The sequence below is a fragment of the Ranitomeya imitator genome, chromosome 1 (genome assembly GCF_032444005.1).
Source record: "Ranitomeya imitator isolate aRanImi1 chromosome 1, aRanImi1.pri, whole genome shotgun sequence".
In the NCBI taxonomy this organism is placed as follows: domain Eukaryota; kingdom Metazoa; phylum Chordata; class Amphibia; order Anura; family Dendrobatidae; genus Ranitomeya; species Ranitomeya imitator.
The window spans coordinates 1,064,733,936-1,064,806,024 of NC_091282.1; positions in this window are offsets into that span (position 1 = coordinate 1,064,733,936).

Consider the following 72,089-nt stretch of genomic DNA (forward strand, 5'->3'; position numbering starts at 1 on the left):
AAATGCAATGTGACGCCCGCAGACCATTCCATCAAAGTCTGCATTTCATAAGTCACTACTTCCCTTCCGAGCCCCGACGTGTGCCCAAACAGTGGTTTACCCCCACATATGGGGTATCAGCATACTCAGGACAAACTGGCCAACAACTTTTGGGGTCCAATTTCTCCTGTTACTCTTGTGAAAATAAAAAATTGCAGGCTAAATATTATTTTTGAGGAAAGAAAAATTATTTTTTATTTTCACGGCTCTGCATTATAAACTTCTGTGAAGCACTTGAGGGTTTGAAGTGGTCACCGCACATCTAGATTAGTTCCATGGGAGCTCTAGATTCCAAAATGGGGTCATATGTGGGGGAGCTCCAATGTTTAGGCACACAGGGGCTCTCCAAACGCGACATGGTGTCCGCTAACGATTGGAGCTAATTTTTCATTCAAAAAGTCAAATGGCGCTCCTCCCCTTCCGAGCCCTGCCATGTGCCCAAACAATGGTTGTAGATGACGAGGAAAAAGCTAACATATTAAACACCTTCTTCTCCACGGTATTCACGGTGGAAAATGAAATGCTAGGTGAAATCCCAAGAAACAATGAAAACCCTATATTAAGGGTCACCAATCTAACCCAAGAAGAGGTGCGAAACCGGCTAAATAAGATTAAAATAGATAAATCTCCGGGTCCGGATGGCATACACCCACGAGTACTAAGAGAACTAAGTAATGTAATAGATAAACCATTATTTCTTATTTTTAGGGACTCTATAGCGACAGGGTCTGTTCCGCAGGATTGGCGCATAGCAAATGTGGTGCCAATATTCAAAAAGGGCTCTAAAAGTGAACCTGGAAATTATAGGCCAGTAAGTCTAACCTCTATTGTTGGTAAAATATTTGAAGGGTTTCTGAGGGATGTTATTCTGGATTATCTCAATGAGAATAACTGTTTAACTCCATATCAGCATGGGTTTATGAGAAATCGCTCCTGTCAAACCAATCTAATCAGTTTTTATGAAGAGGTAAGTTATAGGCTGGACCACGGTGAGTCATTGGACGTGGTATATCTCGATTTTTCCAAAGCGTTTGATACCGTGCCGCACAAGAGGTTGGTACACAAAATGAGAATGCTTGGTCTGGGGGAAATTGTGTGTAAATGGGTTAGTAACTGGCTTAGTGATAGAAAGCAGAGGGTGGTTATAAATGGTATAGTCTCTAACTGGGTCGCTGTGTCCAGTGGGGTACCGCAGGGGTCAGTATTGGGACCTGTTCTCTTCAACATATTCATTAATGATCTGGTAGAAGGTTTACACAGTAAAATATCGATATTTGCAGATGATACAAAACTATGTAAAGCAGTTAATACAAGAGAAGATAGTATTCTGCTACAGATGGATCTGGATAAGTTGGAAACTTGGGCTGAAAGGTGGCAGATGAGGTTTAACAATGATAAATGTAAGGTTATACACATGGGAAGAAGGAATCAATGTCACCATTACACACTGAACGGGAAACCACTGGGTAAATCTGACAGGGAGAAGGACTTGGGGATCCTAGTTAATGATAAACTTACCTGGAGCAGCCAGTGCCAGGCAGCAGCTGCCAAGGCAAACAGGATCATGGGGTACATTAAAAGAGGTCTGGATACACATGATAAGAGCATTATTCTGCCTCTGTACAAATCCCTAGTTAGACATGGAGTACTGTGTCCAGTTTTGGGCACCGGTGCTCAGGAAGGATATAATGGAACTAGAGAGAGTACAAAGGAGGGCAACAAAATTAATAAAGGGGATGGGAGAACTACAATACCCAGATAGATTAGCGAAATTAGGATTATTTAGTCTAGAAAAAAGAAGACTGGGGGGCGATCTAATAACCATGTATAAGTATATAAGGGGACAATACAAATATCTCGCTGAGGATCTGTTTATACCAAGGAAGGTGACGGGCACAAGGGGGCATTCTTTGCGTCTGGAGGAGAGAAGGTTTTTCCACCAACATAGAAGAGGATTCTTTACTGTTAGGGCAGTGAGAATCTGGAATTGCTTGCCTGAGGAGGTGGTGATGGCGAACTCAGTCGAGGGGTTCAAGAGAGGCCTGGATGTCTTCCTGGAGCAGAACAATATTGTATCATACAATTAGGTTCTGTAGAAGGACGTAGATCTGGGGATTTATTATGATGGAATATAGGCTGAACTGGATGGACAAATGTCTTTTTTCGGCCTTACTAACTATGTTACTATGTTACTATGGTTTACCCCCACATGTGAGGTATTAGTGTACTCAGGAGAAATTGCCCAATAAATTTTAGGATCCATTTTATCATGTTGCCCATGTGGAAATGAACAAATTGAGGCTAAAATACATTTTTTGTGAAAAAAAAAAGTACTTTTTCATTTTTACGGATCAATTTGTGAAGCACCTAGGGGTTCAAAGTGCTCGCTATGCATTTAGATAAGCTCCGTGGGGGTTCTAGTTTCCAATATGGGGTCATTTGTGGGGGAGCTCTAATATTTAGGCACACAGGGGCTCTCCAAACGCAACATGGTGTCCGTTAAAGATGGAGCCAATTTTTCATTGAAAAAGTCAAATGGCGCTCCTTCCCTTCCGAGCCCTGTCGTGCACCCAAACAGTGGTTTCCCCCCACATATTGGGTATCGGCATACTCAGAACAAATAGTACAATAACTTTTGAGGTCCAGTTTCCATTTCTACCTTTGGGAAAATAAAAAAATGTTGCTAAAATATCATTTTTGTGACTAAAAAGTTAAATGTTCATTTTTTCCTTCCATGTTGCTTCTGCTGCTGTGAAGCACCTGAAGGGTTAATAAACTTCTTGAATGTGGTTTTGAGTACCTTGAGGGGTGCAGTTTTTAGAATCGTGTCATTTTGGGGTATTTTCAGCCATATAGACCCCTCAAACTGACTTCAAATGTGAGGTGGTCCTTAAAAAAAATGGTTTTGTAAATTTCGTTGTAAAAATGAGAAATCGCTGGTCAAATTTTAACCCTTATAACTTCCTAGCAAAAAAAAAAATTGTTTCCAAAATTGTGCTGATATAAAGTAGATATGTGGGTAATGTTATTTGTTAACTATTTTGTGTCACATAACTCTCTCGTTTAACAGAATAAAAATTCAAAATTTGAAAATTGCAAAATTTTCAACATTTTAGCCAAATTTCCATTTTTTTCACAAATAAACGCAAAAATTATCGACCTAAATTTACCACTAACATGAAGCCCAATATGTCACGAAAAAACAGTATCAGAACCGCTAGGATTCGTTGAAGCGTTCCTGAGTTATTACCTCATAAAGGGACACTGGTCCGAATTGCAAAAAACGGTCAGGCCATTAAGGTCAAAATAAGCTGGATCATGAAGGGGTTAATCAATCTTAATGGTTTTTCTTGTTGTATTGACTTTTGTTTACGTTCTTTAATTATACTTTTGCTAATGTACTAAAAGGTAAATATCCAGATCAGAATAAAAATATTACACAAACTCAATCCTTGTTTGCAGTGAGAAATTATTCAACGAAAAATATGAACTTTCAAATTCCTGTGATAACTTCTGCCAAGTAATTACTGTGAAGCTGAACAGCTGTATTACTCATGTCAACACTTTCCTAATAATTATGTTATGCTGATGTGCTTAGAGAACAAGATAGGGAAGGAAGGGGAAATCAGACACTACTCATTTGGAATGCTGTACATGAGTCTGTCCAATTCCAAGCCTCAAGGGTATGCAACTGACTAAAGTTTCAGAACAAAACTAAATTATAGGAATTATAAGGATTGTTGTTATCTCACAAACATTTTACTTTATTTCATTTTATACTTATAGCGCTAAGCTTTCTCCTGTACCCTGGCAGAACCATGGGCATCCTGGTGTTGCAACTGTCTTAAAGTGTTATTAATTTAATAAAAACTTAATAAAATAAATTGTATCATAAGACAATACTTGTAAAACTTTTAAATCAAAATTGAAACTTCACAATACGTGTGATTTGTCATTTATCCATGCCCTCTTTATCACTAACAAACTATCCTTCCTTGGCATCACTGAAACCTGGCTCACCCCCTATGACTCGCCTCTCCAGCTGCACTTTCTTAAGGCGGACTCAATCTCTCTCACACGCCTCACCCCACCAGCAAATGTGGTGTAGGAGTTGGCTTGCTCCTGTCCGATACCTGCTCCTTTACCCCAAATCCACTACCACCCTCCGCTACTCTTCCCTCATTTGAGGTGCACTCTGTCTGCATCAACTTCCCCTCCAACCTCCTGCTGGCTGTCATCTACCGCCCCCCAGAACTGGCCATCTCCACCTTTTTTGACCACTTCACCACCTGGCTACTTCATTTCCTCTCAGCCGACAATCCCCACTATCATGACGGGTGACTTCAATATCCCCATTGACACTTCCACCCCAGCTGCTTCTAAATATTTATCGCTCACTGCCTCCTTTGGTCTCACTCAATGGTACTTCGCAGCCACCCACAAATATGGCCACACACTGGACCTCATCTTCACCCGCCTCTGTTCCCTTACTAATCTCACTAAGTCCCCCCTCCCCCTGTCTGACCACAACCTACTGACATTCTCTTCCCTCTCCTCTCTTAGTGTGCTACCCCCACTCCACAAGTTCACTCACCCTCACAGAGATCTCAAACACTTAAATTTATATTCACTCTGAGTCCCTTCTCCCTATTACAGACATAGCTTCCTTCCATGACACAGATGCTGCTGCTATTTTCTATAACACCACAATAACAGCTACATTGGATTCAGCCACCCTCCCTCACGCATAGTAAGACTCGTACAATCAACAGACAGCCCTGGCTGACTAGCCTGACCAAAGAACTCATCGGGTTTCCAGGGTCACTGAGCGGAGATGGAAGAGATCTCGTTCTGCTGAGCACTTTATCGCATACAAGCAGTCCTTCACCAACTTCAAGTCTATTCTCACTTCTACAAAACAAACCTACTTCTTATCTCTCATATCCTCCCTGACTCACAACCCTAAACAGCTCTTCAACACTTTCAATTTTCTACTCTGACCCCCAGCACCTCCTCCCTCTCCTCTCATTTCTGATGAAGACTTTGCCTTTTTCTTTAAGCAGAAGATCGATAACATCAGAGAAAGCTTTGTCCAGCAGCCCCCAATGCCCCACCTCTTGACTGCTCAGCCCTGTTGTTCCAAAACCAGCTCCACCATGACAGACGATCAGCTCTCCACCCTTCTGTCAAGATCACATCTCACCACTTGCATGCTTCACCCACTCCCACCCCACTTCATCCGTAACCTCGCCAAAGTCTTCATCCCAACCCTAACATAACTCTTCAACCTCTCATTTACAAATGGTGTCTTCCCTTTATCCTTCAAACATGTATCAATGACGCCTATCCTCAAAAAACCCTCCCTCGACCCATCCTCTGTGTCCAGCTATCGCCCGATATACTTTCTCCCTTATGCCTCAAAACTACTGTAAGAGCATGCCCATCTTGAACTGTCCTTCTACCTCTCCTCCTGCTCCCTCTTTGATCGGTTACAATCTGGCTTCCGAGCACATCACTCAACTGAAACTGCCCTAACTAAAGTCACCAACAATGCTTACCAATAAATAAGTGGGGGCGAGAGGGGTCAGATCTATATCTGACCCCTCTCGCCCCCACTTATTTATTGGTAAGCATGGTACACTTTTACTGTTCACTGCTGCACTTTAAAGATGGATAAGTTTAGAGCATATATCTACCTCTATTTGTTTGCTTAGCCTACCTAGCTTCTGGCCTTATTTTTCTTGTTCTATGGTCACAGGACCTTTATGCTCTTGACAGGCCAGTATATACTATGTCTGTGTGGGATTTGTGAGGGTAGGGTCTTAGCTATCTACATTATATTGGTGTGTTATGTACTGTTGTGATATTTATATGTACATTTTTTTACCTAAAGAATTAATAAAACTGACGTATTGATTTTTATCAGATGTAATCGTTTTGCTCCTTTTTCTCCTATTGTATCTTGACCCAGTTGAAATGTGTGCAGGTGGGGGCGTGGACAAATGGGACTGGGGGCATGGCCAAACGGGAGCATGCTCGGCGGGATTTTATTTATCAAGAGGCATCTCTTGCTCCCTCTCTGCTGCTCCCCTCCTATAAAGTCCCTCTTCCTCTCACCAGCTCTGTCCCCACCTGTCCCTGCCTGCTCCCTCTTTCTCCTCATGAGCCCTGCTTCAGTGTTTTCCAGCCCTGCTCCTCTGTCTTAGTAACCTCTCTCTCTCTCTGCCCACAGCCCCTGCAGTACTGCTCCCCATGCCCTCCCTCCATAGCCCCTCTGTGTTAGACTGTTGCTTCATACAGCAGTTCCTGTACTGACTGCTGCTCCTGCAGCCATCCTCATCTACACAGCCCCCTCCTGCTCCTGACCTCCTACTCCAGCCAGAACTCTGCTCCCCTCCTGCACCATCTCCCTCAAGCAGGATCTTAAACCAAAGCAAGTCCCAGGAAGTGCTAAGTATTATTATTATTATTTATTGTTATAGTGCCATTTATTCCATGGCGCTTTACATGTGAGGAGGGGTATACATAATAAAAACAAGTATTATTATTATTTATTGTTATAGCGCCATTTATTCCATGGCGCTTTACATGTGAGGAGGGGTATACATAATAAAAGACTGGTAGATTATTTTATCAAATTGAAACCAAAAATGGCTACATTCTATCTCTTGCCAAAATTGCATAAAGAGCCGAATGATCCACCTGGAAGACCAATAGTCTCGGGAAAAGAGAGCTTGTGTGAGACAATATGCAATATTATTGATTTTTACCTGCAGCCCTTAGTTGTTACGCTTCCGTCATATTTAAAGGATACAACAGCTGCATTACGTATGTTGGACGCTGTGCATTTGGATGAAAACTCAATTTTGGTTACAGCTGATGTGGAATCTTTATATTCCTCAATTAAACATGCCGATGGATTACATGCAACTGCCCATTATTTACATGAGAGTAATTTGGAGAAACCATTGATAGATTTGATCTTGATTCTGTTGAAATTTGTCCTTGAGCATAATTTTTTTATTTTTAATAAAAATATTTTTCTTCAAAAACAAGGTACTGCCATGGGCGCAACTTGCGCCCCTGCATACGCCAATCTATTCATGGGATATTGGGAAAGAGAGATTTTCCAGAATGACCAGATGGAGGAAATCAACTTGGTACATGGATGGAGTCGTTATATCGACGACATCCTTTTCATCTGGGAAGGTAGTAATGACCAACTTGTGACATTGATGAAAAAATTTAATTCTAACAACTACAACATTAATCTCACATATAAAAGTGGCAGATCCCTGGAATTCCTGGACCTTAAAATCTTGGTGTCCCCAAGTGGTAAAATCATCACTGATGTACACAGAAAACCTACTGCAACGAATACCCTTCTACATGCCTCATCATCGCATTTTAAGCCAACAATAAATGGTATTCCGATAGGACAATTTTTGAGGGTTAAAAAGATCTGCTCTAATGAAGAGGATTATCAAATGCAATCACAAGAATTGGCCTGTCGTTTTCAAGATCGAGGATATAGTAATAGGCAGATAAAAAGAGGCTGTAGTAGGGCATCCAAAATGTCAAGGGAAGAACTACTCTATGGAAGACGTGATCTTCCGGGTAGTCGACGAAAGAATGACCAAGTGAGGTTCATCACTAATTACAACAAACAGTGGTCGGAGCTTACGTCTATTTTGCACAAACATTGGAATGTGTTGTTTTGTGATCCAGTTTTGAAAAATATCTTACCAAAACATCCATCTTTAGTGCCAAAACGTTGCAAAAATCTGAAAGATATGTTGGTACACAGCCACTATTCAAACAAAGATAATACATCTGAAACATCTACATCTACTAGAAAAGGTTTTTTCCCATGTAATAGGTGTAAGGCGTGCAGTAACCACAGTAAAAGCCAATCTTTTTGCAACCATGATGGCTCTAGGACTTATTCCATTTGGAAAAATCTTTCATGTGTCTCAAAAGGGGTTATATACCATGCCGAATGCCCCTGCAGGAAGGTATATATTGGATTAACAACCAGAGAGCTCAAATTACGTACCAGAGAACATGTGCTCGATATTGAAAAAGCTGCGGCGGCTGACGATGTGAGTATGTTGAAGACCCTTCCCAGACATTTCAGACTTTTCCACAATTCTAATCCAACAGGCCTTAAGATTAAAGCTATTGATCAGGTTGTTTTGAATAGCAGAGGGGGGAATTTGGGGAAAGTTCTGGCGCAGAAGGAGAGTAGGTGGATATACCAACTTGGGACCTTAACACCACAAGGTCTGAATGAAACTATGGGATTTAGTTCCTTTTTATAAAATTTAGGCCCCACCTGCTCTCTTTCCGTGCCATTCCTTACTTTAGGTGATACTTTACGTACATCCTGTTTCCGGATTTTAATTATGTGTGTGTTTACTGTTTTGATATTTAGTAGGCGAAACGGCGCTGTCGGGGTGGCAGCACGGACCGGATAGATATACCTGCACGCAGCATGTAAGTTTACATTCATTTGCATATTAGCCTGATGGCGTTTGGGCTGCTACATATAGGGTTCAATATTTAGGCAGTAAGCTGGTAAATGTCCATTTTACATGTACGCTAGCACTTTTTAGTGATTTGCAGCTCCATTGAGACTGCTTTTCTTTAGCACTGAGCACTTTATTTGTGACTTTGGTACATGTTCATAAATTGGTTGTATAAAAAATATTTTTCCCAGCGCCTTTGTTTCATAGCCCATGCCATTGTATGGCAATTTTTCCATTGTTTTTCATGCTGGTCCGTTGCTGTTTGTTTGTTTTTATTGAGTTTTTTTGTTTCTATATATCCGTTGGGCTTATCAAATTTTGTTCTTTATTGTTTCTTTAATAAAATTTTGTTATACAATTTTTATCTTTGTATGCCTCGGTTTTTCTCCTTTCTTTTCTGGGGAAATGAGTATATTATTAAACGTTTTTGAGGTCTATTTGTGCTAATTTTGGATTGTGGTTGATTATAATAAAAACAAGTACAATAATCTTAAACAATACAAGTCATAACTGGTACAGGAGGAGTGAGGACCCTGCCCGCGAAGGCTCACAATCTACAAGGGATGGGTGAGGATACAGTAGGCGAGGATAGAGCTGGTCATGCAGCCCTGTAACATTCAGTATTTAAATTAGCATATGTAAATTTTTATGCCCACCCTTTACTTTATGTCTGCGGACCTCTTTCCACTTTTTGATATGCCTGAGTCTCCATCTCTGATCTAATTATTGTTTTTATTTTCTGACTATTTTTGTATAATTTAATAAAAGTATATATATTTTTCATCATTTCCATTGGTGGATTTTTTACTCTATGACCCCTTTTGTATGAGTGCCGTCCTCTCACCCAGACGCACGTTTCGCCACTGGCTTCTTCTTGGTTATTCTTTTACCTCTGTATTTTATCTTTATGAATAAAAGTTAATTTGTATCCATGGATCTCTTCATCCTCGCGTTGTACCTCCAGTAGGATATGTGTATTGCGTATCTCCTGTTTGTGTCAGGATTCCCACGAACACTTATTCTGCTAACCGCTTCAAAATTAATGAACAAATGAAGAACATCCACTTCAAAGCATTCTTAAGGTAAAGAACTATTTATTGAGGCATGTTTCAAAGATGATGGTAAAAATGATACAAGTGAAGTCTGCTAATGAAAAAGCAGCACAGCAGAAGAAGCAACATCTCCACTTCCATTACTAATTTCATGTCATGATGAATTGTCCTAATAGGAAGAAAAATGCTCCTGTGCACTTGGACCGTGCTGTTTTAAACATAAAAATGTCAAAGCTAGACCAGCTGGGATATATCACAGAAAAAATGCAGGACACACTTATTTGTTCAAGGGCAGGTAATAAAACACATTCCCATTAGGATTCAGACAAGATAAACATACTGAATAGTCAGTCAATCTAATACCGTAGAAGGACGACTGCGGAAATCTACTTCAAGGTGCAATATATCATGTTAGCCAGCAGCTAATTTGGAAGGGGCATATTTTTACATAGGGAAAATTATTTAGTGCTTCCGATACTAATAGCTCATTCTTCTCAACCTCATAACTCTGGCAGCAACCAACAAAATGAATCATGTAAATAGCATATTGGACAAAGTATGCAGGCACATAAATTTCCACTTGTAGAGTATGAAAACATCACCTAGTTTATGTTACCAATAGAATTCCACTGGAATTGTACAAAATCTGAAATTTGGAGAATACAATTTTTTGGTAATTTGCTCTCTGAGAATCTTACTGAACAGTTGAGGGCTGGCACAAGGGTAAAAATAAAAGAAAACATACCTCAGTGCTCACCTCTCCATCCTCCCCCGATGCTCTATGCCCAGTCCTCCACAACTCTCTCCATCTCTTGACCAGTGTTCCCTCAAGGCTGGGATTTCTGGCTGTAACCAGGCCTCAAGCTCACTGAGCATGCCCTTGGGTTAAGAGTGACCACTAGACGTGAGACACAAAGTGATGGAGGTGGGGATGGTCAGACAGCTGACAGTGAACAGTGGGAGCGACTGGAGTATAAGTGAGGTGAGGATAAGTATTTTTTTTAATGTTTTTTACATGTTGTGCCTTTTATGCTTTGGGGTCTAAAGAGAATAATTTCTCTGTCAATCGAAATTCGCTTGAATTGGCGAATTTGAATTTTGTCAGATCTGCTTATCTCTAGTTACCAGCAAACAATACATTTGATCACCTAAGGATGCTAGTTTTTTTTTACCAATATGTTCTAGTGTGACTCCCTTACAATTCTAGAGTTCACCATCCAAGATGCCAAGGACATTATCACCCCCTTTAATTAACGTAGTTTTGGGAAGATATCATGTTCTTTGCATAATGCACATTCTAGCAAATATTTCAGCGATATTAAAATTAAAAGTACTGTGATGTTAAAGAGTAACTAAATGTTAAATTATTTTTTTATATATATTTTCTGGGCACTCTACATCGGTGGGGGGTTCAGGTCGGAATACTTGGACCTCAGTCAATCTACAAGCTCTTCAAGTGCCTACAAAATCTAAAAATAAGACAACCTTAATCATGTATTTCCTCTTTAATCTTCTGCAGTCTACATTGTATTTTCTTTCTGCAAGCTTGATTTAAAATTGCCCTAAGGGGATAGGCAAAGTATGATTTCCCTATTTAATGTATTAAAAAAAAAAACTCATGAGTGTATCATGTTATGGATTTGACAGAATTAAAGTCCTTTCAAGATGTCCCTTCTATGACATTAGAATGCTGTACAGCAACACTAATTGCCTTGTACCCCATATTGAACATATTTTCAGACAAGGAATCTACTTAAGATACTTCTCTATTTTAATATGCATACCTAAGAGATCATGTAATACTTTAATTAAAATTATGCCAGGCTTCAATGAGACAGTTGCATAAACCTATTTTTCAGCTATACACAATCACCATGAAACATAGTAACTATTATAAATATTTTTTTTAATCTTGTTCTTTAATACAAAAACCTTTATAACAATACATAGCCTTTCTTTGACCTTACATTTAGATTTGCTATTTGTGGGGGTTACATATTAAATGGGTTTTCCAAAAACATTTAAAGCTTATGTAGAGCTTATCCATCTTCAATGTTCTTTGTTGCTAATAGATGCCACTGTTGGGTGCATGGACAATAAAATTAGGTTTGAAACAAAAAGTTTGTCAGAGTGTGGCTGAGGTTGCATGGAATAGCTGGGGAGTCTACATACTGTATATGAAGTTTTCACTGCTGGTTTTAACCATTCATCGTTTTTATCATTAAAGGGAACATTTCACCAATGTTTGTGTCTCTGAATAAATGCCACCACCAGAGATGAGCGGACACCTGGATGTTCTGGTCCGGTAGGTTTGGGAGAACAGTTACAAAAGGTTCGGGTTCGAGTACCAGAGCAGAACTCAGACCCCATTCACTTGAATGGGGGCCCTGGACATTCAGTGTTTGTCATGCTATCATGTGCATGACAGCCTGGAAAACACAGCTTCTGATCCGCGGTAAAATCGTCACCGCCGGTCAGAGAGACACTGTTCCAATGCTGTTAAAAGACAGCATTAGTGCTCAGCTGTGATCTGAGGCATAAAGTTCACTTCCAGTCACTGCTGTTGGCTGGTAGGACTACTGATCCCATTAGTCAACGCCTGCTGCCGCTAATAACAGCGAGAGCAGGATCGGCTGATGGGAGTATTCATCAGCCGCTGCCTGTGCTGTAAATAATAAAAAAAAATGGTGTGGGTTTCCCTGTATTTTTGATAACCAGCCAGGAAAACTCACAGCTGAGGGCTGCAACCCTCAGCTGTCAACTTCCGCAAGGCTGGTAATCAAGAATAGAGGGGTCCTCACTTAGATTTTTTAAAATTATTTTAAAAATTAAAAAAAAAAACGGCGTGGGGTCAACCCCATATTTGACAACAGACTTGCTAAAGCAGACAGCTGGGGGTTGGTATTCCTGGGCTTGTAAGGGAATATTGGGTATGGATAGTCCCCAGACTAAAAATAGCAGCCCGAAGCCACTCAGAAAAGGCACATCTATTAGATGCGCCAATTCTGGCACTTCGCTCGGCCCTTTCCATTTGCCATGTAGCGGTGGCAAGTGAGGTTCATATTTGTGGGGTTGATGTAACCTTTGTATTGTCAGGTGACATCAAGAGCCCAGATTAGTAATGGAGAGGAGTCAATAAAATGTCTATCCATTGCTAATCCTATAGTTATATGGTAAAGACCCAGCTAGAATAAGGTATTTTATTAGAAATAAAACAAAACACACTTTTTCATTTTTATTTATAAATAACAGACACAGTTATACTCACCTAATGCCCATTCCAATAAATCCCTCATGTTATGTAAAACAACAATATCCCTCACCTATCCGCTGTTCTGTCCCATGCCTTTAATATATCTGGGGAACAAACAATTTTCAACCTTGATGGGTGCCAAGATGCGCCATCAAGGCTGAGAACCACTGATGAATGAACTGTTGGAAGTCACTAACTAGTGATGACATAATCAAGGTTACTGCCGGTCACGGCGGCTGCGTTCCCAGCCAGGCCAATAAACTGTGGTGACCTCCTTCTGGTGAGATCACCGCTATCACATTGAAAAAAAGTCTCAAGGTGCAGAGCTGAGTTCACTGAGAAAATTTTGCCACAGTGAATTTGAAATGCAGTGAAGGTTACTTGGTGTATCCACATTGCTGACCAAGTCTATGAAGCTCCCTTCTCTGAAAGGGCTCTGTACTCTGGAATTTTGGAAGGAGCTCATCTTGGGACCTTGATTTGGACTACAGCAAACCAGTATATGAGTTTTATCTTTAATAAATTGTTGAAAGAGGGTAATTGTTTGGTAGTGTTTTTAACAAGTTAAAGACTTTTTTGTTTGTGTATTTGTTTATTTCTTTTTACTTCTTGATTAGTAATGGGGGTTATGACTGATGCTTCTCCACTACTATCCCCTGGGCTTGGTGCCAGTGACAGCTACAGACATCAAACCCAAAAAATTTACCCTGAATGCCTCCAAAACAAGGACAATAGGGATGAGCCAAGGCTCACACCAAAATGTGCGCATCAAAATATTAATACGCTGTGAATGCTTATGGTTATTGGGTCTTTCCTAACCTACAAATATCAGCCTGCAGCAGCCCCAGAAGTGGCTCATTATATTTGATGCGCAAATTCTGGAGTTTATCTTCGACTCATCCCGATTTCCCTAGTGCAGTGGCAATTAGGGTAATTTTTGAGGGCTTGATGTCAGCAGCTGGCTGACACAAAGCCCAGGGGTTAGTAATGGAAATGTGTCAGTCATACACCCCCTTTATTAACTCAGTAGTAAAAAGAGATAACACACACAGAAAAGTACAATCCGCTTTATTTCAAATTGAGGTCTCACGACGAGACCCATTCAAACTTCTAGTGTATGGAACCTTGTTCAGAGAACGGAGCTTCATAGGCACTAACTTCAGGAGACACTACGTCTATGTCACACAGTGGCTCTGACTGGCAGTGATAGCAGAGCCTCTGTGTAACAGCATGGGAAACAGTGGCTTTGAAGGGCGGTAACCTCACTAAAGTCACCACTGGTCACAGCAGATAGAACAGCGTTGGAACCCGTAGGGCTGTGACTTCAGTAAGGTTACCGCTAGTGTTGAGCGATAACGTCCGATATTTGAAAGTATCGGTATCGGAAGGTATCGGCCGATATCCGAAAAATATCGGATATCGCCGATACCGATATCCGATACCAATACAAGTCAATGGGACACAAATATCGGAAGGTATCCTGTAATGGATCCCAGGGTCTGAAGGAGAGGAAACTCTCCTTCAGGCCCTGGGATCCATATTCATGTGTAAAATAAAGAATAAAAATAAAAAACATTGATATACTCACCCTCGGACGCGCCCTGGTCGTCACCGATGCAACAGCCTTGCTTTCGTTCCGAAGAATGAGCGCGTTAAGGGCCTTCGATGATGTCGCGGCTTGTGATTGGTCGCTGAGCGGTCACGTGACCGCTCACGCGACCAATCACAAGCCGCGACGTCATCGAAGGTCCTTATCGCGCTCATTCTTAGGAATGAGCGTGTTAATGACAGTCGATGACGTCGGGGCTTGTGATTGGTCGCGTGAGCGGTCACGTGACCGCTCAGCGACCAATCACAAGCCGCGACGTCATCGAAGGCCCTTTACGTGCTCATTCTTCGGAACGAAAGCAAGGCGGTTGCAGCGGTGACGACCAGGGCGCGTCAGAGGGTAAGTATATCAATATTTTTTATTTTTATTCTTTATTTTACACATTAATCTTAATCCCGATACCGATTCCCGATATCACAAAAATATCGGAACTCGGTATCGGAATTCCGATACCGCAAATATCGGCCGATACCCGATACTTGCGGTATCGGAATGCTCAACACTAGTTACCGCTAGTCAGAACCACTGTTATCCACAATGTCACACAGCGGCTCTGACCTGCAGTCATGTCAGTAAGGTTACTGCCAGTCAGAGCTGCTGTGTGACAGTGTGGGAAACAGCGGTTCTAACAGGCAGTAAACTTACTTATGTCGCCGCCACTCACAGGCCCTGTAACCAATGTTATTCATGTGGTGCGATGGCCAACGACAGCCATGCTAATTCTTGACATACAGTTAGGGCCAGAAATATTTGGACAGTGACACAAGTTTTGTTATTTTAGCTGTTTACAAAAACATGTTCAGAAATACAATTATATATATAATGTGGGCTGAAAGTGCACACTCCCAGCTGCAATATGATAGTTTCCACATCCAAATCGGAGAAAGGGTTTAGGAATCATAGCTCTGTAATGCATAGCGTCCTCTTTTTCAAGGGACCAAAAGTAATTGGACAATGGACTCTAAGGGCTGCAATTAACTCTGAAGGCGTCTCCCTCGTTAACCTGTAATCAATGAAGTAGTTAAAAGGTCAGGGGTGGATTCCAGGTGTGTGGTTTTGCATTTGGAAGCTGTTGCTGTGAGCAGACAACATGCGGTCAAAGGAACTCTCAATTGTGGTGAAGCAGAACATCCTGAGGCTGAAAAAAAAGAAAAAATCCATCAGAGAGATAGCAGACATGCTTGGAGTAGCAAAATCAACAGTTGGGTACATTCTGAGAAAAAAGGAATTGACTGGTGAGCTTGGGAACTCAAAAAGGCCTGGGCGTCCACGGATGACAACAGTGGTGGATGATCGCCGCATACTTAATTTGGTGAAGAAGAACCCGTTCACAACATCAACTGAAGTCCAGAACACTCTCAGTGAAGTAGGTGTATCTGTCTCTAAGTCAACAGTAAAGAGAAGACTCCATGACAGTAAATGCAAAGGGTTCACATCTAGATGCAAACCATTCATCAATACCAAAAATAGACAGGCCAGAGTTAAATTTGCAGAAAAACACCTCAAGAAGCCAGCTCAGTTCTGGAAAAGTATTCTATGGACAGATGAGACAAAGATCAACCTGTACCAGAATGATGGGAAGAAAAAAGTTTGGAGAAGAAAGGGAACGGCACATGATCCAAGGCACACCACATCCTCTGTAAAACATGGTGGAGGCAACGTGATGGCATGGGCATGCATGGCTTTCAATGGCACTGGGTCACTTGTGTTTATTGATGACATAAGAGCAGACAAGAGTAGCCGGATGAATTCTGAAGTGTACCGGGATATACTTTCAGCCCAGATTCAGCCAAATGCTGCAAAGTTGATTGGACAGCGCTTCATAGTACAGATGGACAATGACCCCAAGCATACAGCCAAAGCTACCCAAGAGTTCATGAGTGCCAAAAAGTGGAACATTCTGCAATGGCCAAGTCAATCTCCAGATCTAAACCCAATTGAGCATGCATTTCACTTGCTCAAATCCAGACTTAAGACGGAAAGACCCACAAACAAGCAAGACCTGAAGGCTGCGGCTGTAAAGGCCTGGCAAAGCATTAAGAAGGAGGAAACCCAGCGTTTGGTGATGTCCATGGGTTCCAGACTTAAGGCAGTAATTGCCTCCAAAGGATTTGCAACAAAATATTGAAAATAAAAATATTTTGTTTGGGTTATGTTTATTTGTCCAATTACTTTTGACCTCCTAAAATGTGGAGTGTTTGTAAAGAAATGTGTACAATTCCTACATTTTCTATCAGATATTTTTGTTCAACCCTTCAAATTAAACGTTACAATCTGCACTTGAATTCTGTTGTAGAGGTTTCATTTCAAATCCAATGTGGTGGCATGCAGAGCCCAACTCGCGAAAATTGTGTCACTGTCCAAATATTTCTGGCCCTAACTGTAGCTGTAATGGGACTGGAAATGCCCATAGCCTGAACGCTTGTAAATTGGCTGCATCTTTTCAACAAGCTTGATTCAGGTGCAGAACCCGAACAGACGCTAGTTGTCTGGTACAAATCCTGAATTTTAGTGCTCAGGTTCACTCATCCCTAGTTGCAATGTAAAACTTTAAACATATGTTCACATGGAGATAGTTTTTTTCATGGATTTTGAACCAGATCTGCTCCAAAAGTCACATCTAAGAGTATATGAAGATTATTTGAAGTATCTTTTTTGTTGTTTTGAAATCTACATAAAAACTGTGTGATCTTGTTAGGCTGTTAGGAGGATTTTTTTTACTAAAACAAGTGGTACAGTATGAATATATATATATATATATATATATATATATATATATATATATATATATATAATGTAGTATGGCTATACCGCCTAGAAGAATAACAATTATACCTGAATTGTAGTAATCCTATGTGTCAGTGCTGAGGAACCAAGCTTTGAAGCCACATACAAATTAGCCTGAGCGAGAAATGCAAGAGGATCTGTCGCCAGAGCTCATTTTTAATGAAAGGGGGCATATACACATTATGCACAGCAGATATTGTGCAGTGTGGCCACTTCTTGACATTTAAAACATTATCCTTCTGACATTGTCCTGACACATCTTCCTGAATGGAACACCAGTTACATACACTTTGATGAACCAGTGTTATAATGGGAAAATGTGTTGAGGTCATGGTCATATGGTAGCTATGTTGAGTTCCTTACATTGTATTCACATGTTTCGATGTTTCGACTTTTGTATCGATTTGTATATAGGGTTTCTACATTTGTACTTGGCACTATAGCACTTTATGGCATTTATTGCATATAATCACTATATGTGGTAGGCAGCTATTGTGTCATGTATTTACTATTCCCATATGGATATAAATTCTGTACTCTCTATAAGGAGAGGTGTATATGGTCTGTATAGGGCATTTTTAGGGTCTCCTAGGGTGAGACAACATTGAGCGGGGACGCCAATATTGCATTGATTTAGGGTGCCAACCTCCATCCTTATGGTGTTTATTCAGTGTTTTATTGGAGGGAAAGTTTACCCCCCCTTCCCTCTCCTGCCCTTGTTGCCCTATATCAAACTAGTGGACATTGATTGTGGCCATTGTGCCGTGTAGCACAAATTTATTATTGATTATTATTTTGTAACTTAATATTATTAAAGATTATTTTGATTAGGGGTTTATTTTGCTACTTTTAGATATTTTGAAATGCTCCAGCTACATATTTTTTTTCTAATCAGCCCATGTTAAACATTAATATAATTTCTCACGAATCCTGTTGTCGCCATGCACTTTAAATGAATCTATCTGTTCTGCTGCCAGCAGTGATCACAGATCTGTAAATGTTACTGAAGTAGAAAATCAGAATTGCAGGCAATGACAATCATTTTTCGGAAGATGTAAGCTCGTTAGAATGAAAATGCATGGCGCGATGGGCACAAACAGCATTTTCAGAGAACATCACATTGTTACTTAGCACTTTTGGTTTGGTCTTGAGTCATTAACATTTAAAAGTCAACGTTTCTGGACCATTTTGTATAACAAAATCATATGTGCTAGGTATAATAATAATAATAACTACCATCCAAGGTAATGATCTGCAGGTTTACCGTAACCTATTGTCCTTCTAGTACGGATTCAGGTCTATCTATGCACTTACTCCAAAGTTTTATTTTCTTACAAAAGCGAACAACCGTTTGAGCTTCATAAATCTGTCCCCAGTTTCCACTGACTGGCAAGAAGAATAAGAGTTTCAAAAATGTTTTAAATAATTGAGTGGCTCAAACCTCAACGCAAACAAAAACTACAATTTTTATTTAGAGGGGTTGGTCATTACTTTTCATGTGAACTAACTACTGTAGATGAGCACTACTCTAAATACCTCGCTTTTCCAAATACTGCACCCTGTGCTGCTTTTCTGGCCACAAAACTTCTAGCTGAGAAGCTCCTGCTTCTTGTCATGTCAAGTCAGATTTTCCCTACTTTCCAGGCTCTGTAAATTAATGGCTCTGTAAAGTAATGAGGATGGGTGGGCGGGGCTTGCTGCAGGTGTAGGCGGGGCTGTATTCAGTAGCGCTCACTCAGTTTCTCTGAATGCTGCCTGCTTTGGCAACTTGCCTGCTAGCTGGTGTGTGTTTTTTCCAGGTGTATTCTTTAGGTGTATGGAATCTGTTACTAAATTTGTGGCGAAATTTACCCAGCGAGAATGAAAGTTATATACTGATGTGGACATAACTTATACCACACTGTGGATGCATATTGGTTGTTGGGGGGCATTAGATCACACTGCAGCTGAATATACGGAGATATTGGGGAGCATTATGCCACACATATGTCGTATATTCAGCTGCAGTGTGGTCTAATGCCCCCCAACAACCAATATGCATCCACAATGCACTATAAGTTATGTCCACATCAGTATATAACTTTCATTCTCGCTGGGTAAATTTCGACACCAATTTAGTAACATATCCATACACCTAAAGAATACACCTAGAAAAAACACACACCAGCTAGCAGGCAAGTTTCCAATGTTGGTTCTTTTCCGGCGACTGCTAGTGAGAGAAGGAGGAGGCACGATCAGTTGATTACAGTATAAAGACGTTGTAAGGCGGGGGGCGGGGGACCTGGGTGACAGGCTGAGAAGCGCAGTGCGCATGCCCAGGAATCCTAGCCCCGCACTGTGCACAATGCATAACACAGTGCGGGGCAGGGATTACCGAGATGGGTGGCCGCACTGCCCGCACAGGCGCAGTCTCCAAGCCTGGCTGGGATGTCAGACCGCCAGAGCTTACTGCGCCTGCCCCACAAACATTTACACAGCGCCGGCGCTGGATTTGAAAAGAAAACAGCGCGGAGGGGGCGGCGCCGTAAGCCCCTGAAAATGTGAGTGACGGCAGTTGGGCGCTTCACAGAGGAGGCTTCAGACCCGCCTCTGTGGACAAAGACAGGTATTTTTGCAAAGTTTCAAAACGCTTTATTTTAGTAATACCTGAACACAAAACTAAAAGAGCCACCTTGTTAGAATGCGGCATTACTGCTGCACAAGGTGGCTCTTTTAGTTTATAACGGCTGCAAGGGGGTTACAGTGGCCCTTTAACAGGCAATGCCATACACCAAAGACAATTGCTTAAAAGACAATGCCATACACCGAAGACTGAATTAATGTATTTACTATATCCACAGGACAATTGCTAGAGGTCTTTCATCACATGGACACATGGTGAACTTTTATAACCCTTATGGTGATAGCAATTTAGTTCCTACCTCTCACTTTAGTATACAATTTATATTTTGCTGTTTTAAGAAATCCTTATTTTTAATATTTAATCTGGGATGCAGACATCATTTTCTTACAAGGTGCTTTTTACATTTTCAGTTAATGGTAGGAGTTTAATCTGGTTGCTTCTTTTAAGCAGTTCTCTTAGGGCTACTGTTCTGGTGCTTTGAGCATTACTTCTATGTTCTGCAGTGTCCTATACAGGGCAGTGCCAATGCTGTATGTGAAGCTGGTAGAGGAGTGGGGGGTGTATGTGGAGTTACAGGTCTGGGCTCACTGCTGGCTTGCAACAGCAAAAGAAATTGTACGAAATGTAGCAAGAAGGTAGCAGAGGTTTCAGTAGAAATGATCGCGATTCGCAATGACAACATAGCTGGTGCCAGGAAATGGAGCAGAAAGGCATAAAACAGCATGATACTTGGTAGAAAAATTATATGAGGTCATTTAGGGTCATATAATTAATCTATATATATAATTGTCTAAGGGTTTTTCCGTCTGTCTGTCTGTCTGTCCTGGAAATCCCGCGTCTCTGATTGGTCGAGGCCGCCAGGCCTCGACCAATCAGAGACCGGCACAGCATCGATGTAGAAATCCCACGTCTCTGATTGGTCGAGGCCGCCAGGCCTCGACCATTCAGCGACGGGCACAGCGACGATGATGTCATAAAGGACGTAGACATCCCGCGTCTCTGATTGGTCGAGGCCGCCAGGCCTCGACCAATCAGCAACGGGCACAGCGACGATGATGTCATAAAGGACGTAGACATCTCACGTTTCTGATTCAGCGACGGGCACAGTATCGACGTAGATGTCATAATGGTTGCCATGGCGACGATGATGTCATAAAGGTTGCCTCGAACCAATCAGCGACGGGCACAGTCTGCCGCGAATTCTGGAATCATCATTGTCCATATACTACGGGGACATGCATATTCTAGAATACCCGATGCATTAGAATCGGGCCACAATCTAGTCTACTATATAATTGTCCAAGGGTCACTTCCGTCCTTCTGTCTGTTTGTCTTTCTGTCTGTCTCGGAAATCCCAAGTCGATGATTGGTTGCGGCAAAACGGCCATGACCAATCAGCGACGGGCACAGTCCGGCGGCAAAATGGCCACTCCCTACTCCCCAGCAGTCAGCGCCCGCTCCATACTCCCCTCCAGTCAGCGCTCACACAGGGTTAATGGCAGGGTTAACGAACCGCGTTATGCCGCGGTGCAACGCAGTCCGTTAACGCTGCTATTAACCCTATGTGACCAACTTTTTACTATTGATGCTGCCTATGCAGCATCAATAGTAAAAAGATCTAATGTTAAAAGTAATAAAAAAAATAAAAAATCATTATATACTCACCATCCGGATACAGTCCAGGCCTTTCCCGCTCCTCGCGACGCTCCGGTGACTGGTCCATGCTTTGCGGTCTCGCGAGATGATGAAACTCTTAGGACCGGAGCATCGTGAGGAGCATCGGTAAACGCTGTCTGGATCTGGGGGGCCGAAGGAGGGTGCGTATGCAACTATTTTTTATTTTAATTCTTTTTTTAACAGGGATATGGTGCCCACATTGCTATATACTACGTGGGCTGTGTTAGATACTGCGTGGGCTGTGTTATATATTACATATACTACATCTCTGTGCTATATACTATATGGGCTGTGCTATATACTACGTGGCTGTGGTATATATTACGTCTCTGTGCTATATACTACGTGGCTGTGCAATATATTACGTGGCTGTGCAATATACTACATGTCTGTGCAATATATTACGTGTCTGTGCTATATACTACCTGTCTGTTCTATATACTATGTGTCTGTGCTATATACTAAGTGTCTGTGCTATATACTACGTGACTCGGCAATATATTATGTGGCTGGGCAATATACTACGTGTCTGTGCTATATACTACGTGTCTGTGCAATATACTACGTGGCTGGCCAATATACTACGTGTTTGTGCTATATACTACATGGCTGGGCAATATACTATGTGGCTGGGCAATATACTATGTGGCAGGGCAATATATTATGTGGATGGGCAATATACTACGTGTCTGTGCAATATACTACGTGGCTGGGCAATATACTATGTGGCTGGGCAATATACTACATGGTTGGGCAATATACTACGTGGGTTGTGCTATATACTACGTGGGCTGTGTTATATACTACGTGGGCTGTGTTATATACTATGTGGGCTTTGTTATATACTACGTGGGCTGTATGCTACTTGGCTGTGCTATATTTCTCTGCTGTATCTGTGCATCATGAATCGTGATATGTGTTAACCCCTTCCCGACCTTTGACGCCACGTAGGCGTCATGAAAGTCGGTGCCAATCCGACCCATGACGCCTATGCGGCGTCATGGAAAGATCGCGTCCCTGCAGATCGGGTGAAAGGGTTAACTCCCATTTCACCCGATCTGCAGGGACAGGGGGAGTGGTAGTTTAGCCCAGGGGGGGTGGCTTCACCCCCTCGTGGCTACGATCGCTCTGATTGGCTGTTGAAAGTGAAACTGCCAATCAGAGCGATTTGTAATATTTCACCCATTATAACGGGTGAAATATTACAATCCAGCCATGGCCGATGCTGAAATATCATCGGCCATGGCTGGAAATACTAGTGTGCCCCCACCCCACCCCTCCGATCGCCCCCCCACCCCCCCCGATCTGGCCGGTACACTGCTCCGGCTCCCCTCCGCCCTGTGCTCCGCTCCCCCCCGTGCTCGTGTCCGCTCCCCCCGTGCTCCAATCACCCCCCCGTGCTCCAATCACCCCCCCTGCACTCCGATCCACCCCCCCCCGTGCTCCGTTCCACCCCCCCGTGCTCCATTCCAGCCCCCCCGTGCTCCGTTCCACGCCCCCCGCGCTCCGATTCCCCCCCCCGTGCTCCGATCCCCCCCCCCGTGCTCCGATCCCCCCCCCGTGGTCCCCCCCCACCCTATCATACTTACCGATCCAGCCGTGGTCCCGTCCGTCTTCTCCCGGGCGCCGCCATCTTCCAAAATGGCGGGCGCATGTGCAGTGCGCCCGCCGAATCTGCCGGCCGGCAGATTCGTTCCAAAGTGCATTTTGATCACTGAGATATAATCTATCTCAGTGATCAAAATAAAAAAAATAATAAATGACCCCCCCCCTTTGTCACCCCCATAGGTAGGGACAATAAAAAAATAAAGAAATTTTTTTTTTCCACTAATGTTAGAATAGGGTTAGGGTTAGGGGTAGGGTTAGGGTTAGGGGTAGGGTTAGGGGTAGGGTTAGGGTTAGGGGTAAGGGTAGGGTTAGGGGTAGGGGTAGGGTTAGGGGTAGGGTTAGGGTTAGGGCTAGGGTTAGGGGTAGGGTTAGGGGTAGGGTTAGGGTTAGGAATGTGCACACGTATTCTGGTCCTCTGCGGATTTTTCCGCTGCGGATTTGATAAATCTGCAGTGCTAAACCGCTGCGGATTTATGGCGGATTTACCGCGTTTTTTTCTGCGCATTTCACTGCGGTTTTACAATTGCGATTTTCTATTGGAGCAGTTGTAAAACCGCTGCGGAATCCGCACAAAGAAGTGACATGCTGCGGAATGTAAACCGCTGCGTTTCCGTGCAGTTTTTCCGCAGCATGTGTACAGCGATTTTTGTTTCCCATAGGTTTACATTGAACTGTACACTCATGGGAAACTGCTGCGGATCCGCAGCGTTTTCCGCAGCGTGTGCACATACCTTTAGAATTAGGCTATGTGCACACGGTGCGGATTTGGCTGCGGATTCGCAGCAGTGTTCCATCAGGTTTACAGTACCATGTAAACATATGAAAAACCAAATCCGCTGTGCCCGTGATGCGGAAAATACCGCGCGGGAACGCTGCGTTGTATTTTCCGCAGCATGTGAATTCTTTGTGCGGATTCCGCAGCGTTTTACACCTGTTCCTCAATAGGAATCCGCAGGTGAAATCCGCACAAAAAACACTGGAAATCCGCGGAAAATCCGCAGGTAAAACACAGTGCCTTTTACCCGCAGATTTTTCAAAAATGGTGCGGAAATATCTCACACGAATCCGCAACGTGGGCACATAGCCTTAGGGTTAGGGTTGGAATTAGTGTTGTGGTTAGGGGTGTGTTGGGGTTAGGGTTGTGATTAGGATTATGGCTACAGTTGGGATTAGGGTTAGGGGTGTGTTGGGGTTAGTGTTGGAGTTAGAATTGAGGGGTTACCACTGTTTAGGCACATCAGGGGTCTCCAAACGCAACATGGCCCCACCATTGATTCCAGCCAATCTCGTATTCCAAAAGTCAAATGGTGCTCCCTCACTTCCGAGCCCTGACGTGTGCCCAAACAGTGGTTTACCCCCACATATGGGGTACCAGCATACTCAGGACAAACTGCGCAACAATTACTGGGGTCCAATTTCTCCTGTTACCCTTGTGAATCTAAAAAAATGCTTGCTAAAACATAATTTTTGAGGAAAGAAAAATGATTTTTTATTTTCACGGATCTGTGTTGTAAACGTCTGTGAAGCACTTGGGGGTTCAAAGTGCTCACCACATATCTAGATAAGTTCCTTGGGGGGTCTAGTTTCTAAAATGGGGTCACTTGTGGGGGGTTTCTACTGTTTAGGCACACCAGGGGCTCTGCAAACGCAACGTGACACCCGCAGACCATTCCATCAAAGTCTGCATTTCAAAAGTCACTACTTCCCTTCTGAGCCCCGACGTGTGCCCAAACAGTGGTTTACCCCCACATATGGGGTATCAGCGTACTCAGGAGAAACTGGACAACAACTTTTGGGGTCCAATTTCTCCTGTAACCCTTGGGAAAATAAAAAATTCTGGGCTAAATAATTATTTTTGAGGAAAGAAAACGTATTTATTATTTTCACGGCTCTGCATTATAAACTTCTATGAAGCACTTGGGGGTTCAAAGTGCTCACCACACATCTAGATAAGTTCCTTTCAGGGTCTAGTTTCCAAAATGGGGTCACTTGTGGGGGGTTTCTACTGTTTAGGCACATCAGGGGCTCTGCAAACGCAACGTGACGCCCGCAGAGCATTCCATCAAAGTCTGCATTTCAAAACGTCACTACTTCAATTCCAAGCCCCGGCATGTGCCCAAACAGTAGTTTACCCCCACATATGGGGTATCACCGTACTCAGGAGAAACTGGACAACAAATATTGGGGTCAAATTTCTCCTGTTACCCTTGGGAAAAATAAAAAACTCTGGGCTAAATAATTATTTTTGAGGAAAGAAAACGTATTTATTATTTTCACGGCTCTGCATTATAAACTTCTATGAAGCACTTGGGGGTTCAAAGTGCTCACCACACATCTAGATAAGTTCCTTTGGGGGTCTAGTTTCCAAAATGGGGTCACTTGTGGGGGGTTTCTACTGTTAAGCCACATCAGGGGCTCTGCAAACGCAACGTGACGCCCACAGAGCATTCCATCAAAGTCTGCATTTCAAAACGTCACTACTTCACTTCCGAGCCCCGGCATGTGCCCAAACAGTGATTTACCCCCACATATGGGGTATCAGCGTACTCAGGAGAAACTGGACAACAACTTTTGGGGTCAAATTTCTCCTGTTACCCTTGGGAAAATAAAAAATTGCAGGCTAAAAGATCATTTTTGAGAAAATAATTTTTTTTTTTTTTTTCATGGCTCTGCGTTATAAACTTCTGTGAAGCACTTGGGGGTTCAAAGTCCTCACCACACATCTAGATTAGTTCCTTTGGGGGTCTAGTTTCTAAAATGGTGTCATTTCTGGGGGATCTCCAATGTTTAGGCACACAGGGGCTCTCCAAACGTGACATGGTGTCCGCTAATGATTGGAGCTAATTTTCCATTTAAAAAGCCAAATGGCGTGCCATCCCTTCCGAGCCCTGCCGTGCGCCCAAACAGTGGTTTACCCCCACATATGGGGTATCAGCGTACTCAGGACAAACTGGACAACAATATTTGGGGTCCAATTTCTCCTATTATCCTTGGCAAAATAGGAAATTCCAGGCTAAAAAATCATTTTTGAGGAAAGAAAAATTATTTTTTATTTTCATGGCTCTGCGTTATAAACTTCTGTGAAGCACCTGGGGGTTTAAAGTGCTCAATATGCATCTAGATAAGTTCCTTGGGGGGTCTAGTTTCCAAAATGGGGTCACTTGTGCGGGAGCTCCAATGTTTAGGCACACAGGGGCTCTCCAAACGCGACATGGTGTCCGCTAACAATTGGAGCTAATTTTCCATTCAAAAAGTCAAATGGCGCGCCTTCTCTTCCGAGCCCTGCCGAGTGCCCAAACAGTGGTTTACCCCCACATATGAGGTATCGGCGTACTCGGGAGAAATTGCCCAACAAATTTTATGATCCATTTTATCCTACTGCCCATGTGAAAATGAAAAAATTGAGGCGAAAAGAATTTTTTTGTGAAAAAAAAGTACTTTTTCATTTTTACAGATCAATTTGTGAAGCACCTGAGGGTTTAAAGTGCTCACTAGGCATCTAAATTAGTTCCTTGGGGGGTCTAGTTTCCAAAATGGGGTCACTTGTGGGGGAGCGCCAATGTTTAGGCACACAGGAGCTATCCAAACGCGACATGGTGTCCGCTAACGATGGAAATAATTTTTCATTCAAAAAGTCAAATGGCGCTCCTTCCCTTCCGAGCCTTACCATGTGCCCAAACAGTGGTTTACCTCCACATGTGAGGTATTGGTGTACTCAGGAGAAATTGCCCAACACATTTTAGGATCCATTTTATCCTGTTGCCCATGTGAAAATGAAAAAATTGAGGCTAAAAGAATTTTTTTGTGAAAAAAAAGTACTTTTTCATTTTTACGGATCAATTTGTGAAGCACCTGGGGGTTCAAAGTGCTCACTATGCATCTAGATAAGTTCCTTGGGGCGTCTAGTTTCCAAAATGGGGTCACTTGTGGGGGAGCTCCAATTTTTAGGCACACGGGGGCTCTCCAAACGTGACATGGTGTCCGCTAAAGAGTGGAGCCAATTTTTGATTCAAAAAGTCAAATGGCGCTCCTTCCCTTCCAAGCCCTGCCGTGCGCCAAAACAGTGGTTTACCCCCACATATGAGGTATCAGCGTACTCAGGACAAATTGGACAACAACTTTCGTGGTTCAGTTTCTCCTTTTACCATTGGGAAAATAAAAAAATTGTTGCTAAAAGATAATTTTTGTGACTAAAAAGTTAAATGTTCATTTTTTCCTTCCATGTTGCTTCTGCTGCTGTGAAGCACCTGAAGGGTTAATAAACTTCTTGAATGTGGTTTTGAGTACCTTGAGGGGTGCAGTTTTTAGAATGGTGTCACTTTTGGGTATTTTCAGCCATATAGACCCCTCAAACTGACTTCAAATGTGAGGTGGTCCCTAAAAAAAATGGTTTTGTAAATTTCGTTGTAAAAATGACAAATCGCTGGTCGAATTTTAACCCTTATAACTTCCTAACAAAAAAAAATTTTGTTTCCAAAATTGTGCTGATGTAAAGTAAACATGTGGGAAATGTTATTTATTAACTATTTTGTGTCACATATCTCTCTGGTTTAACAGAATAAAAATTCAAAATGTGAAAATTGCGAAATTTTCAAAATTTTCGCCAAATTTCCGTGTTTATCACAAATAAATGCAGAATTTATTGACCTAAATTTACCACTAACATGAAGCCCAATATGTCACGAAAAAACAATCTCAGAACCGCTAGGATCCGTTGAAGCGTTCCTGAGTTATTACCTCATAAAGGGACACTGGTCAGAATTGCAAAAAACGGCAAGGTCTTTAAGGTCAAAATAGGCTGGGTCTTGAAGGGGTTAAAGAGGGGGAGCCCACTGAGACTTCATTCTCCAGGGGCTCTCAAAAACCTGGAACCAGCCCTGGCTTCACTGATTGGTCTTGCCCAGCCGCGAACAATCAGCGACAGGCGCAGTCCGCCCGCAAATTAGCGAAGCGTGGTTCAAATTCCACACCAATTCGTCACGGCCGGCCGGATAAATCCTGTGTATAAATTGCATTATTCTGAAAACTTCATAAATAAACTACATACAGTCATGGCCAAAAGTATTGACACCCCTGCAATTCTGTCAGATAATACTCATTTTCTTCCTGAAAATGATTGCAAACACAAATTATTCGGTATTATTATCTTCATTTAATTTGTCTTAAATGAAAAAAGCACAAAAGAGAATGAAGCAAAAAGCAAAACATTGATCATTTCACACAAAACTCCAAAAATGGGCCAGACAAAAGTATTGGCACCCTCAGCCTAATACTTGGTTGCACAACCTTTAGCCAAAATAACTGCGACCAACCGCTTCCAGTAACCATCAATGAGTTTCTTACAATGCTCTCCTGGAATTTTAGACCATTCTTCTTTGGCAAACTGCTCCAGGTCCGAGATATTTGAAGGGTGCCTTCTCCAAACTGCCATTTTTAGATCTCTCCACAGGGATTCGGCTCTGGACTCATTGCTGACCACCTTAGAAGTCTCCAGTGCTTTCTCTCAAACCATTTTCTAGTGCTTTTTGAAGTGTGTTTTGGATCATTGTCCTGCTGGAAGACCCATGAATTCTGAGGGAGACCCAGCTTTGTCACACTGGGCCCTACATTATGCTGCAAAATTTGTTGGTAGTCTTCAGACTTCATAATGCCATGCAGACGGTCAAGCAGTCCAGTGCCAGAGGCAGCAAAGCAACCCCAAAATATCAGGGAACCTCTGCCATGTTTGACTGTAGGGACCGTGTTCTTTTCTTTGAATGCCTCTTTTTTTCTCCTGTAAACTCTATCTTGATGCCTTTGCCCAAAAAGCTGTACTTTTGTCTCATCTGACCAGAGAACATTCTTCCAAAACGTTTGAGGCTTTTTCAGGTAAGTTTTGGCAAACTCCAGCCTGGCTTTTTTATGTCTCGGGGTAAGAAGTGGGGTCTTCCTGGGTCTCCTACCATAAAGTCCTTTTTCATTCAGACGCCGACGGATAGTACGGGTTGACACTGTTCTACCCTCGGACTGCAAGGCAACATCCGCACAATCTTGCGTTGAAATCTCTTGTCAATACTTTTGGCCATGACGGTACAGTACATATTCTAGAACAGCCGATGCATTAGAATCGGGCCACCATCTAGTATATATATAATTGTCTAAAGGTCTGTTTGTCTGTAATCAAAATGATGCGTCGCTGATTGGTCGCGACCGGCCGGCCTCGACCTATCAGCATTCATAAATAAACTACATAAATATACTAGAACAAGAATAACATGAAGGACAGTCTGTGAAGGAAAGAATAACATGGAGGACAGTTTGTGAGGGAGAAAATAACATGGAGGACAGTCTGTGAGGGAGAGAATAACATGGAGGACAGTTTGTGAGGGAGATATTAAATTGAAGGACAGTGTGTGAGGGAGAGAAAAACATGGAGGACAGTCTGTGAGGGAGAGAATAACATGGAGGACAATCTGTGAGGGAGAGAATAACATGGAGGACAGCCTGTGAGGGAGAGAATAACATGGAGCACAGTCTGTGAGGGGGAAAATAACATGGAGGACAGTCTGTGAGGGAGAGAATAACATGGAGGACAGTCTTTGAGGGAAAGAATAACATGGAGGACAGTGTATGAGGGAGAGAATAACATGGAGGACAGTCTGTGAGGGAGAGAATTACATGGCAGACAGTTTGTGAGGGAGAGAATAATATAAAGGACAGTCTGTGAGGGAGAGAATAACATGGAGGACAGTCTGTGAGGGAGAGAATAATATGAAGGACAGTCTGTGAGGGAGAGAATAACATGGAGGACAGTCTGTGAGGGAGAGAATAACATAGAGCACAGTCTATGAGGGAGAGAATAACATGGAGGACAGTCTGTGAGGGAGATAATAACATGGAGGACGGTCTGTGAGGGAGAGAATAACATGGAGGTCAGTCTGTGAGGGCGAAAATAACATGAAGGACAGTCTGTGAGGGAGAAAATAACATGGAGGACAGTCTGTGAGGGGGAGAATAACATGGAGGACAGACAGTCTGTGAGGGTGAGAATAACATGGAGGACAGTCTGTGAGGGAGAGAATAACATGGTGGTCAGTCTGTGAGGGCCAGAGTAACATGAAGGTCAGTCCGTGAGGGAGAAAATAACATGGGGGACAGTCTGCGAGGGGGAGAATAACATGGAGGTCAGTCTGTGAGGTAGAGAATAACATGTAGGTCAGTCTGTGAGGGAAAGAATAACATGAAGGACAGTCCGTGAGGGAGAAAATAGCATGGAGGACAGTCTGTGAGGGGGAGAATAACATGGAGGACAGTCTGTGAGGGAGTGAATACCATGGAGGACAGTCTGTGAGGGTGAGAATATCATGGAGGACAGTCTGTGAGGGAGAGAATAACATGGAGGTCAGACTGTGAGAGCGAGAGTAACATGAAGGAGAGTCCGTTAGGGAGAAAATAGCATGGAGGACAGTCTGTGAGGGGGAGAATAACATGGAGGACAGTCTGTGAGGAAGAGAATAACGTGGAGGACTGTCTGTGAGGGAGGGAATACCATGGAGAACTTTCTGTGAGGGAGAGAATAACATGGAGGTCAGTCTGTGAGGGCGAGAATAACATTGACAGTCTGTCAGTGAAAGAATAATATGGAGGACAGTTTGTGAGGGAGAGAATAACATGGATGACAGTCTGTGATGGAGAAAATAACATAGAGGACAGTCTGTGAGGGAGAGAATAACATGGAGGACAGTCTTTGAGGGAAAGAATAACATGGAGGCCAGTGTGTGAGGGAGAGAATAACATGGAGGACAGTGTTATGATCAGGTGGCCTTGGAGCAGCATGAGACGTACTCTGGAGAAGGTGGAACCTGTACTGACCGCAAACCCTGAACTTAACAGCGCAACTAGAAGTAGCCATGGGGGGTACCCAACACTCCCTAGACCCCTCGACACAGCCTAAGAAATAACTACCCCTAAAGACAGAAACAGGAAACCTATCTTGCCTCAGAGAAAATCCCCAAGGGAAAGACAGCCCCCCACAAATATTGACTGTGAGAGGAGAGGGAAATAACATATGCAGAAATGAAATCAGGATTTAGCATAGGAGGCCATACTAGCTAAAAAGAAAGAATAGAACAGAGTACTATGCGGTCAGTATTAAAACACTAGAAAATATCCACCACAGAAAATACAAAACACCACATCTGACTAAAGACATGGAGGGTATATCTGCATCTCCAGAGAAATAGCAAGGCTGCAAAAAATCCTTCACAGACTAAGCTGGACAAGACAAAAACATGAAAATGCACAGAACTATAAGGTCCACAGCAGGTGGACAGCAAAAACAAAGCCAGGACTTATCTTTGAAGAAAAGCACAGCAAACAGGAGAGACCAGAAGGGATGTGAATCCTCCAAAAACAATGGACAACTGGCACTGACTAAAGGATCAAGCAAGGCTATATAGCCCAGCCCAAATTGCAAAAAATAGATACACCTGATAAATGCTGCAATCCAACTACCGCAGCACTACCACTCATAACCACCGGAGGGAGCCCAAGAGCAGAATTCACAACAGTACCCCCCCTTGAGGAGGGGTCACCGAATCCTCACCAGAGCCCCCAGGCAGATCAGGACGAGCCAAATGAAAGGCACCAACCAAATCGTCAGCATGAACATCGGAGGCAACAACCCAAGAATTATCCTCCTGGCCATAACCCTTCCATTTGACCAGATACTGAAGCCTCCGCCTTGAAAAACGAGAATCCAAAATCTTCTCAACCACATACTCCAACTCCCCATCAATCAACACCGGGGCCAGAGGATCAACACAGGGAACAACGGGCACTACATACTTCCGCAACAAAGATCTATGGAACACATTATGGATGGAAAAAGAGGCTGGAAGGGCCAAACGAAAAGACACTGGATTGATAATCTCAGAAATCCTATAAGGACCAATAAACCGAGGCTTGAACTTAGGGGAAGAAATCTTCATTGGAACATGACGGGAAGACAACCAGACCAAATCCCCAACCCGAAGCCGGGAACCAACACACCGACGACGGTTAGCAAAACGTTGAGCCTCCTCCTGAGACAACACCAAATTGTCCACCACATGAGCCCAAATCTGCTGCAGCCTGTTAACAACAGAATCCACACCAGGACAATCAGAAGGCTCAACTTGCCCTGAAGAAAAACGAGGATGAAAACCAAAATTACAAAAAAAAGGCGAAACCAAGGTAGCAGAACTAGCCCGATTATTAAGGGCAAACTCGGCCAATGGCAAGAAAGCCACCCAATCATCCTGATCAGCAGACACAAAGCATCTCAAATAAGTTTCCAAAGTCTGATTAGTTCGCTCGGTCTGGCCATTTGTCTGAGGATAAAATGCGGAAGAAAAAGACAAATCAATGCCCAGCCTAGCACAAAAGGCCCGCCAAAACCTAGAAACAAACTGGGAACCTCTATCGGACACAATATTCTCCGGAATGCCATGCAAACGAACCACATGCTGAAAAAACAACGGAACCATCTTAGAAAACCGGTCACAAACCACCCAGATAACCGACATCCTCTGGGAAACCGGAAGATCTGAAATAAAATCCATAGAAATATGCTTCCAAGGTCTCTCAGGGACCGGCAATGGCAAAAGCAACCCACTAGCGCGGGAACAGCAAGGCTTAGCCCGCACACAAATCCCACAGGACTGCACAAAAGAACGCACATCCCGCGACAAAGAAGGCCACCAAAAGGACCTACCAACCAAATCTCTGGTACCAAAAATCCCAGGATGGCCAGCCAACACAGAACAATGAACCTCAGAAATCACTTTACTAGTCCATCTATCAGGAACAAACAGTTTCCCCACTGGACAGCGGTCAGGTTTATCAGCCTGAAACTCCTGAAGAACCCGTCGTAAGTCAGGGGAGATGGCAGAAAGAATCACCCCTTCCTTCAGAATGCCGACCGGCTCAAGAATCCCAGGGGAATCAGGAAAAAAACTCCTAGAGAGGGCATCCGCCTTAACATGCTTAGTACCAGGAATGTACGAGACCACAAAATCAAAATGGGAGAAAAACAGGGACCATCGAGCCTGTCTAGGATTCAGCCGTTTGGCAGACTCGAGGTAAATCAGATTCTTATGATCGGTCAGGACCACAATACGGTGCTTGGCCCCCTCAAGCCAATGTCGCCACTCCTCAAATGCCCACTTCATAGCCAACAACTCCCGATTGCCGACATTATAATTGCGTTCCGCAGGCGAAAACTTCCGAGAAAAGAAGGCACACGGTTTCATCAAGGAACCATCAGAATTCCTCTGAGACAAAACGGCCCCTGCCCCAATCTCAGACGCGTCAACCTCAACCTGAAATGGAAGTGAAACATCCGGCTGACGCAACACAGGGGCAGAAGTAAATCGGCGTTTAAGCTCCTGAAAGGCAGAAACAGCCGCAGAGGACCAATTCGTCACATCAGCGCCTTTCTTCGTCAAATCGGTCAGAGGATTAACCACACTGGAGAAGTTGGCAATGAAACGACGATAAAAATTAGCAAAGCCCAAGAATTTCTGAAGGCTCTTCACAGATGTGGGCTGAATCCAATCATGAATGGCCTGAACCTTAACCGGATCCATTTCTATAGATGCGGGAGAAAAAATTAAGCCCAAAAAAGAAACCTTCTGCACTCCAAAGAGGCACTTTGACCCCTTCACAAATAAAGCATTATTATGGAGGATCTGAAATACCATCCTGACCTGTTTCACATGAGACTCCCAATCATCGGAAAAAATCAAAATATCATCCAAATATACAACCATGAATTTATCAAGATAACTTCGAAAGATATCATGCATGAAGGATTGGAACACAGATGGAGCATTAGAGAGTCCGAATGGCATCACAAGGTATTCAAAATGGCCTTCGGGCGTATTAAATGCAGTTTTCCATTCGTCACCCTGCTTAATACGAATAAGATTATATGCCCCTCGAAGGTCAATCTTAGTAAACCAGCTAGCCCCCTTAATCCTAGCAAACAAATCAGTAAGCAAACGCAACGGGTATTGAAATTTGACCGTGATCTTATTCATGAGGCGATAATCAATACAGGGTCTCAAGGAGCCATCCTTCTTGGCAACAAAAAAACCTGCTCCCAATGGTGAAGAAGATGGCCGAATATGCCCCTTCTCCAAAGACTCCTAAATATAGCTCCGCATGGCGGCATGTTCTGGCACAGACAGGTTGAAAAGTCGGCCCTTAGGGAACTTACAACCTGGAATCAAGTCAATAGCACAATCACAGTCCCTATGTGGTGGAAGGGAACTTGATTTGGGCTCATCAAATACATCCTGGAAATCTGACAAAAACTTAGGAATTTCAGAAGAGGGGGAAGAGGAAATTGACATCAAAGGAATGTGACCATGAACCCCCTGACAACCCCAACTAGTTACAGACATAGATTTCCAATCTAACACCGGATTATGTAGCTGTAACCATGGAAAACCCAGCACAATATCATCATGCAAATTATGCAACACCAGAAAACGACAATCTTCCTGATGGGCTGGCGCCATGCGCATGGTCAGCTGTGTCCAAAACTGAGGTTTATTTTTAGCCAACGGTGTAGCATCAATGCCCCTTAAAGGAATAGGGTTCTGCAAAGGCTGCAAGGGAAAACCACAACGTCTGGCAAATTCTAAGTCCATTAAGTTCAGAGCGGCACCTGAATCCACAAATGCCATAACAGAAAATGGTGATAATGAGCAGATAAAGGTCACAGATAACAGAAATTTAGGTTGTACAGTACTGATGGTAACAGAACTAGCGATTCTCTTTGTACACTTAGGGCAATCAGAAATAATATGAGCAGAATCGCCGCAGTAAAAACACAACCTATTCTGACGCCTGAATCTTTGACGTTCAGCTTTAGACAAAATCCTATCACACTGCATAGGCTCAGGGCTCCGCTCAGAGGACATTGCCACAGTGTGCACAACTCTATGCTCGCGCAAGCGCCGATCAATCTGAATGGCCAGAGACATAGAATCACTCAGACCAGCAGGCGTGGGGAACCCCACCATAACATCTTTAACCCCTTTACCCCCAAGGGTGGTTTGCACGTTAATGACCAGGCCAATTTTTACAATTCTGACCACTGTCCCATTATGAGGTTATAACTCCGAAACGCTTCAACGGATCCTGGTGATTCTGACATTGTTTTCTCGTGACATATTGTACTTCATGATAGTGGTAAAATTTCTTTGATAGTACCTGCGTTTATTTGTGAAAAAAACGGAAATTTGGCGAAAATTTTGAAAATTTCGCAATTTTCAAACTTTGAATTTTTATGCAATTAAATCACAGAGATATGTCACACAAAATACTTAATAAGTAACATTTCCCACATGTCTCCTTTACATCAGCATAATTTTGAACCAATTTTTTTTTTTGTTAGGGAGTTATAAGGGTTAAAAGTTGACCAGCAATTTCTCATTTTTACAACACCATTTTTTTTTAGGGACCACGTCTCATTTGAAGTCATTTTGAGGGGTCTATATGATAGAAAATGCCCAAGTGTGACACCATTCTAAAAACTGCACCCCTCAAGGTGCTCAAAACCACATTCAAGAAGTTTATTAACCCTTCAGGTGTTTAATAGGAATTTTTGGAATGTTTAAATAAAAATGAACATTTAACTTTTTTACACAAAAAATTTACTTCAGCTCCAATTTGTTTTATTTTACCAAGGGTAACAGGAGATATTGGACCCAAAAAGTTGTTGTCCAATTTGTCCTGAGTACGCTGATACCCCATATGTGGCAGTAAACCACTGTTTGGGCGCATGGGAGAGCTCGGAAGGGAAGGAGCGCTATTTGACTTTTCAATGCAAAATTGACAGGAATTGAGATGGGACGCCATGTTGCGTTTGGAGAGCCACTGATGTGCCTAAACATTGAAACCCCCCACAAGTGACACCATTTTGGAAAGTAGACCCCCTAAGGAACTTATCTGGATGTGTGGTGAGCACTTTGACCCACCAAGTACTTCACAGAAGTTTATAATGCAGAACCGTAAAAATAAAAAATCATATTTTTTCACAAAAATTATATTTTTGCCCCCAATTTTTTATTTTTCCAAGGGTAAGAGAAGAAATTGGACCTCAAAAGTTGTTGTCCAATTTGTCCTGAGTACGCTGATACCCCATATGTGGCAGTAAACCACTGTTTGGGCGCATGGGAGAGCTCGGAAGGGAAGGAGCGCAGTTTGACTTTTCAATGCAAAATTGACAGAAATTGAGATGGGACGCCATATTGCGTTTGGAGAGCCACTGATGTGCCTAAACATTGAAACCCCCCACAAGTGACACCATTTTGGAAAGTAGACCCCCTAAGGAACTTATCTAGAGGTGTGGTGAGCACTTTGACCCACCAAGTGCTTCACAGAAGTTTATAATGCAGAACCGTAAAAATAAAAAATCATATTTTTTCACAAAAATTATATTTTTGCCCCCAATTTTTTATTTTTCCAAGGGTAAGAGAAGAAATTGGACCTCAAAAGTTGTTGTCCAATTTGTCCCGAGTACGCTGATACCCCATATGTGGCAGTAAACCACTGTTTGGGCGCATGGGAGAGCTCGGAAGGGAAGGAGCGCCGTTTGACTTTTCAATGCAAAATTGACAGGAATTGAGATGGGACGCCATGTTGCGTTTGGAGAGCCACTGATGTGCCTAAACATTGAAACCCCCCACAAGTGACACCATTTTGGAAAGTAGACCCCCTAAGGAACTTATCTAGAGGTGTGGTGAGCACTTTGACCCACCAAGTGCTTCACAGAAGTTTATAATGCAGAACCGTAAAAATAAAAAATCATATTTTTTCACAAAAATTATATTTTTGCCCCCAATTTTTTATTTTTCCAAGGGTAAGAGAAGAAATTGGACCTCAAAAGTTGTTGTCCAATTTGTCCCGAGTACGCTGATACCCCATATGTGGCAGTAAACCACTGTTTGGGCGCATGGGAGAGCTCGGAAGGGAAGGAGCGCCGTTTGACTTTTCAATGCAAAATTGACAGGAATTGAGATGGGACGCCATGTTGCGTTTGGAGAGCCACTGATGTGCCTAAACATTGAAACCCCCCACAAGTGACACCATTTTGGAAAGTAGACCCCCTAAGGAACTTATCTGGATGTGTGGTGAGCACTTTGACCCACCAAGGGCTTCACAGAAGTTTATAATGCAGAGCCATAAAAATAAAACAAAATTTTTTTCCCACAAAAATTATTTTTTAGCCCCCAGTTTTGTATTTTCCCTAGGGTAACAGGAGAAATTGGACCCCAAAAGTTGTTGTCCAATTTGTCCTGAGTACGCTGATACCCCATATGTGGGGGGGAACCACCGTTTGGGCGCATGGGAGGGTTCGGAAGGGAAGGAGCGCCATTTGGAATGCAGACTTAGATGGAATGGTATGCAGGCGTCACATTGCGTTTGCAGAGCCCCTAATGTACCTAGACAGTAGAAACCCCCCACAAGTGACACCATTTTGGAAAGTAGACCCCCTAAGGAACTCATCTTGATGTGTTGTGAGAGCTTTGAACCCCCAAGTATTTCACTACAGTTTATAACGCAGAGCCATGCAAATAAAAAATATTTTTTTTTTCCACAAAAATTATATTTTAGCCCCCAGTTTTGTATTTTTCCAAGGTTAGCAGGAGAAATTGGACCCTAAATGTTGTTGTCCAATATGTCATGAGTACGCTGATACCCGATATGTGGGGGGGAACCACCGTTTGGGCGCATGGGAGGGCTCGGAAGGGAAGGAGCATCATTTGGAATGCAGACTTAGATGGATTGGTCTGCAGGCGTCACATTGCGTTTGCAGAGCCCCTAATGTACCTAAACAGTAGAAACCCCCCACAAGTGACCCCATATTGGAAACTAGACCCCTCAATGAACTTATCTAGATGTGTTGTGAGAACTTTGAACCCCCAAGTGTTTCACTACAGTTTATAACTCAGAGCCGTGAAAATAAAAAATCTTTTTGTTTTCCCACAAAAATTATTTTTTAGCCCCCAGTTTTGTATTTTCCCAAGGGTAACAGGAGAAATTGGTCCACAAAAGTTGTTGTCCAATTTGTCCTGAGTACGCTGATACCCCATATGTTGGGGTAAACCCCTGTTTGGGCACACAGGAGAGCTCGGAAGGGAAGGAGCACTGTTTTACTTTTTCAACGCAGAATTGGCTGGAATTGAGATCGGACGCCATGTCGTGTTTGGAGAGCCCCTGATGTGCCGAAACAGTGGAAACCCCCCAATTATAACTGAAACCCTAATCTAAACACACCCCTAACCCTAATTCCAACGGTAACCCTATCCACACCTCTAACCCTGACACACCCCTAACCCTAATCCCAACCCTATTCCCAACTGTAAATGTAATCTAAACCCTAACCCTAACTTTAGCCCCAACCCTAACTGTAGCCCCAACCCTAACCCTAACCCTAGCCCTAACCCTAGCCCTAACCCTAGCCCTAACCCTAACCCTAGCCCTAACCCTAGCCCTAACCCTAGCCCTAACCCTAGCCCTATCCCTAGCCCTAACCCTAACCCTAGCCCTAACCCTAGCCCTAACCCTAGCCCTAGCCCTAACCCTAGCCCTAACCCTAGCCCTAACCCTAGCCCTAACCCTAGCCCTAGCCCTAACCCTAGCCCTAACCCTAGCCCTAACCCTAGCCCTAACCCTAGCCCTAATGGGAAAATGGAAATAAATACATTTTTTTTTATTTTTCCCTAACTAAGGGGGTGATGAAGGGGGGTTTGATTTACTTTTATAGCGAGTTTTTTAGCGGATTTTTATGATTGGCAGCCGTCACACACTGAAAGACCCTTTTTATTGCAAAAAATATTTTTTGCAATACCACATTTTGAGAGCTATAATTTTTCCATATTTTGGTCCACAGAGTCATGTGAGGTCTTGTTTTTTGCGGGACGAGTTGACGTTTTTATTGAAAACATTTTTGGGCACGTGACATTTTTTTATCGCTTTTTATTCCGATTTTTGTGAGGAAGAATGACCAAAAGCCAGCTATTCATGAATTTCTATTGGGGGAGGCGTTTATATCGTTCCGCGTTTGGTAAAATTGATAAATCAGTTTTATTCTTCGGGTCAGTACGATTACAGCGATACCTCATTTATATCATTTTTTTATGGTTTGGTGCTTTTATACGATAAAAACTATTTTACAGAAAAAATAATTATTTTTGCATCGCTTTATTCTCAGGACTATAACTTTTTATTTTTTTGCTGATGATGCTGTATGGCGGCTCTTTTTTTGCGGGACAATATGACGCTTTCAGCGGTACCATGGTTATTTATATCTGTCCTTTTGATCGCGTGTTATTCCACTTTTTGTTCGGCGGTATGATAATAAAGCGTTGTTTTTTGCCTCGTTTTTTTTTTTTTTTTCTTACGGTGTTTACTGAAAGGGTTAACTAGTGGGACAGTTTTATAGGTCGGGTCGTTACGGACGCGGCGATACTAAATATGTGTACTTTTATTGGTTTTTTTTTTTTATTTAGATGAAGAAATGTATTTATGGGAATAATATTTTTTTTTTTTTTTCATTATTTTGGAATATTTTTTTTTATTTTTTTTACACATTTGGAAAATTTTTTTTTTACTTTTTTACTTTGTCCCAGGGGGGGACATCACAGATCAGTGATCTGACAGTTTGCACAGCACTCTGTCAGATCACTGATCTGACATGCAGCGCTGCAGCCTTCACAGTGCCTGTTCTGAGCAGGCTCTGTGAAGCCACCTCCCTCCCTGCAGGACCCGGATCCGCGGCCATCTTGGATCCGGGGCTGGAGGGAGCAGGGAGGGAGGTGAGACCCTCGCAGCAACGCGATCACATCGCGTTGCTCCGGGGGTCTCAGGGAAGCCCGCAGGGAGCCCCCTCCCTGCGCGGTGCTTCCCTGCACCGCCGGCACATCGCGATCATCTTTGATCGCGGTGTGCCAGGGGTTAATGTGCCGGGGGCGGTCCGTGACCGCTCCTGGCACATAGTGCCGGATGTCAGCTGCGATAAGCAGCTGACACCCGGCCGCGATCGGCCGCGCTCCCCCCGTGAGCGCGGCCGATCGGCTATGACGTACTATCCCGTCCAGGGTCAGATAAGCCCAGGGCACCTCGACGGGATAGTACGTCTAAGGTCACAGAGGGGTTAACGGATTCAGAAAGACCCTTTCTGAAAATTGCCGCCAAGGCATCCTCATTCCATTTAGTCAATACAGACCATTTTCTAAATTTCTGGCAATACGATTCTGCCGCTTCTTGACCTTGACACAGGTCCAGCAAGATTTTCTCAGCTTGATCCACAGAATTAGGCTCATCATACAATAACCCCAATGCTTGAAAGAAAGAATCAACATTAAGCATAGCAGGATTGCCAGTTTCCAGGGAAAATGCCCAATCCTGTGGGTCACCACGCAGCAGGGATATGATGATTTTAACCTGCTGAATGGGATCACCAGAAGACCGGGGTCTCAATGCAAAAAACAGTTTACAGTTATTTTTGAAACTCAAAAATTTGGATCTATCACCAAAGAATAAATCAGGAGTGGGAATCCTAGGTTCTAAGGCAGGAGTCTGAACAATATAATCTGAAATACCCTGTACCCTAGCAGCAAGCTGATCCACATGAGAAACTAACTCCTGAACACTCATGTTATTACTAGGTTCCGCAGCCACCCAGAGATTAAGAGGGAGGAACAGACCAAACAGGCTAAAGAAAAAAAAATGGCTCAAAATCTTTCCTCCCTTCTTCTGAGATGCAATTAACTCATTGTTGGCCAGTTGTACTGTTATGATCAGGTGGCCTTGGAGCAGCATGAGACATACTCTGGAGAAGGTGGAACCTGTACTGACCGCAAACCCTGAACTTAACAGCGCAACAAGAAGTAGCCGTGGGGGGTACCTAACACTCCCTACACCCCTCGACACAGCCTAAGAAATAACTACCCCTAAAGACAGAAACAGGAAACCTATCTTGCCTCAGAGAAAATCCCCAAAGGAAAGACAGCCCCTAACAAATATTGACTGTGAGAGGAGAGGGAAATAACATACGCAGAAATGAAATCAGGATTTAGCATAGGAGGCCATACTAGCTAAAAAGAAAGAATAGAACAGAGTACTATGCGGTCAGTATTAAAACACTAGAAAATATCCACCACAGAAAATACAAAACACCACATCTGACTAAAGACATGGAGGGTATATCTGCATCTCCAGAGAAATAGCTAGGCTGCAAAAAATCCTTTACAGACTAAGCTAGACAAGACAAAAACATGAAAATGCACAGAACTATAAGGTCCACAGCAGGTGGACAGCAAAAACAAAGCCAGGACTTATCTTTGAAGAAAAGCACAGCAAACAGGAGAGACCAGAAGGGATGTGAATCCTCCAAAAACAATGGACAACTGGCACTGACTAAAGGATCAAGCAAGGCTATATAGCCCAGCCCAAATTGCAAAAAATAGATACACCTGATAAATGCTGTGATCCAACTACCGCAGCACTACCACTCATAACCACCGGAGGGAGCCCAAGAGCAGAATTCACAACAGGACAGTCTGCGAGGGAGAGAATAACATGGAGGACAGTCTGTGAGGGAGAGAATAACATGGAGGACAGTCTGTGAGGGAGAGAATAGCATGGAGGACAGCCTGTGAGGGAGAGTATAACATGGAGCACAGTCTGTGAGGGAGAAAATAACATGGAGGACAGTCTGTGAAGGAGAGAATAACATGGAGGACAGTCTGTGAGGGAAATAATAACATGGAGGACAGCCTGTGAGGGAGAGAATAACATGGAGGACAGTCTGCGAGGGAGAGAATAACAAGGAGGACAGTCTGTGAGGGAGAGAATAACATGGAGGACAGTCTGTGAGGGAGAGAATAACATGGAGGACAGTCTGTGAGGAAGAAAATAACATGGAGGACAGTGTGTAAGGGAGAGAATAAACATCTTCCCCATTTTTAAGCTTATCATAAAATAAATGGTATCTTTGAAAACTATAAGTCATCCTGTAGAAAACAAGCTGTCAGACTGCGATAGATGACTAATAAAGTTTTGACCATTAAAATAAAGACAGGAGAAAAACAATGGCAGTGTGTCCAATGGGTTAAAACATAAATGTAAGCACCAATGTTTATATGAATACAAGATGGTGGCCCGATTTTAACGCATGGGTTATCTACTATATAATCTTCTAATTCTGTCCGTTTGTCTGTAACAGAAATCCCGCGTCACTGATTGGTCTCGCCAGCTACCCGCGACCAATCAGCGACATGCGCAGTCCAGCCGCGAATTGGCCCGGGATTTGAACCACGCTTCGCTGATTGGTCGCGCCCGGCCATCCGTGACAAATCAGCTATATTGGTGTGGGATTTAAACACCGCTGCGCTGATCGGTCGCGCCCGGCCGGACGCGACCAATCAGTGATATTGGCACAGGATTTAAAGACTGCTTCACTGATAATGTATATATTTTACCCAGAACAGCCTGTGTATTCATTGCATTATTCTTAAATCTTCATAAATAAACTACATACATATTCTAAAATACTGCAGATGATCTGTTGGGGGTTACAGTACCGGCAACGGCCGACATAGTGTCCTCAGATGGGGTCCCAAAACTAACAGTCCAACCTCTGGCGGCAATGGGCGGTGTCTGGTTTTACCTCTTGAGACCCTGGTCCATTAGCCTGTGCAGCTAAAGTAAAGAGAGCTGCAGAGATCCCGGTATCAAACGTGGGCTGATGCGCACTGTCCAGCAGAGGGGACCGCAGCTTAATGTCCTGTAGCCGACTGACATTCTCCTGCACAAGCGCAGTCTTATCTTTGTCCAGGCGCACGGCGCTTTCCACTCTCACTGCTCCGCTGGAGTGTCCAGTATGTCGCAGTGCTGCTGCTCTGGGTGCGGAATGCGCTGCTCACCCTCCTGCACTCTCCCTGATGGCGGGAAAGTGTCTGTCTCTTCGTGCACTTTCTGCTCTGCTTTCTGTCTAAACACGCCCTCTCTCCCGGGTCATGGGACCTGTACAGTCCCCTATTCCTTGCCCCGGGCAACAAGGGACACAGCCTCAACAGTTCCGGACTCTGCTCAATACAGGTACCCGCAGCACAGTCTTCCTCCTTACAAATGTTTGGGTATAACGCTATGCCGGCATCACTGCATGATCACCCTCCCTCCTCTCGGCAAGGACGCTAACATACTTGTTGTCTCAGCTGCTCAGCAGACTCTTAGTGCCCTGTACGGCTTCCTGGTTCCCTGGTGCCTGCACACGCCATGCAGGTCTCTCTCCACTATTCTTAAAGAAGCAGCGCATGCACTTTTGAAATGCCCCCAGCCAACAGCTTTGAGGCATCTAGTATTTAACAAACGCTCCCCTGTAGAGAGACACCTGTACAATGGCCCCCTTAGAGATAGTTTAGTCTTCCCTCTTATGTCAGTTCCATAAATCTAGTCCCATACCTATTCTTTTAGTACCTGAACATGTGTCCGTGACCCCTCTTTTTTAACACAGAATCTTTTCCGTTGTCTATGTTACTTAAACCCTGAAACCGTACTGGCAGTAGGTGAACCCTAACACGGCTCCCTGCAATACCTGGACCTGAAACCATACAAAACAATAGCAGAAATGTGATTATCCAGTAAAAAAAGTAGCGTAAAAATAGATCAAAAGTCACCTCCCTCTTTTGATACAGGCTCCGGCGCTGAGTCCACACCTTTTCACGCTCGTGACAGCTGATCTGATCAGCTGTCATTTGCATATAACAGCCGTGATTCCACCTGCGGCTGTTAGCATATCAAATGCTACTGTCAATCTCTGACAGCAGAATTTAACATGAGTGCGTCGGAAGCACATCACAAACCACCGCACTATGCGCCCCTGTCACGGGGCATTGATTGGTTGGCATGACATACTTCTCCTTGCAGATCTGCTATAGCAGATGATGATTGCCCTGCTATGTGTTAGAACAAGCGATCAGAAGAATGAAGCAAGTAAAAAATTTATTAAAAAAAGTTTTAAAAAATATTAAGAAAATTAAAAAAAATAAACATTTAAATCACCACCTTTGGCCCCATTCAAAATAAAACTGTAAAAAAACAAAAACACTTTTTTGGTATCACTGTGTTCGGAAACATCTGATCTATCAAAATGTAAAAAGAACTAATTTGATGGGTAAACAGCGTGTTAGGGTTGGCGGATTGCAGTAAATAAATTTAATAGAGAAGAGCAATCGCACCCCAGGGTCCACCTTGCAGAGATGTAAAACTGCAGCTAGTATGAAGAATGACAGAACAAACAGCGAGCGATTGCTTGCACACCCTGAGTTAAACATCACTCAGTGAACAGCACATGAAGCTGTGTCACTCGCACACAGAAACAGAATAGATGCCCTGCATTAGAGCTGTGTCACTCGCACACAATAACGGAATAGACGCTCTGCAATAGAGCTTTGCCACTCGCGCACAATAACGGAATAGATGCTCTGCCATAGAGCTGTATCACTTGCACACAGTAACAAAATAGGAATGATGCTAGATATGATCCCTGATAACCTCACAGGGAAGCGAAGCCCGCTCACTGGGAAAGAAATAAACAGTGGGCACACAGTCAGCAAAAGCACTCAACCAACTCCTCTGCAGAGATGTTGGAATTCTAATGGCTAGACGCCAGCCCTGAATTCATTCAGACAATCTCCTCTCCGGAGAATCAGAATTCTAACGGCTTACTGCTGACCCTGAGCACATGCTGATAAAGACCACACTGTTGCAAAATCCCATACACACACATAAAAAGATTGATACTAGCGCCCGTGGGCGCCTCTGGTACCCTTTGATATGTCCAGCTAATGTCCAGTCGGACAGGACCTTGCTCATGGACCAATCCAGAGCTGCCACATCACCAGAGCAGCTGACAACCGATCACCAATGAGACATCGCCACATCACGAGCATGCTCAGTAGGGTGATTTAGGAACTTAGTCTCCAGAGCGTTCGCTCGTCGATGCCTACTGCTAGTTACGATAGACTTGGCTGAAGAGCCAGTGGTAACCAGACGAACAGCATGAGCCTAAGCAAGACTTTGAGACCAACGTCTATGATCAGCAGCACCTGCAAAAGCCAAAGCTGAATGGGAGACCGCTGGTGCAGGCAAAGCTTGGGCTCTACCCTGTGCAGCGGGAGAATCCTGGTGCCTAACATGGCATAACCAGAAAGAAAATCAATATGCCAGAATTATATTTTTTTGGTCGCAGCAACATTGCAACAAAATACAATAACCGGCAATCAAAATATTGTATATACCCCAGAATGGTATCAATAAAAATGTCAGCTCAGCACCCAAAAAAAGCCCTCACCCAACCCCAGATCCTGAGATAGAGACACTACAGGTCTCAGAAAATGGCGCCAGTTTTTTTTTTTTCTACAAACTTTGGATTTTTTTTCTCATCACATAAATAAAAAAGAACCTAGACATGTTTGGTATCTGTGGACTCATAATGACCTGGAGAATCATAATAGCCGGGAAGTTTTAGCATTTATTGATCATCATAAAATAAAAAGCCAAAAAACAATTCTGAAATAGCACCTTTTTTTGCAATTTCACCACACGTGGAATTTTTTTCCTATTTTCCAGTACACTATGTGGTAAAATCAATGGTGTCGTTCAAAAGTACAACTTGTCCCACGAAAAACAAGTTGTTGCATGGCCATATTGAAGGGAAAATGAAAAAGTTATGGCTCTGGGAAGAAGGGGATCAAAAAACAAAAATCGAAAATCTTAATGTTAGGATGGTGTTTATGAATCAAAATGGTCACACACATAACAGTAGGTTCTCCTACAGCTACATCGACATAAAAAGTTGGGAGTTATGATTTTCAAAACAAAGATAAAAAGTAACAAAACATTAACACTTATTTATATTCAGCACCCAAGAATGAATCCCTTTAGAAATGTCCTCCAGTTAACATTTGAGTTGGTAATCTGTATCCTCTAGATTTGGGGTCTCAGGAGTTGCTCCATACGAATTTTCCATGTTAAAAATGTATTCCAAAGTAAACCAGCTGGCTTAGATCCATAATACGTCTTTTAAGCATTATAATGGCCCAGCGGAATTAACATTTCAATGGTTGTGAATCGTAATTCTGTTTTATCTCACTGGCTGCTGTATATGAACAATAGACGACAATGAATAAATTATATTAAGATGAATTATGAATAATAACACTGCTCTTTATTCGTCCTTTACTTTCTTTGCTAGTGAACGAGCTGAGTTATTTCTCCCATCTAAATGTCAATTGCTATGATATCAATGGCCCATGTAATGTTATTTTATACAGTATATGTTACATTGTGTATGAATGCGGTATGACATTTAGTGAGAATTTATATCTGCAATATGGAGTTTAATTTCATTGATACAACTTTGGAAAAAGGTTTTAAATTTATCATTTCGGTCTAGGGCTAAATGCACACCACATTTATGGTATACTGAAGATGAATAAACTGAAAAAAATTTGCAAACAAAATGATCTGTGTGCGGTACTCATCTAGCCAGAATATGCCACGATCACACAACTCTAATAGTATTAAAAGTTTTTAATGCAACTGTATTATATATATATTATATATATATATATATATATACATATATATATATATATATATATTATACAGTACAGAGCAAAAGTTTGGACACACTTTCTCATTTAAAGATTTTTCTGTATTTTCATGACTATGAAAATTGTAAATTCACACTGAAGGCATCAAAACTGTGAATTAACACATGTGGAACAAAAAAGTGTGAAACAACTGAAAATATGTCTTATATTCTAGGTTCTTCAAAGTAACCACCGTTTGCTTTGATGACTGCTTTGCACACTCTTGGCATTCTCTTGATGAGCTTCAAGAGGTAGTCACCGGGAATGGTCTTCCAACAATCTTGAAGGAGTTCCCAGAGATGCTTAGCACTTGTTGGCCCTTTTGCCTTCACTCTGCGGTCCAGCTCACCCCAAACCATCTCAATTGGGTTCACACTTTTTTGTTAAGTATATAATTCCACATGTGTTAATTCATAGTTTTGATGCCTTCAGTGTGAATTTACAATTTTCATAGTCATGAAAATACAGAAAAATCTTTAAATGAGAAGGTGTGTCCAAACTTTTGCTTGAGGCTATTTCTCATTGCTCATTACAGCCATACCTTAAGAGCTGCCTCATCTGTGTACCTGCGCACCATGGATTCCATCCAGGAGGAGCTGCGGCTGAAATATGTAGAAGAGGAAGCGCTTTCCCATCTCCAGCGCTGCCTGAGGGGACCGCCGGAGGATGCTGAGGGGCTGAGTACCAGTTGCAGAGTTAGCAGAGTACATGAAGCACGAGCAGAAGGAGGTGAAGAGCCACAAGCCTAGATGTTGTCATCTGGGGGCACTGGTATGTACTCTGGGTCTCTGAAGAAGAGGAAGAGAGTGATTTACTCTCATTGTGCGCAGCCACAGAAACTCTGGGAGTTTGCGGGCCCGCAGGGGGTCAGCAGATACCCCACACCAGCAGGACCAGGCTGGCCATAGTAGACCACCGGCCAGATGTGGCCATTGCTGGACTGTACACTCAGAAAGCATGTGATCTGGGGTAGCAGAGGTTGTTCATATATCTGTTGTTACCCTTATAGCCTCTGGTGTTAAAGGGGTGTTGGAGGATTGCTATAAGGAAGCATTAGTCTGTACAGTCTCACCCCTAGGTTATCATCTGTCTGATACAATTAAAGATAAAATATGGCATGATGAATTTATAGATATCCTGTCCTTGCTGCCAGCCTCCAAAAATTTTAGCTAGGCTGGATAAGGATTAGGATAGGCCGATAGCCAGGTCATTAAAAAATTAGCTGCATGCATTCTGTGTTTATACCAATGTTATTGGGAAGAAGTTCCCCAGCAAATTCTCTGGGCTATTTCATCATGTAGAATAGTGTTATAAATGTTTTGGTAGTTTGAGTTGGTATTTCTACGATGAGAATTTTAGTCATAAGCTAGCTATTTACCCATCCTTCAAATAGGATGTTAAGGGGAACCTGTCACCCCCCCCCCCCCCCCCAGGCATTTGTAACTAAAAGAGCCACTTCGTGCAGCACTAATGCTGCATTCTGACAAGGTGGCTCTTTTAGTTCTTGTTCCTGGCACTGCTGCAATAATCGTTTATGAAATTTGTCCCTCATACCTTGAAATCGCCAGGGAGGCAGGTCTTTCCCCCCTAATACAGATGCCCCACACCTGTCACTCAGGACCTCTGCGTGTCGGGCGCCGCCTCCTCTTCCTTCATTAGCGTCCCCGGCGCCTGCACTGTAAGTTCGAAGGGCAGCGCAACTGCGCATGCCGAAAGAAACCTTACAAATGGGTTGTTCTATTTGTTGTTTTATTTTGGCACACTGATAGCAACACTGCAGAAGAAATGCTATCACAGGCTTCCAGTATCCGATATTTCAGATGCTGAACATCTCGTATCTTCACAACATAGACAATTGTCTTCAGATGACTCCAGCATCTGAAACAACGTATACTGGAAGCCTGTGCTAGAATTTCTTCTGTGGTGTTACTATCAGTGTGTCAAGAGTGAGAGAACAGGGTTGCACTGACAATCCAACAACATGGGCAGCACTTTGAACACATTTTATAAGTGGTCATAAACTTGTAAATAACTCATGAAAGAATAAAGTTACATTAAAACCAAGCACACCATTGTTTTTCTTGTGAAATTCTCAATAAGTTTGATGTGTCACATGACCCTCTTCCCATTGGAAAAAATAAAGATGGATCCAAAATGGCCAAATTCAAAATGGCCACCATGGTCACCACCCATCTTGAAAAGTTTTCCCCTCCAATATACTAATGTGATGCAAACAGTAAGTTGATATCACCATCCATTCCCATTTTATTTAGGTGTATCCATATAAATGGCCCACCCTGTACTTGGGAGTGAAAAAGAAAGTTTCTGAGCTGAATGCCATCTCTGACAGTACACTAGAGTTTGGACATGACACTACGTCTATAGCAAACTGGGCAAGTTCTTGCATTTGCTTTAATCTGGTGACTGAGAATTCCATTGGGTCGCGCTTAAGATATCTGCTGGATATAGGATACAGCCAAGATATGACAGTATCTTGCTGTCCAAGCAGTGTATGTCTGCTTGCCAAAATACAATAGATTGGTGTAGTTGCAGTTGTATATAAAACATTTACATTTAGTGTAATAGCAAGCATACAGCTTGCAATGCTCACCAGCAAGACCAAGTTCTCCAATGGTTCCATTTCTGCACTCCGTTAGAACGGTTGATCATAATGGCCTCTCTATACTATTATTATTATTATTTATTATTATAGCGCCATTTGTTCCATGGCGCTTTACATGTGAGGAGGGGTATACATAATAAAACAGGTACAATAATCTTGAACAATACAAGTCACAACTGGTACAGGAGGAGAGAGGACCCTGCCCGCGAAGGCTCACAATCTACAAGGGATGAGTGAGAATACAGTAGGCGAGGGTAGAGCTGGACATGCAGCGGTTTGGTCGATAGGTGGTTACTGCAGGTTGTAGGCTTGTCGGAAGAGGTGTGTCTTCAGGTTCTTTTTGAAGGTTTCGATGGTAGGTGAGAGTCTGATATGTTGTAGTAGAGAGTTCCAGAGTAGGGATGATGCGCGAGAGAAAACTTGTATGTGATTGTGGGAAGTGGAGATAAGAGGGGAGTAGAGAAGGAGATCTTGTGAGTAGGGTTGAGCGACCTTGACCTTTTTAGAGTCGAGCCGTGTTTCGCGAAACCCGACTATCTTAGAAGTCGAGTCGAGTGGAATCGGCCGATTATCGCGAAAAGTCGGGTATCGCCCGAAACACGAAACCCAATGCAAGTCAATGGGGGAGCATAGTCGGCAGTGAGTGGAGGCCAGGAAAACACCTACACTGCCCATTTTAATGGCAAAAACATCCATTCTTGTTAAAGAAGCTTGTCAATCGTAATTTACTTTATAATAATTGGAAGGCATTTGAAATTGGGGGTCATTTGGCTAAAGTTGTGGGGGGTAGGGCTGGTTCAAGTAATTAGTGGGCCCAGTAAATCTGGACCACGTCACGGCAGTGGAGCAGGGAGAGGTAAGTATTTAAACTTTGCAAGTGCTGTGATCCTGAGCAAGCAGGGGGGGCCCACTCGTTGGCATTGGCACTGGCACAGGGCCCCTCAAAGTACAGCGGTGTGTTTGCACGGCGGGGGCGCCTCCCACCGGCAGCAACACTTTTGCGTACTATGAGAGGCCCTGTGCCAGTGATGTCGCCAACTAGTATTCCTCCCCCCACCTGATGAAGGAACCTGCACTTTCATCTGCACCTTCCTCTTTGTCCCCGTGTAAGGTGGTATGGTATGCGGGAAGAGGAACCTGACTTTCAGCAGGGTCACAATCTTGCTGTGTAGCGTGCACGGGGAATTTTGCGTTATGGGTCAATGTACCAGCAGACTCATCTATCACTGGCTGGGCAATGGGCAGGATGAGGAGGAAACACAGATATAGGCCCAAAGAATAAAGTGGGCTAAATGCAGTTCAAAATTGGTAACACAGGACTAACCAGGGGGCATTGCAGTGGAGGACAACTGGAATGAGAGGCTGACACAGAGAGTAGGCCCAAATCAGTAAGTAGTCGACATGCAGTTCAAAATTGGCAACCGTAGTAAACAGGCGGCCCAGCTTTGTTCAGTTGAGGAGAACAGCAAGGAGTGGCAGACACCGATAGTAGGCCCCAACCCAACTAGTAGGCCAAATGCAGTCTAACATTAACAACTACTTAACAAGAGCCTGAAAATGGAATTTCAGGACAGGAAACCAGGAGAACAGCAAGGAGTGGCAGACACCGATAGTAGGCCCCAAACCAACTAGTACGCCAAATGCAGTTGTTCCATTTAACTACAATTTAATGAGAGCCTGAAGATAGAAGTTCAGGAAAGGCAACCTGGAGAACACCTTGGAGTGGAACACACCATCTCTCTACACCCCATACCCAATTTGTTAGCCTAATGCTGTGTAGTTTTCAACAACTACTAAACGAGAGTCGGAATATCGAAGCAATGTGGACGAAACCTGGGGAACACCTTGGAGTGTAACACACCGTCTCTCTACACCCCATACCCAATTTGTAGGCCTAATGCAGTGCAGTTTTCTACAACTACTAAACGAGAGTCGGAAGACCGAAGCAATGTGGACGAAACCTGGGGAACACCTTGGAGTGGAACACACCATCTCTCTACACCCCATACCCAATTTGTAGGCCTAATGCAGTGTAGTTTTCTACAACTACTAAACGAGAGCATGAAGATCGAAGCAATGGAGAGGAAACCTGGGGAACACCTTGGAGTGGAACACACCATCTCTCTACACCCCATACCCAATTTGTAGGCCTAATGCAGCGTAGTTTCCAACAACTACTAAACGAGAGCATGAAGATCGAAGCTCAGGAAAGGCAACCTGGAGAACACCTTGGAGTGGAACACACCATCTCTCTACACCCCATACCCAATTTATAGGCCTAGTGCAGCGTAGTTTCCAACAACTACTAAACGAGAGCATGAAGATCGAAGCAATGGAGAGGAAACCTGGGGAACACCTTGGAGTGGAACACACCATCTCTCTACACCCCATACCCAATTTGTAGGCCTAATGCAGCGTAGTTTCCAACAACTACTAAACGAGAGCATGAAGATCGAAGCAATGGGGAGGAAACCTTGGGAACACCTTGGAGTGGAACACACCATCTCTCTACATCCCATACCCAATTTGTAGGCCTAATGCAGCGTAGTTTCCAACAACTACTAAACGAGAGCATGAAGATCGAAGCAATGGGGAGGAAACCTTGGGAACACCTTGGAGTGGAACACACCATCTCTCTACACCCCATACCCAATTTGTAGGCCTAATGCAGCGTAGTTTCCAACAACTACTAAACGAGAGCATGAAGATTGAAGCTCAGGAAAGGCAACCTGGAGAACACCTTGGAGTGGAACACACCATCTCTCTACACCCCATACCCAATTTGTAGGTCTAATGCAGCGTAGTTTCCAACAACTACTAAACGAGAGCATGAAGATTGAAGCTCAGGAAAGGCAACCTGGAGAACACCTTGGAGTGGAACACACCATCTCTCTACACCCCATACCCAATTTGTAGGCCTAATGCAGCGTAGTTTCCAACAACTACTAAACGAGAGCATGAAGATCGAAGCAATGGAGAGGAAACCTGGGGAACACCTTGGAGTGGAACACACCATCTCTCTACACCCCATACCCAATTTGTAGGCCTAATGCAGCGTAGTTTCCAACAACTACTAAACGAGAGCATGAAGATCGAAGCAATGGAGAGGAAACCTTGGGAACACCTTGGAGTGGAACACACCATCTCTCTACACCCTATACCCAATTTGTAGGCCTAATGCAGCGTAGTTTCCAACAACTACTAAACGAGAGCATGAAGATTGAAGCTCAGGAAAGGCAACCTGGAGAACACCTTGGAGTGGAACACACCATCTCTCTACACCCCATACCCAATTTGTAGGCCTAATGCAGCGTAGTTTCCAACAACTACTAAACGAGAGCATGAAGATTGAAGCTCAGGAAAGGCAACCTGGAGAACACCTTGGAGTGGAACACACCATCTCTCTACACCCCATACCCAATTTGTAGGCCTAATGCAGCGTAGTTTCCAACAACTACTAAGCGAGAGCATGAAGATTGAAGCTCAGGAAAGGCAACCTGGAGAACACCTTGGAGTGGAACACACCATCTCTCTACATCCCATACCCAATTTGTAGGCCTAATGCAGCGTAGTTTCCAACAACTACTAAACGAGAGCATGAAGATTGAAGCTCAGGAAAGGCAACCTGGAGAACACCTTGGAGTGGAACACACCATCTCTCTACACCCCATACCCAATTTGTAGGCCTAATGCAGCGTAGTTTCCAACAACTACTAAACGAGAGCATGAAGATTGAAGCTCAGGAAAGGCAACCTGGAGAACACCTTGGAGTGGAACACACCATCTCTCTACACCCCATACCCAATTTGTAGGCCTAATGCAGCGTAGTTTCCAACAACTACTAAACGAGAGCATGAAGATTGAAGCTCAGGAAAGGCAACCTGGAGAACACTGTTGTGAATTCTGTGGCTGAATTCACTCCTGTGGTCACAAGTGGTACTGCAGCTTCTGAGCTTCCTTCCTCAGGTGTTCTGGTGAGCTCATTAGCTGCTTCGTTACTTAACTCCACCTGATGCTGCTATCCTTGCTCCTAGTCAATGTTCCAGTGTTGGATCTGAGCTTCTCCTGATTGTTCCTGTGACCTGCTGCTCTGTATAGCTAAGTGCTTTTTTTGCTATTTTGTTGCCTTTTTTCTGTCCAGCTTGTCTTTTGTTTAGCTGGAAGCTCTGAGACGCAAAGGGTGTACCGCCGTGCCGTTAGTCCGGCACGGTGGGTCTTTTTTGCCCCCTTTTGCGTGGGTTTTGCTTTAGGGTTTTTTTGTAGACTGCAAAGTTTGCTTTACTGTCCTCGCTCTGTCTAAGAATATCGGGCCCCACTTTGCTGAATCTATTTCATCCCTACATTTTGTCTTTTCATCTTACTCACAGTCATTATATGTGGGGGGCTGCCTTTTCCTTTGGGGTATTTCTCTGGGGGCAAGTCAGGCCTATTTTTCTATCTTCAGGCTAGCTAGTTTCTTAGGCTGTGCCGAGTTGCATAGGTAGTTGTTAGGCGCAATCCACAGCCGCTTTTAGTTGTGTTTAGGATAGGATCAGGTGTGCAGTCTACAGAGTTTCCACGTCTCAGAGCTCGTTCTTTGTTTTTGGGTATTTGTCAGATCACTGTGTGCGCTCTGATCGCTAGGCACACTGTGTCTCTGGATTGCCTTCATTACACCTTTCATTAGCAGACATAACAGTACTAGGAGCCAACTAATGATTCTCAATAGAGGGAAAGAAAAAGTTCTGACATCATTTTTTTTTTTTCTCTGCTCTGTGTTCACTTTTTTTTTTTTTTTTTCCCCTAGACATTTGGGTGTTTCTGGACACAGGTGTGGACATGGATTTTCAGGGTCTGTGCTCTTCAATGGATAATCTCGTTATAAATGTACAAAAGATTCAAGATACTATTGATCAGAAATCTGTATTAGAACCAAGAATTCCTATTCCTGATTTGTTTTTTGGAGATAGAACTAAGTTTCCAAGTTTCAAAAATAATTGTAAGCTATTTCTGGCCTTGAAACCTCATTCTTCTGGTAATCCTATTCAACAGGTTTTGATTATTATTTCTTTTTTGCGCGGCGACCCTCAAGACTGGGCATTTTCTCTTGCGCCAGGAGACCCTGCATTGAGTAGTGTCGATGCGTTTTTCCTGGCACTCGGATTACTGTACGATGAGCCTAATTCAGTGGATCAGGCTGAGAAAAATTTGCTGGCTTTGTGCCAGGGTCAGGATGATATAGAAGTATATTGTCAGAAATTTAGGAAATGGTCAGTACTCACTCAGTGGAATGAATCTGCGCTGGCAGCTTTGTTCAGAAAGGGTCTCTCTGAGGCTCTTAAGGATGTCATGGTGGGATTTCCTATGCCTGCTGGTTTGAATGAGTCTTTGTCTTTAGCCATTCAGATCGGTAGACGCTTGCGCGAGCGTAAATCTGTGCACCATTTGGCGATATTGCCTGAGGTTAAACCTGAGCCTATGCAGTGCGATAGGACTATGACCAGAGTGGAACGGCAGGAATACAGACGTCTGAATGGGCTATGTTTCTACTGTGGTGATTCCACTCATGCTATTTCTGATTGTCCTAAGCGCACTAAGCGGTCCGCTAGGTCTGCCGTCATTGGTACTGTACAGTCCAAATTCCTTCTGTCCATTACCTTGATATGCTCTTTGTCGTCGTTTTTTGTCATGGCGTTTGTGGATTCAGGCGCTGCCCTAAATCTGATGGATTTGGATTATGCTAAACGTTGTGGGTTTTTCTTGGAGCCTTTGAGGTGTCCTATTCCATTGAGAGGAATTGATGCTACACCTTTGGCCAAGAATAAACCTCAGTACTGGGCCCAGCTGACCATGTGCATGGCTCCTGCACATCAGGAAGTTATTCGCTTTCTGGTGTTGCATAATCTGCATGATGTGGTCGTGTTGGGGTTGCCATGGCTACAAACCCATAATCCAGTATTGGATTGGAATTCCATGTCGGTATCCAGCTGGGGTTGTCAGGGGGTACATGGTGATGTTCCATTTTTGTCGATTTCGTCATCCACCCCTTCTGAGGTCCCAGAGTTCTTGTCTGATTATCAGGATGTATTTGAAGAGCCCAAGTCCGATGCTCTACCTCCGCATAGGGATTGTGATTGTGCTATCAATTTGATTCCTGGTAGTAAATTCCCTAAAGGTCGATTATTTAATTTATCCGTGCCCGAACACGCCGCTATGCGCAGTTATGTGAAGGAATCCCTAGAGAAGGGACATATTCGCCCATCGTCATCACCACTGGGAGCAGGGTTCTTCTTTGTAGCTAAGAAGGATGGTTCGCTGAGACCGTGTATTGATTACCGCCTTCTTAATAAGATCACTGTTAAATTTCAGTATCCCTTGCCATTGTTATCTGACTTGTTTGCTCGGATTAAGGGGGCTAGTTGGTTCACTAAGATAGATCTTCGTGGTGGGTGTAATCTGGTGAGAATCAGGCAAGGAGATGAATGGAAAACTGCATTCAATACGCCCGAGGGTCATTTTGAGTATCTAGTGATGCCGTTCGGACTTGCCAATGCTCCATCAGTGTTTCAATCCTTTATGCATGACATCTTCCGTGAGTACCTGGATAAATTCCTGATTGTTTACTTGGATGACATTTTGATCTTCTCAGATGATTGGGAGTCTCATGTGAAGCAGGTCAGAATGGTTTTTCAGGTCCTGCGTGCTAACTCTTTGTTTGTGAAGGGATCAAAGTGTCTCTTCGGTGTGCAGAAAGTTTCATTTTTGGGATTTATCTTTTCCCCTTCTACTATCGAGATGGATCCAGTTAAGGTCCAAGCCATCCAGGATTGGATTCAGCCGACATCTCTGAAAAGTCTGCAAAAGTTCCTGGGCTTTGCTAATTTTTATCGTCGCTTCATCTGTAATTTTTCTAGCATTGCCAAACCATTGACTGATTTGACCAAGAAGGGTGCTGATTTGGTCAATTGGTCTTCTGCTGCTGTGGAAGCTTTTCAGGAGTTGAAGCGTCGTTTTTGTTCTGCCCCTGTGTTGTGTCAGCCAGATGTTTCTCTTCCGTTCCAGGTCGAGGTTGATGCTTCTGAGATTGGAGCAGGGGCGGTTTTGTCACAGAGAGGTTCTGATTGCTCAGTGATGAAACCATGTGCTTTCTTTTCCAGGAAGTTTTCGCCCGCTGAGCGTAATTATGATGTGGGCAACCGAGAGTTGCTGGCCATGAAGTGGGCATTCGAGGAGTGGCGTCATTGGCTTGAAGGAGCTAAGCATCGCGTGGTGGTATTGACTGATCATAAGATCTTGACTTATCTCGAGTCTGCCAAGCGCTTGAATCCTAGACAGGCCCGTTGGTCGTTATTTTTTGCCCGCTTCGACTTTGTGATTTCGTACCTTCCGGGCTCTAAAAATGTGAAGGCGGATGCTCTGTCTAGGAGTTTTGTGCCCGACTCTCCGGGTTTATCTGAGCCAGCGGGTATCCTCAAGAAAGGAGTCATTGTGTCTGCCATCTCCCCTGATTTGCGGCGGGTGCTGCAAAAATTTCAGGCGAATAAACCTGATCGTTGTCCAGCGGAGAAACTGTTCGTCCCTGATAGGTGGACTAATAAACTTATCTCTGAACTTCATTGTTCGGTGTTGGCTGGTCATCCTGGAATCTTTGGTACCAGAGAGTTAGTGGCTAGATCCTTCTGGTGGCCATCTCTGTCACGGGATGTACGTACTTTTGTGCAGTCCTGTGGGATTTGTGCTAGGGCTAAGCCCTCCTGTTCTCGTGCCAGTGGGTTGCTTTTGCCCTTGCCGGTCCCAAAGAGGCCTTGGACACATATTTCGATGGATTTCATTTCTGACCTTCCCGTTTCTCAAAAGATGTCAGTCATTTGGGTGGTCTGTGATCGCTTTTCTAAAATGGTCCATCTGGTGCCCTTGGCTAAATTGCCTTCCTCCTCTGATTTGGTACCTTTGTTCTTTCAGCATGTGGTTCGGTTGCATGGCATTCCTGAGAATATTGTTTCTGACAGAGGTTCCCAGTTTGTTTCAAGGTTCTGGCGAGCCTTTTGTGGTAGGATGGGCATTGACCTATCCTTTTCCTCGGCTTTCCATCCTCAGACTAATGGCCAGACCGAACGAACCAATCAGACCTTGGAAACATATCTGAGATGTTTTGTTTCTGCAGACCAGGATGATTGGGTGTCCTTTTTGCCGTTGGCTGAGTTCGCCCTTAATAATCGGGCCAGCTCGGCTACCTTGGTTTCTCCATATTTCTGCAATTCTGGGTTCCATCCTCGTTTCTCTTCAGGACAGGTTGAGTCTTCGGACTGTCCTGGTGTGGATTCTGTGGTGGACAGGTTGCAGCAGATCTGGACTCAGGTAGTGGACAATTTGACCTTGTCCCAGGAGAAGGCTCAACTTTTCGCTAATCGCAGACGCCGTGTGGGTCCCCGACTTCGTGTTGGGGATCTGGTTTGGTTATCTTCTCGTCATATTCCTATGAAGGTTTCCTCTCCTAAATTTAAACCTCGTTTTATTGGTCCGTATAGGATTTCTGAGGTTCTCAATCCTGTGTCTTTTCGTCTGACCCTCCCAGACTCCTTTTCCATACATAATGTATTCCATAGGTCATTGTTGCGGAGATACGTGGCACCTATGGTTCCATCTGTTGAGCCTCCTGCCCCGGTTTTGGTGGAGGGGGAATTGGAGTATATTGTGGAGAAGATTTTGGATTCTCGTGTTTCTAGACGGAAACTCCAGTATCTGGTTAAATGGAAGGGTTATGCTCAGGAAGATAATTCCTGGGTTTTTGCCTCTGATGTTCATGCTCCCGATCTTGTTCGTGCCTTTCATGCAGCTCATCCTGGTAGGCCTGGGGGCTCTGGTGAGGGTTCGGTGACCCCTCCTCAAGGGGGGGGTACTGTTGTGAATTCTGTGGCTGAATTCACTCCTGTGGTCACAAGTGGTACTGCAGCTTCTGAGCTTCCTTCCTCAGGTGTTCTGGTGAGCTCATTAGCTGCTTCGTTACTTAACTCCACCTGATGCTGCTATCCTTGCTCCTAGTCAATGTTCCAGTGTTGGATCTGAGCTTCTCCTGATTGTTCCTGTGACCTGCTGCTCTGTATAGCTAAGTGCTTTTTTTTGCTATTTTGTTGCCTTTTTTCTGTCCAGCTTGTCTTTTGTTTAGCTGGAAGCTCTGAGACGCAAAGGGTGTACCGCCGTGCCGTTAGTCCGGCACGGTGGGTCTTTTTTGCCCCCTTTTGCGTGGGTTTTGCTTTAGGGTTTTTTGTAGACTGCAATGTTCGCTTTACTGTCCTCGCTCTGTCTAAGAATATCGGGCCCCACTTTGCTGAATCTATTTCATCCCTACGTTTTGTCTTTTCATCTTACTCACAGTCATTATATGTGGGGGGCTGCCTTTTCCTTTGGGGTATTTCTCTGGGGGCAAGTCAGGCCTATTTTTCTATCTTCAGGCTAGCTAGTTTCTTAGGCTGTGCCGAGTTGCATAGGTAGTTGTTAGGCGCAATCCACAGCCGCTTTTAGTTGTGTTTAGGATAGGATCAGGTGTGCAGTCTACAGAGTTTCCACGTCTCAGAGCTCGTTCTCTGGTTTTGGGTATTTGTCAGATCACTGTGTGTGCTCTGATCGCTAGGCACACTGTGTCTCTGGATTGCCTTCATTACACCTTTCATTAGCAGACATAACAGAACACCTTGGAGTGGAACACACCATCTCTCTACACCCCATACCCAATTTGTAGGCCTAATGCAGCGTAGTTTCCAACAACTACTAAACGAGAGCATGAAGATTGAAGCAATGGAGAGGAAACCTGGGGAACACCTTGGGGAGGCAGACACCGTTAGTAGGCCCTACCAAAGTTGTACACCCAATGCAGTTTTAAAATTCCTAGAGGCTGAAAACAAGACTATTGACGCTCAGCTTTTTTCAAAGGAACACAGCTGAATTGAGTGGCGCAGACAGACACGGGTAGTAGGACTCAAACCAAAAATGTGGCTCACTGCAGCAGAAAAAAGTTACAGGGGTGCACAAGCTGCAGTGCTCTGGGCAGTGGAGGACAATTTCAATAGTGAACCGCAGACAGACTTTGTACGCCTACTATTAAAAAAAGGATGCTCTATGCAATTATAAATAGGTTCTAGGGGTACACGGGCAGCAGTGGTGTGGTCAGTGGAGGCCTAGTGGAAGGAGTGACCGCAGACAGGCATCGAAGGCCTAAAATAAAAAAATTGGGCTGGCTGTAGGCAATTTTAAATTGGTTCCAGGGGTACACGGGCAGCAGTGGTGTGGTCAGTGGAGGCATATTGTAAGGAGTGACCGCAGACAGGCATCGAAGGCCTAAAATAATAACACATGGCTGTAGGCAATTTTAAATTGGTTCCAGGGGTACACGGGCAGCAGTGGTGTGGTCAGTGGAGGCCTAGTAGAAGGAGTGACCGCAGACAGGCATCGAAGGCCTAAAATAAAAAAATTGGGCTGGCTGTAGGCAATTTTAAATTGGTTCCAGGGGTACACGGGCAGCAGTGGTGTGGTCAGTGGAGGCCTAGTGGAAGGAGTGACCGCAGACAGGCATCGAAGGCCTAAAATAAAAAAATTGGGCTGGCTGTAGGCAATTTTAAATTGGTTCCAGGGGTACACGGGCAGCAGTGGTGTGGTCAGTGGAGGCCTAGTGGAAGGACTGACCGCAGACAGGCATCGAAGGCCTAAAATAATAACACATGGCTGTAGGCAATTTTAAATTGGTTCCAGGGGTACACGGGCAGCAGTGGCCTGGTCAGTGTAGTAGTAGTAGAAAGAACAGACCGCAGACAGGCATCGAAGGCCTAAAATAAAAAAATTGGGCTGGCTGTAGGCAATTTTAAATTGGTTCCAGGGGTACACAGGCAGCAGTGGTGTGGTCAGTGGAGGCATATTGTAAGGAGTGACCGCAGACAGGCATCGAAGGCCTAAAATAATAACACATGGCTGTAGGCAATTTTAAATTGGTTCCAAGGGTACACGGGCAGCAGTGGTGTGGTCAGTGGAGGCATATTGTAAGGAGTGACCGCAGACAGGCATCGACGGCCTAAAATAAAAAAATTGGGCTGGCTGTAGGCAATTTTAAATTGGTTCCAGGGGTACACGGGCAGCAGTGGTGTGGTCAGTGGAGGCCTAGTGGAAGGAGTGACCGCAGACAGGCATCGAAGGCCTAAAATAAAAAAATTGGGCTGGCTGTAGGCAATTTTAAATTGGTTCCAGGGGTACACGGGCAGCAGTGGTGTGGTCAGTGGAGGCCTAGTGGAAGGACTGACCGCAGACAGGCATCGAAGGCCTAAAATAATAACACATGGCTGTAGGCAATTTTAAATTGGTTCCAGGGGTACACGGGCAGCAGTGGCCTGGTCAGTGTAGTAGTAGTAGAAAGAACAGACCGCAGACAGGCATCGAAGGCCTAAAATAAAAAAATTGGGCTGGCTGTAGGCAATTTTAAATTGGTTCCAGGGGTACACGGGCAGCAGTGGTGTGGTCAGTGGAGGCATATTGTAAGGAGTGACCGCAGACAGGCATCGAAGGCCTAAAATAATAACACATGGCTGTAGGCAATTTTAAATTGGTTCCAGGGGTACACGGGCAGCAGTGGTGTGGTCAGTGGAGGCATATTGTAAGGAGTGACCGCAGACAGGCATCGACGGCCTAAAATAAAAAAATTGGGCTGGCTGTAGGCAATTTTAAATTGGTTCCAGGGGTACACGGGCAGCAGTGGTGTGGTCAGTGGAGGCCTAGTGGAAGGAGTGACCGCAGACAGGCATCGAAGGCCTAAAATAATAACACATGGCTGTAGGCAATTTTAAATTGGTTCCAGGGGTACACGGGCAGCAGTGGCCTGGTCAGTGTAGTAGTAGTAGAAAGAACGGACCGCAGACAGGCATCGAAGGCCTAAAATAAAAAAATTGGGCTGGCTGTAGGCAATTTTAAATTGGTTCCAGGGGTACACGGGCAGCAGTGGTGTGGTCAGTGGAGGAATAGTGGAAGGAGTGACCGCAGACAGGCTTCGAAGGCCTAACATAACAAAAATGTCAATACAATGGTATTGTCAGTGGCAGGCATTGAAGGATGTCAGCGCATAGACTAAACATTGGTGGAGCTGTGAGATAATTTTGCAAGTGGTAGAGCACTGTTTGAGCTGGGGGGGGGAACTGTCTTGTGGCCGGCGGTACAGGCCCAGGGCCCCTCATATTACAACGGTGTGTCTGACGTTGGGTGCGCACCACCACCGCCAGAGACACTTTATTGTACTAGGAGGGACCCAGTGGCAGTGCCGTCGACCAAAAGCGGGCACACCCACCTCTTCAGACAAACAGCACTCTCACGGGTGCTGTCGCCAAGTGTCGATACCACGGCCCCGTGTGGGGAGTTTGGCCATTTAGTGAGGTGTAAACATGTCGTATGCTGGACAATCAGGTGCAGAAAATTACGAGATTGGAAAAGGCATTCAGAATAGTCCACAGGCAAGACCTTTTCATAGGAAAGCTAGGTGTCAGCCGGGCAAGGTGGGGCAAAAGATTTCGAAATCCAGTTGTGGTTCATTTTAATGAAGGTTAGATCATCTACATTTTGGGTAGCCAGACGAGTCCTTTTTTCTGTTAGTATTGAACCTGCAGCACTGAATACTCTTTCTGATAGGACACTAGCTGCCGGGCAAGCAAGCTCCTGCAATGCATATTCTGCCAATTCTGGCCAGGTGCCTAATTTTGATGCCCAGTAATCAAATGGGAATGACGGTTGAGGGAGAACATCAATAAGGGATGAAAAATAGTTTGTAACCATACTGGACAAATGTTGTCTCCTGTCACTTTGAATTGATGCTGCAGTACCTGTCCTGTCTGCGGTCATAGCAAAATCACTCCACAACCTGGTCAGAAAACCCCTCTGGCCAACGCCACTTCTGATTTCTGCCCCTCTAACTCCTCTGGTCTGCTGGCCCCTGCAGCTCGAGTGAGAACGATCACGGGCGCTGTCTGCAGGGAATGCCAGAAGCAAACGGTCAACAAGAGTTGATTGTTTGGTTGCTAATATTAGTTCCAAGTTCTCATGTGGCATTATATTTTGCAATTTGCCTTTATAGCGAGGATCAAGGAGGCAGGCCAACCAGTAATCGTCATCGTTCATCATTTTAGTTATGCGTGTGTTCCTTTTGAGGATACGTAAGGCATAATCCGCCATGTGGGCCAAAGTTCCAGTTCTCAAATCTGCGGTTGTGCTTGGTTGAGGGGCAGTTTCAGGCAAATCCACGTCACTTGTGTCCCTCCAAAAACCAGAACCCGGCCTTGCCGCGCCACCAATTTCCAGTGGCCCCGGAAAAGCTTCCTCATTAAAAATATAATCATCCCCATCATCCTCCTCGTCCTCCTCCTCCTCTTCGCCCGCTAACTCGTCCTGTACACTGCCCTGGCCAGACAATGGCTGACTGTCATCAAGGCTTTCCTCTTCCTCAGCTGCAGACGCCTGATCCTTTATGTGCGTCAAACTTTGCATCAGCAGATGCATTAGGGGGATGCTCATGCTTATTATGGCGTTGTCTGCACTAACCAGCCGTGTGCATTCCTCAAAACACTGAAGGACTTGACACATGTCTTGAATCTTCGACCACTGCACACCTGACAACTCCGTGTCTGCCATCCTACTGCCTGCCCGTGTATGTGTATCCTCCCACAAAAACATAACAGCCCGCCTCTGTTCACACAGTCTCTGAAGCATGTGCAGTGTTGAGTTCCACCTTGTTGCAACGTCTATGATTAGGCGATGCTGGGGAAGGTTCAAAGAACGCTGATAGGTCTGCATACGGCTGGAGTGTACGGGCGAACGGCGGATATGTGAGCAAAGTCCACGCACTTTGAGGAGCAGGTCGGATAACCCCGGATAACTTTTCAGGAAGCACTGTACCACCAGGTTTAAGGTGTGAGCCAGGCAAGGAATGTGTTTCAGTTGGGAAAGGGAAATGGCAGCCATGAAATTCCTTCCGTTATCACTCACTACCTTGCCTGCCTCAAGATCTACAGTGCCCAGCCACGACTGCGTTTCTTTCTGCAAGAACTCGGACAGAACTTCCGCGGTGTGTCTGTTGTCGCCCAAACACTTCATAGCCAATACAGCCTGCTGACGTTTGCCAGTAGCTGCCCCATAATGGGAGACCTGGTGTTCAACAGTGGCAGCTGTGGATGGAGTGGTTGTGCGACTGCGGTCTGTGGACGAGCTCTCGCTTCTGCAGGAGGACGAAGAGGAGGAGGAGGGGGTGCGAACGGCTACAGCCAACTGTTTCCTAGACCGTGGGCTAGGCAGAACTGTCCCAAACTTGCTGTCCCCTGTGGACCCTGCATCCACAACATTCACCCAGTGTGCCGTGATGGACACGTAACGTCCCTGGCCATGCCTACTGGTCCATGCATCTGTTGTCAGGTGCACCTTTGTGCTCACAGATTGCCTGAGTGCATGGACGATGCGCTCTTTAACATGCTGGTGGAGGGCTGGGATGGCTTTTCTGGAAAAAAAGTGTCGACTGGGTAGCTCGTAGCGTGGTACAGCGTAGTCCATCAGGGCTTTGAAAGCTTCGCTTTCAACTAACCGGTAGGGCATCATCTCTAACGAGATTAGTCTAGCTATGTGGGCGTTCAAACCCTGTGTACGCGGATGCGAGGCTAAGTACTTCCTTTTTCTAACCATAGTCTCATGTAGGGTAAGCTGGACTGGAGAGCTGGAGATCGTGGAACTAGCGGGGGTGCCGGTGGACATGGCAGACTGAGAGACGGTGGGAGATGGTATTGTTGCCGCCGGTGCCCTAGATGCAGTGTTTCCTACTACGAAACTGGTGATTCCCTGACCCTGACTGCTTTGGCCTGGCAAAGAAACCTGCACAGATACTGCAGGTGGTGCGGAAAATGGTGGCCCTACACTGCCGGAAGGGATGTTGCGTTGCTGACTAGCTTCATTGGCCGAGGGTGCTACAACCTTAAGGGACGTTTGGTAGTTAGTCCAGGCTTGCAAATGCATGGTGGTTAAATGTCTATGCATGCAACTTGTATTGAGACTTTTCAGATTCTGTCCTCTGCTTAAGGTAGTTGAACATTTTTGACAGATGACTTTGCGCTGATCAATTGGATGTTGTTTAAAAAAATGCCAGACTGCACTCTTTCTAGCATCGGATACCTTTTCAAGCATTGCAGACTGAGCTTTAACCGGATGGCCACGCTGTCCTCCAACAGGTTTTGGCTTTGCCACGCATTTTGGGCAAGATACGGGCCCGGCAGATGGAACCTGTTGCGATGTTGATGCCTGCTGCGGCCCCTCCTCCTCCGCTTCAGAACTGCTGCCGCCTGCACCCTGTTCCCCCAATGGCTGCCAATCGGGGTCAAGAACTGGGTCATCTATTACCTCTTCTTGTAGCTCGTGTGCAACTTCGTCTGTGTCACCGTGTCGGTCGGTGGTATAGCGTTCGTGATGGGGCAACATAGTCTCATCAGGGTCTGATTCTTGATCATTACCCTGCGAGGGCAATGTTGTGGTCTGAGTCAAAGGACCAGCATAGTAGTCTGGCTGTGGCTGTGCATCAGTGCACTCCATGTCAGATTCAACTTGTAATGGGCATGGACTGTTAACTGCTTCACTTTCTAAGCCAGGGACGGTATGTGTAAAGAGCTCCATGGAGTAACCCGTTGTGTCGCCTGCTGCATTCTTCTCTGTTGTTGTTTTTGCTGAAGAGGACAAGGAAGCGACTTGTCCCTGACCGTGGACATCCACTAACGACGCGCTGCTTTGACATTTACCAGTTTCACGAGAGGAGGCAAAAGAGCTAGAGGCTGAGTCAGCAAGATAAGCCAAAACTTGCTCTTGCTGCTCCGGCTTTAAAAGCGGTTTTCCTACTCCCAGAAAAGGGAGCGTTCGAGGCCTTGTGTAGCCAGACGACAAACCTGGCTCCACAGCTCCAGACTTAGGTGCAATATTTTTTTCCCACGACCAGCTGATGCTCCACCACTACCACTACCCTCATTACCAGCTGACAATGAACGCCCCCGGCCACGACCTCTTCCACCAGACTTCCTCATTGTTTTAAAAACGTAACCAAACTAACGGTATTTGTTGCTGTCACACAACTTACACGGTGAGCTATAACTTCAGTATGATTTAGCTACCCCTTTACAGGTGAGTGAGACCACAATGAAAATCAGGCACAATGTTACACACTCTGTTGTTGGTGGCAACAAATGAGAGAGATGCCACACACGCAGGACTGTCACTGAAGCACAAATGTAAATATTAATCTCCCACTGATTTGATTTTTTTTTTTTTCAGGGAGACATTAGGAAAAAAAAATAATAGAATAAAATGATTTTTTCAGGAAGAATTTAGAAACCAAATAAAATAAAATGATTTTTTCAGGGAGAATTTAGAAAAGAAATAAAACAAAAAAAGGCATTCTATGGCCCACTGAGTGAGAGATGACGCACACAGGAGTCAGGAGTGGCACACAAGCCCAGAGGCCAATATTTATCTCCCACTGATTGATGTAGTGATTTTTTCAGGTAGATTTTGGAACCCAAATCAAGCTAAAAAAATAATAGGCTTTCTATGGCCCACAATTGGAGAGAGAGAGAGATGGCACACCCAGGAGTCAAGACTGGCACACAAGCAGAAAGGGCAATATTAATCTCCCACTGATTTGATTCTTTTTTTTTTTTCAGGGAGACTTTAGGAAAAAAAAATAATAGAATAAAATGATTTTTTCAGGAAGAATTTAGAAACCAAATAAAATAAAATGATTTTTTCAGGGAGAATTTAGAAAACAAATAAAACAAACAAAGGCTTTCTATGGCCCACTGAGTGAGAGATGACGCACACAGGAGTCAGGAGTGGCACACAAGCCCAGAGGCCAATATTTATCTCCCACTGATTGATGTAGTGATTTTTTCAGGTAGATTTTGGAACCCAAATCAAGCTAAAAAAATAATAGGCTTTCTATGGCCCACAATTGGAGAGAGAGAGAGAGAGATGGCACACCCAGGAGTCAAGACTGGCACACAAGCAGAAAGGGCAATATTAATCTCCCACTGATTTGATTTTTTTTTTTTTTTCAGGGAGACTTTAGAAAAAAAAAATAATAGAATAAAATGATTTTTTCAGGAAGAATTTAGTAACCAAATAAAATAAAATGATTTTTTCAGGGAGAATTTAGAAAACAAATAAAACAAAAAAAGGCTTTCTATGGCCCACTGAGTGAGAGATGACGCACACAGGAGTCAGGAGTGGCACACAAGCCCAGAGGCCAATATTTATCTCCCACTGATTGATGTAGTGATTTTTTCAGGTAGATTTTGGAACCCAAATCAAGCTAAAAAAATAATAGGCTTTCTATGGCCCACAATTGGAGAGAGAGAGAGAAATGGCACACCCAGGAGTCAAGACTGGCACACAAGCAGAAAGGGCAATATTAATCTCCCACTGATTTGATTTTTTTTTTTTTTCAGGGAGACTTTAGGAAAAAAAAATAATAGAATAAAATGATTTTTTCAGGAAGAATTTAGAAACCAAATAAAATAAAATGATTTTTTCAGGGAGAATTTAGAAAACAAATAAAAGAAAAAATAGGCTTTCTATGGCCCACGGAGTGAGAGATGACGCACACAGGAGTCAGGAGTGGCACACAAGCCCAGAGGCCAATATTGTTCTCCCAATGATTGATGTAGTGATTTTTTCAGGTAGATTTTGGAACCCAAATCAAGCTAAAAAAATAATAGGCTTTTTATGGCCCACAATTGGAGAGAGAGAGAGAGATGGCACACCCAGGAGTCAAGACTGGCACACAAGCAGAAAGGGCAATATTAATCTCCCACTGATTTGATTTATTTATTTTTTTTTCCAGGGAGACTTTAGAAAAAAAAAATAATAAAAAAAAAATGATTTTTTTTCAGGAAGAATTTAGAAACCAAATAAAATAAAAATGATTTTTTCAGGGAGAATTTATAAAACAAATAAAACAAAAAATAGGCTTTCTATGGCCCACTGAGTGAGAGATGACGCACACAGGAGTCAGGAGTGGCACACAAGCCCAGAGGCCAATATTTATCTCCCACTGATTGATTTATTGATTTTTTCAGGTAGAATTTAGAACCCAAATCAACCAAAAACATAAATAGGCTTTCTATGGCCCACTATTTGTGAGAGAGATGGCACGCTCAGGACTGGCACACAATCCCAGAGGCCAATATTAATCTCCCACTTTTTATTTTTTTTCAGGGAAAATTTATAAACCCAATAAAAAAATAACAAATAGGCTTTCTATGGCCCACTATCTGAGAGAGAGAGATGGCACGCTTAGGACTGGCACACAAGCCCAAAGGCCAATATTAATCTCCCTTTTTTTTTCAGGGAGAATTTATAAAACCAAAAAAAAATAAATAAATAGGCTTTCTATGGCCCACTATTTGTGAGAGAGATGGCACGCTCAGGACTGGCACACAAGCCCAGAGGCCAATATTAATCTTCCACTTTTTTTTTTTTGTTCCAGGGAAAATTTATAAACCCAATAAAAAAAATAATAAATAGGCTTTCTATGGCCCACTATCTGAGAGAGAGAGATGGCACGCTTAGGACTGGCACACAGGCCCAAAGGCCAATATTAATCTCCCTTTTTTTTTTTCAGGGAGAATTTATAAAACCAAAAAAAAAAAAAAAAATAGGCTTTCTATGGCCCACTATTTGTGAGAGAGATGGCACGCTCAGGACTGGCACACAAGCCCAGAGGCCAATATTAATCTCCCACTTTTTTTTTTTTTGTTCCAGGGAAAATTTATAAACCCAATAAAAAAAATAATAAATAGGCTTTCTATGGCCCACTATCTGAGAGAGAGAGATGGCACGCTTAGGACTGGCACACAAGCCCAAAGGCCAATATTAATCTCCCACTGATTGATTTATTGATTTTTTCAGGTAGAATTTAGAACCCAAATAAAGCAAAAAAAAAAAAATAGGCTTTCTATGGCCCACTGAGTGAGTGATGATGCACACAGGAGTCAGGAGTGGCACACAAGCCTTGAGGCCAATATTTTTCTCCCACTGATTGATGTAGTGATTTTTTCAGGTAGATTTTATAACCCAAATCAAGCAAAAAAATAAATAGGCTTTCTATGGCCCACTGAGTGAGAGATGGCACACACAGGGATGGCACTCTAGCAGAAATGTCAATCTTAATCTCCCACAAAAAAAAAAAAAACAGGGAGTGTCCAACAATTACTATCTCCCGGCAGTAATATCAGCCAGGTATGGCAGGCAGCAATAAGGAGTGGACTGATGCACAAATTAAATAAAAAGTGTGGACAAACAAAAAAGATAGCTGTGCAGAAAGGAAGGAACAAGAGGATTTGTGCTTTGAAAAAAGCAGTTGGTTTGCACAGCGGCGTACACACAGCAATGCAGCTATCAGGGAGCCTTCTAGGGCAGCCCAATGAGCTACAGCGCTGAGGGGAAAAAAAAAAAATGTAGCTTCCACTGTCCCTGCACACCGAAGGTGGTGTTGGGCAGTGGAAATCGCTACAGCACAAGCGGTTTGGTGGTTAATGGACCCTGCCTAACGCTATCCCTGCTTCTGACGAAGCGGCAGCAACCTCTCCCTAAGCTCAGATCAGCAGCAGTAACATGGCGGTCGGCGGGAACGCCCCTTTATAGCCCCTGTGACGCCGCAGACAGCAAGCCAATCACTGCAATGCCCTTCTCTAAGATGGTGGGGACCAGGACCTATGTCATCACGCTGCCCACACTCTGCGTTTACCTTCATTGGCTGAGAAATGGCGCTTTTCGCGTCATTGAAACGCGACTTTGGCGCGAAAGTCGCGTACCGCATGGCCGACCCCGCACAGGGGTCGGATCGGGTTTCATGAAACCCGACTTTGCCAAAAGTCGGCGACTTTTGAAAATGAACGACCCGTTTCGCTCAACCCTACTTGTGAGGATCGGAGGTTGCGTGCAGGAAAGTACCGGGAGACGAGGTCACAGATGTATGGAGGAGACAGGTTGTGGATGGCTTTGTATGTCATGGTTAGGCTTTTGTACTGGAGTCTCTGGGTAATGGGGAGCCAGTGAAAGGATTGACAGAAGGGAGAGGCCGGGTAATAGCAGGGGGGACAGGTGGATTAGTCGGGCAGCAGAGTTTAGAATAGATTGGAGGAATGCGAGAGTGTTAGAGGGGAGACCACAGAGCAGGAGGTTACAGTAGTCGAGGCGGGAGATGATGAGGGCATGGACTAGGGTTTTTGCAGATTCTTGGTTTAGGAATGTACGGATCCGTGAAATATTTTTGAGTTGAAGGTGGCAGGAAGTGGAAAGGGCTTGGATATGCGATTTGAAGGAGAGATCAGTGTTAAGGATTGCCCCGAGACAGCGAGCTTGTGGGACTGGGGAGAGTGGGCAGCCGTTTACTGTAATGGATAGGTTCGTTGAGGGGGTCGCGTGAGATGGGGGAAAGACAATGAATTCTGTTTTGTCCTTGTTAAGTGTTAGAAATCTAGTGGAGAAGAAGGATAAAATAGCGGATAGACTTTGAGGGATTATGGTTAGTAGGTGATATCTGGTCCAGAGATGTAGATCTGTGTATCATCAGCATAGAGATAATACTGAAAACTGTGAGATTCTATGAGCTGTCCCATGCCAAAAGAGTAAATGGAGAAGAGCAGGGGCCCTAGAACTGACTCCGGGACTCCGACAGATGGGGGTTGAGGTGAGGAGGTGGTTTGTGAATGTGAGACGCTGAATGTTCGGTCAGTTAGGTATGACGAGATCCAGAATAGGGCCAAGTCTGTGATGCCAAGGGATGAGAAGGTCTGCAGCAGCAGGGAATGGTCTACTGTGTCAAAGGAAGAGGACAGGTCGAGGAGGAGGAGGATAGAGTAGTTTCGCTTGCTCTTGGCGGTTAATAGGTCATTGGTGACCTTAGTTAGGGCAGTTTCAGTGGAGTGGTGTGACCGGAATCCTGATTGTAAGTGGTCAAAAAGGGAGCGGGAAGATAGATGGGAGGACAGTTCAAGATGGATGTGTTGTATATAACCACTTGTTACTTGCTGCTTCTACTCTCTGTTCTACACATCCTTTGTAATAGTATGCAGGTACTGAGTATGTCACCACGGAACAGACAGACCAACAGTTGAGGGGTTTAATAACAGGAATCAGGTTATCCTCGCAGGGAGGAAGCAATGGAATATAACTAGCAATAAAACAGTGCAAAAATATGGGAGTCAAACAGTGTAGCAGAAGTAAGCAGGATTTCTTGAGAAAAGAACACTTATCAATCTGATGAAGACTTGCTTGAAGGGTCATCTTCTCCAATGTAGGCGCCGAGAAACAGCAGCACTTGTCGTCCCTCTGTTGTCCGTGGGCTGAATAGTCTCTAGGAGCCCGCTGCCTGGGGATTCGGGAGTTAATGTGAAATGCACAGGCTCTGAGTCTTTAGCTTTTAAAGCACATCCTATCCCAGGAAAACGATGGTAAGTCTATTATAAGTCTCTCACCAGGAATCAGGGGCTCTGCACTGTTAAGTCACCAGGAATCAGGGGCTCTGCACTGATACCGTGGGTACCAGGAGTCACAGTCTCTGTACTGATACCGCGGGTACCAGGGGGTCGAAGTCTCTGCATGGGCCAATGTCTCTACACGGGTCTCAAAGCACCCCTCTCCACAGCAGAGTCTGCTTTCATGTACTCACAAGATGCAGCCTTTCTGGGCAATCTCCCTGTATTTGTCCTCTGACCGGGAGCTCTCTCTCTCCCGGAGCGGAGCTGCACCTTGCTCTGACCGCTGCTCACGCTGCTCTGTTCCTTGCGCGCATGCCTTTCCTGCACTCTGCCTGGCTTCCTTTCTGTCCCAATCTCTAAGAGTATGTGCACACAATGCAAATTTAGTGCAGATTTAGTGCAGAACTGCAGCAGATTTTTCTGCAGCAGAAACGCTGCAGAACTGCACTGTGATTTACAGTACAACGTAAATGAATGTGAAAAAAAGCTGTGCACATGGTGCAGAAAAATCTGCGCAGAAACGCTACAGATTTCAAAGAAGTGCATGTCACTTCTTTTGTGCAGTTCTGCAGTGTTTCTGCACCCCTCCATTATAGAAATCCACAGTGGTAAAATCTGCACAAAAACTGCACAAAAAAACGCACCTGCGGATTCTGCCAGGAGATGCAGATTTAGTGCAGAAAATTCTGCACCACATTTCCTACGTGTGCACATAGCCTAAGTCTGCCCCCTGGGGAACCTGTAGCACAGCTCAATGGTTCCATGCATAGAGCCGAGAAGGTAACCAGCCCCGGACTCTTCATGTGCTTCACCACCTTACACCTTGATAGTCTCCAACAGCCTCAAGGTGACAATAAACATGTACAAGTTGATAATCTTCTTCCATTCCCTGTTCTTTCTTTGTGAGTGTTTTTTTCTAAGATAAATGTCATGATCCATTTTTGGATCTGTGGCAGATCTAGCTTTTCATATTAAAACATTTTTCTTTAAGGTCATCAGGGATTAATTTCAGTGTTTCCCCCCTGCTGGTCAGATGTGGAATTGCATTGCTGCTAGTTCTGCTGATGTGGTTGGTGACCACTACCACC